This window comes from Adiantum capillus-veneris, chromosome 6 (genome assembly GCF_014529385.1).
Source record: "Adiantum capillus-veneris isolate H3 chromosome 6, ASM1452938v2, whole genome shotgun sequence".
Lineage (NCBI taxonomy): Eukaryota > Viridiplantae > Streptophyta > Polypodiopsida > Polypodiales > Pteridaceae > Adiantum > Adiantum capillus-veneris.
Window position 1 is genome coordinate 47,061,877 of NC_140936.1, and position 72,089 is coordinate 47,133,965.

General features: G+C 41.8%; 1 protein-coding gene across 1 annotated transcript; it reads left to right on the forward strand.

Annotated features, from left to right (window-relative positions):
- Positions 1-16,915: 16,915 nt before the first annotated feature.
- LOC147455463 (large ribosomal subunit protein eL18y-like) lies at positions 16,916-40,769 on the forward strand. Its single transcript, XM_086513718.1, has 6 exons — positions 16,916-17,225; positions 30,367-30,518; positions 39,609-39,698; positions 39,794-39,922; positions 40,007-40,189; positions 40,267-40,769. Exons 1-6 carry the CDS (start codon positions 16,916-16,918, stop codon positions 40,423-40,425), a joined length of 1,023 nt encoding a protein of 340 aa, XP_086369844.1. The 3' UTR covers positions 40,426-40,769.
- Positions 40,770-72,089: the final 31,320 nt, after the last annotated feature.

The window sequence follows — 72,089 nt, forward strand, 5'->3', positions numbered from 1 at the left end:
TGAGCTATTTTGCTCGTGTACACGGAAGCTTCTATGTCGGCATTGTGTGCACACAGATTGCACTGTAAGAGAAGCCCAAATTGCACATCTGAGCTTAGGCATGTATAATTCAGCTTCTATAGAGCTTGTGTAGAAATCCATTGCTGCATTTTGTAGAGAAGAAGCATAACAGGAAATGCTGCAGCTCGTTTTTGCTGTTTTTCACTCCCGAAACAACATTTTTTGCATATCTCCGTCATACAAAGTCGGATAAATAAAATCCAAGAGTCTAGCTTGGGATTTTGGTACATTTTGGACGCGATGGTGATTCCCATTTTTTGAGTTTTTGATCAAAATTATAGAAGGTGCAACAACAATAAGTTTCGTTTCTTGAACCGAAAACTGATGTTTTTACACCCGGACTCGGATATATGTGAACCAAGAGTCTATCCTAGGGTTTTGACACATTCCAAATGTGTTGGTTACATCAGAATTAAAAAAAAAATGAGTGTTGAAATTTTTGCAACAACCTTGACATATCGAAGCTTGGCAGTTTGATTCCTACATTCTAAAGCATTGTGCGGTTTGCATCGATAGCTATGTATGGCACATTGTGGTGCTATTTGAAAGGGAATTTACCTTGGTTTTGTGTATACAAGTGATGCTTTGGGATGTGAATTTTGGATTGTTACACATCCAAATGCGGTTTTGTACACATTGTATGACTGGTAGGGTGATCGAGAGAGTCGTTTTAGCACGGTTTTGTGCAATTTATGTGGTATGCATATGCGAATACAACTTGAGGTAGGTATAAATTGCAAGTACTAAGCTCACATTTATACATGTTTTTTGGACAGGTGGAGTTTTCCATAGAGCTACTCGTGCAGGAGTGAGCTCGGTTGCCATGATTATGGTCCATGTATGCCATATGTGGATTTGTGATTGAGACGGATTGGTCTTGAAAAGGTTTATGCGCTTTTTGATTACGTTCCATAGGTTTTGTCTTGCTTCTCTCCCTCGTGGTTGGAGAGAGTTTAGTCACTTTTGACTCCGTGTATGACATCTGTGGATGAGAGACCAAGTCTCTGTTTTGTGCATTATCAAAACGGCTCATTGATGCATTTTTTTACACATTGTTTGTGTTTCCAATTGTTTATGCTGAGATGTTTTGAGTTTTTTACTTAGTTTACAATGAAAACTTTGCCAAATTTCTCCCAAATTCTTGCCATGTTTTATGCCTATCTATAGTTTTGCTCTCTGATGGTTTAGTGTTTTGACTCCCATTTTGATAGGTTTTGTTAGCCTTGTACACACTCACCTTGGTGAGTTGCATATGCTTGTGTGGCTACAAACTTTGCCAGTCATAGGTTTCATAGGTATTTTGCATGTTTTTACAGGTGGTTTCTCTTGTGGGATGTGTTTTGAGCTACTTTGCTCACTACTTGCGTATATGGTTATGCTCTTTACGCTCGATTTACCTGTTTGCCCTAGATTGTATGCTTGCAGATATAGTAGATTGTGGAGATGATTTTATGCATATGTGAACATCAATTTTGACGTGTTTGATCATGATTGTGTAGTGGTCGAGTTATCTCCCACTTTGGTGCCAGTTTGACATGGTCTATGATTGAGCTTTTGCTAGAGTTCTTTACTCAGTTTATAGGGGAGACCCTACCAAATTTCTCTGAGGATTTCTTGTCATAGTTTGATTTCTTGGCATCCACTTAGCAGACATGTGTGAGAGTTTAGAGTCTATGTTGGTGACTCATGAGAGACGACGATTTTGTAGTTGTCGATATATACATTGTTGGCATTGTGGTCACACAGGGCACATTAGATATCGTTGTTTCAGACGTATGAGACAATAACGAAGATCTATGCATGATACACATGAGCTTTTGACACATGCTAGAGAAATGACTTTATATGTCACTGATGATGATGTCAGATTTGCCTTTAGCGTTCCTCCTGATTACATGTCATTGAGTGGTGACACTTCTCCCCGTTGGTTACTAGATGAGGATGCACTTTTCCATGTCACGTTGCATCGTGAGTGGTTTAGCACCTTCTCTAGTGGCAGCTTTGGTTGTCTACAGTTGACCGATGGTTCAACGTTTGACATTGCAGGTGCAAGACATGCTTTCTTGTCATTTCCCAATGATACATTATATACGCTTGACATGTGTGCTGGTGTCAAACACTGTTTAGAGAGCAATCTTTCCAGATGCATTGCGATTCATTAGTGATTGCTAGAGGATCCCACAGTGGCTTGGTATATCCTATGCATGTATCTAAGGTTTGAGACGACATAGTATTGGTTTTGTTGCTGGCATGCTTTGAGCGAGAGACAAGATGTGTCTCCTTCGTGGGTGAGCTCCACCATGCTCACAAGATAGAGCATTTAGTTGTGCAAGATGTGCCAATAAACTTTGTAGATACAGAGATAGAGTGGCAGTTCTCTAATGAGACACAACATGTATTGTCAGGGTTTGTGCAGGCAGAGATAGAGTGGGTCTACTCCCTAGAGACAAAGGCAGAGATGACAGACATGGCATTCTTTGATATGCGCATGCTAGAGGCTGATGAGTTGGTGCCAAGACACACAATTCTGCCTATGGTCTTACATCAAAGCATCAGAGACAAGGTGGAGCTCAAGGACCCAGGGACCTACAATGAGGCAGTAAAGGTTGCTAGAGAGCAATGGAGAAAGAAGGTGAGAAGGCATGAGATGGAAAATAGGGAAAGAGAAGCAAATGTACATCAAAGGGATGTTTATGTATCAATGAATAATGTGGTTGAGCCTTTGCAATTCGATATGCATGTTGAAAGGGAAATCCATGTGGAAGCTCCAAGAGTGGACAATAGAGGACAAGAATCCCTTTACCAAGACATTCAAAGATCGATAGAGCAAATAGGAAACCTCAACCTTCCTATGCAAGCCATCCAACAACAAGTAAGAAAACCTCAAGGACAACAGCCTCAAAGGAATAGAGGTGATAATGTGATGTGTTACAATTGTGGGGAGAGAGAGGGCATATATCGCCCAATTGCAATCAACCAAGGAGAGAGCCAGGAGGTATATATCCTATCATACAAATGCAAATAGGTAATGAAGGTAATGTTAATGGAAATGTGCAACCACTCCAAGGCCAAGGACATGCACTACAACAGGGACAAAATCAAGCTCAAGCACCTCCACAGTTTAATGTAGGAATTTTGGAGGTAGTTGATGAGTGAGATGAAGATGATGAGGTCGATGTCTTTGCAAATAAGAGAACAAGGGAAAAAAATCAGAGAGTGAAGTTCTTTTCAAAGAGGAAAGCGCAAGGACAAAGCCAAGGAGAGATGTAAATAAAGGCAAGGCACCTATGGAAGAGGCTGAAAGTAGTAAGCAAGCAAAGGTAAGAGCAAGGAGAATAAAGATATGCATGGATTATTTTCAGCTTGGGAAAGTTCAATCAACATACAACCTCTTAGAAGAGTTGAAGAACAAGAAGGCCGACATATCATATGGGAAACTCTTGCATTTGAGCTCAAGTATGAGAAGGCACTGGCATAAACTAGCTAGTGTTAGAAGGGTAAAGGTAAAGATGCGTGATGCACATGTAGTGCAGCTTGATAATGTTACTGATGTTTTGCATGTGGTTGATGCTTGGATACATGGAAGGAGGGTGAATACACCTTGCATGGATGGTGGAGCCCAAGTGTGCGCTATGAAAGAGGAAAAAATGCAACAATTGGGATTGCAGGTCACAGGCAAATCCTTGTTTAGTGTGAAGATGACAAATGGTAGTAGAGTGAAATGCTTGAGAGTCATTCATGACTTGGAGCGTAATATTTTGGGTCAAAGGGTTGTCATGGACATTCATGTGATTCCTGCAAAGCTTGGGACATATCCAGTTATATTGGGTAGACCTTTATATTGGGTAGACCTTGGTTTATTGCTATGAGGTCACGGGAGGACTGGTATAGGGGATGCATTAACCTCTTTGTGGATAGGCCTAAAGGCAAGAGGATTAGATATGATATGAAAAAATATAAGGTGCTGGAAATTGATGATGAACCAGCTATGCATCAAGATTTATCGCCATCCACTTCTGACATGTGTGACAACTCTTCTAGTGCATCCTCGACATGTATTGATGATGAGGCTTATGATCAAAGTCTTCTTGATCTTGATTCAGATCTTTGTGGGGTACATGTATATTGTTGGGATTCATGCCAACTGGCTGTACATCCCACTTACTACTAACCCATCTACTAACTTAACCATATATATACTTATTTTTTAATACAAATAGAATAAGGAGCTGCAACAACAGGATAACGTTGTTGTGTGCTCCACACAACACTAGGTCTCTCTCTCTTTGCTCTCTCACTTGCACTCGCACACGCTTCCCGTGAAACCTTCAACTGGTATCAGAGCAAGGTTTGTGCTTGCCATTTTTGCATCCGCGCGCGTGAACTTTTTAAAAGTGCAAACAGGTTTACGATTTCGGCATCGGCAAATTCAGTGTTTCGAGAGCGTTTCCTACAGGTGTCCATGGGTTTTACCCCCCTTTCAAAGCTGTTTGTGCAGTCGAAAGCTTCATCCGAGCTACACTTCAGGAGTTGTATTTTTCAACTCCACTTTTGCTACAAGTACAAGTACAGGTACAGGAAACAGGTGCAGATTGTTCATAGACTATTTTGGGATTGTATATATCTGTTTTATGGCTATTATGTGCTATTGAGATGATGTTTATGGGATGATCAGGAGCACTTTTCAGCATCGATATTGTCTCAGGTTTTTTAGGCATCCATCTCCTCATAGGTTCTTGCATACATACAAGACATCTAGGTTTCTTATAGGTTGCAGTGTTTTGCATTAGCACAGATTTCAATGGGAGTACTTGGTGTGCATATGCATTGAGCTCTTTTGAGAGCGGTTTTACTCCCTACAGGGATTTTTTTACTACTTGCACATTTTGTTTGGCACCTGTTTGAGCGCGTATACTGCACCTTGTGATATTGTTGACATTGGATGTACATTGAGTTGCAAAAACTGCCATATATACCTTTTGTGGAGACGATTTGGCTTGTTCCTGGCAGTCCCGACCGTTTTTAAGACTCGGTTTGGAGGCCCTTTCTGAGACTGGGCTGGTTTCTTATCTGCATAACCTTTTGTGAGGGTCGATAGCATGAGGTTTTCTTGATCTGGGGGATTCTTGAATGTTGAGATCCTTTCAATGTTACAGGTTGCTGGAGTACCCTTTTTCATGGCCTTGCCATAGGACATGTATAGAGAGGGCTAGGTGCATTTGACGCCGTGTTGGCAGTCTTGGGTCAGCTTTTGACTTTTTATGCACAGTTAGTGGTTGATGCGCCTATGCTTTGAGAGCATTACTTTTGATGTGTTATTGGTCTCTTGTGACAGTTTTGGATTGAGATTTTGTCAGTTTTCCTGGGGAAACTTTACCGAATTTTTCCCAGAATTACCAATGTTTATCGTGATATTATCTTTAGCTTGTAGCCATGTCATCTAGCGGTGAAAAGGATATTTACAATACCCGAAAATTTGATGGGATGAATTTTGCTATCTGGAAAGAGCAGATTCAAGATGTTTTCAAACAGAAAGGCCACCTGGATCCTATCATGGAGCGCCTAGAGGGCGAGTATACAGATGTTGAGTGGAGAGACTTGATGCTAAGGCCAAATCTACCCTCTGTTTGCATTTGGCCGAATCTGTGTACTTTACTATAGTTGGAGAAAGGACTGCTAGAGATGTATGGGATAAGTTGTGTTCCAGTTATGAGAATAAAAGTGTCACTAATAAGGTTTTCTTGATGAAGAAGCTTTTTGACCTCGTATGAAGGAAGAGGGCACTATTTCTACTCACATTAATGAGTTCAATATCATTTTCACTCAATTGACCACTCAGGGTTTGGTCTTTGATGAGGAAATCAAATGTATCTTCTTGCTATACAGTTTACCCTCGTCTTGGGATACGTTCTGTACTGTGATTAACAACTCAGTACCTGGTATTGGTCTTGTGTACAATGACGTCCTTGGGAGTCTGTTTATCGAGGAGATTCATTGGAAATCTCTCGAAGGCAAGAAGGATGGTGATGCGTATGTTGCTAGTGATAGACAGAGGGGTCGCACTCAAAGTCGCACCAAAAGCAAAGAACGTGGGGGCTCATGCAGTAAGTCTTGGGGTTCTATGCGTAGTGTCGAGTGCTATCACTGCCATAAAAAAGGGCATGTGAAGAAGGATTGCAAGAAATGGCAGCAAAGCAAGAAGGATAAACAATTCGGTGACACTTCTAAGTTTGATGAATCAAACAAGGACAAAGCAAAGTTAGAGGAGAGCAATGTGCTAGAGTCTTCAAATGCTCCTATTGTGGAGACTCTTCCAACATTTGTTATGCCACTTACCTGTGACGTATTGTTCTTCACAATAGATCTACCTGTCGATGCTCTTGTTACAGAAGATGCGCAATATGCACAGAATTGAATAGTAGATTCTGGTGCGAGTTTCCATGTGACACCACATAGAGAGTGGTTCTCTACTTATTCTCACTCTTGTGGGAAAGTGAGACTTGGTGATGCTTATGAAGTAGACATTGAGGGTGTCAGAAATGTCAAATTGCATCTAAGGAATGGCACGCACTTTACTTTATGTAATGTCAGACATACAGACATGTGCCCAAGTTGACTAAAAGCTTGTTTTCTGTTGGTCAGCTTGATGATTTGGGCTACAACACCACATTTGGCAATGGCTCGTGGATAGTATGCAAAGGTAATCTTGTTGTACTCAGAGGTCAGAAGCATGGTACCTTGTATTCCATGTATGTGTCAGATGTTGGTCATGATTACATATCTATAGCCAAGCAGCCATCTACTGAGTTGTGGCATTGCCAGCTAGGTCATATTAGCCAAAAAAGAATGAGAACTCTGACTCGTTTTGGCTACTTGCCTGTCTTGTCTTATGTTGACTTTCTTGTTTGTGAGCATTGTATCTATGGCAAATAGACTAGGTCCGTTCACTTCCCATTGGGTCAAAAGTGAGCTAAACCTCTAGATTTAGTACATAGTGATGTTTGTGGTCCTATGTCAACCAAATCTCTAGGGGGCCCCAGCTATTTTGTGAAAGGTGTGGGCATATCCTTTGAAACAAAAGGATCAAGTTCTTCCTGTGTTCCAAATTTTTTTGGCACTTGTTGAGAATCAGTTTGGCAAGAAACTCAAGAGGTTGCGGACTGGCAACGATGGAGAGTATGTCTCCAAGGAGTTTGACAATTTTGGTGCTAAAAGGGGGATTAAAAGGCAGGTTATTGCACCATACACACCAGCTCAGAATGGAGTTGTTGAGCGCATGAATCATACAATTCAAGAAAGAGTCACAGCCATGCTTTCTACGGCAAATCTCACACAAGGATTTTGGGCAGAAGCCGTCTTGACCATAGTGCACATTATAAATTGTTCGCCTAGTACGCCATTGAATTATGAGATTTCAAAAGAATTATGGTCTAAACGTAAGCCCCACGATGACCATCTACGTGTTTTTCGTTGTGAAGTTTATGCTCACGTGCCTAAACAACTTCGACAGAAGTTAGAGCCAAAGTCACACAAATGTATTTCAATTGGATATGGTGGAGATGGAGAGATGGGATATCGTCTCTGGCACCCAAAATCTTGTCGAGCCATCCGTAGTTCGGATGTGATCTTCAATGAGTCGAAGATGCATAAACAACCTATCAAGGAAATAGAGGTTCAAAGAGTCACTTTTGAGGATGTTGCCTCAGAGACAATGAAATCAACTCCGCGGGCTAGTGATGTACCTTCCACTAGCAATGCTCCAGAGGGAGCGGATAGCAATGGTTAAGGAGTGAGACTGTCTACTAGAGTCTCTCGTCCACCTACGCGTTTCGATTACATCATTTTTACCGATTGCGGTGAGCCAAGCTGCTACCAAGAAGCCATGATGACGGATGATGTGGTGAAGTGGGAGTAGGCTATGGAATTTGAGTATAACTCGATTCTCGCTAATGACACTTGGGACTTGGTAGAACTGCCAAATGATGCAAAATATTTACCTTGCAAATGGGTTTACAAAAAGAAATTTTCCTCAAGTGATCCAAATCCAAAGTACAAGGCTAGACTTGTAGCCAAAGGGTTCAAACAACAAAAGGGAGTCGATTTTGATGAAATCTTCTCGCCTGTAGTCAAGATGACAACACTTAGAACCGTACTTGGTCTTGTAGCGATTGAGGACATGGAACTTCTCCAAATGGATGTGAAGATAGCATTTCTTCACGGGGTTCTCGATGAGGATGTTTACATGCAGCCGCCTGCAGGGTTTGTTCAGGAGAACGCATCTCGTGAGGAGCTAGTATGTAAGTTCAAAAAGGCACTTTATGGATTAAACCAGGGTTCAAGGTAGTGGTATCATAAATTTGATGCATGTATGAGGTCTCAAAGGTATAAAAGGAGTGAAGAGGATCGCTGCTTGTACACAAGAAAGCTAGATGATGGCTCGATGATCATTCTTGTTTTGCATGTTGATGACATGCTTATAGCTGGGAAATCCATTGCGGAGATTGCCAACTTGAAGAAAACACTTAGCAACAATTTTGCAATGAAATATTTGAGGGATGTTACACACTTTCTTGGCATGCAAATCAAAAGAGATCGCAAACGTCGTATTCTTGAGTTATCTCAGAAAACATACATTGAGAAAGTTTTGCAGCGTTTCAATATGCAAGGGGGGAAAGCATTGAGTACCCCAATGCAACATTCTTGAAACTCAGCAAGGAAGATGCACCCAAATCTGATGTTGAGCGAGTAGAAATGGCTAAGGTACCATATTCTTTGGCAGTGGGCAGTCTTATGTATGCTATGGTGGTCACAAGACCAGACATTGCTTTTGCAGTGGGAGTGGTGAGCCGATATATGGAAAATGTTGACAGCAAGCATTGAGAAGCAGTGAAGCACATTCTTAGGTACCTCAAAGGTACGGTTGGCAGGTGTTTACGGTTCGGGAATAGTGATGCATCCCTACATAGCATGTTGTTCAATGTAGAGTTGCTTAATGAATTTTGGACAAAAGTGCTAGCTATAGCTCTCCATCTTATTAATAGATCTCCCAGCAAAGCTTTAGATGAGAAGGTACCTGAAGATTCAAGGTAGCTATGATAAATGGCCATGATGTTGAAGTGTGGGTTACACAGGTTAAGGGTGTGCCTCTTAAGATCCAATGGTATAAAATAATCTTGGATTTTCAATTCATGAATATGGATGGAGTAGATGTGGTGTTAAGTCGGGAGTGGTTGCATGGGTTAGGATCACCATTACATCATAGCTATGAGTATAATAGTCTAATGTTTGAATCCAATAGTATGCACGTGCTACTATTCTAAAAAAGGATGTGCCTTCCTCACCACTTATTTGTGCAACTGAGCTTATGAATCTCTCTTCTAATGACAAAATAGAAGACCTCTCTTTGTGTCACTCTCTGTGTCATTTCTTATCTAATGTTGACAATAATCTAGTTATGGTTGAAGATTCCTCAACACCACATGATTATTTTCCTTTATTCTTTTGGTACTCCTCTGTCACCCCAATAAGCAAATGTTGCTAGTAAATTGAAACAACTTTTGACTGGATACAAAGATGTATTTTCAAAATATTTACTACTTGGGTTACCACCGACACGTTCTGTTCAAGATCATAGATGTAGTTGCAAGTAGTAAGCCCGTTAGTAAAACACCCTATAAAATGAGTTTTTCTCAGGCTGTTGAGGTGGAATGTTAGCTTGCTAACTACCTTAGTAGAGGGTTTATTCAACCTAGTTCTTCACCATGGGCATCTCCCATTCTGTTTGGTGAAGAAAAGGATGGTATTATGCACATGCCCATAGATTACCATGGTTTGAACACAATCACTATCAAGAATAAGTTTATATTACCACAAGTAGATAAGTTGTTTTTGATAAACTTACAAATGCCTATATTTTTACAAAATAAGATGTGCAGTTGGGGTATCATCAACTAAGAATTAGGTTTACAAATGATATACCTAAAACTACTTTTCGAACAAGGTTGGGACATTATGAATTTTTGCTTATGCCTTTTGGTTTAACCAATGCACCAGTTACTTTCATGAAACTCAATAGTGTCTTGAAACCATACTTGGGCAAGTTTCTCATTGTTTTCCTTAATGACATCCTAGTGTACAGAGCATCTAAAGAAGAGCACGTGCAACATCTAAAGCAGGTCTTTAATCTTCTTAGGCAACACAAAATTATATGCTATGGAATCCAAATATGATTTTTTAAAGCAAAAATTCACTACTTAGGGCATGTAATTTTTGCTACAAGCCTACGTATGGATGAATCCAAAGTGGATGCCATCCGTAACTGACCTTCCCCAAAAAAATTAAAGTGCTCTATTTTTTTTTGGGAATTGTAAGTTTTTATGGGAATTGCAAGTTTTCATCATAGGTTTGTTAAAAAGTATACAAAACTTTTTGTTTCTATGACTGACCAATTGAAGTCAAGGGCAAATCATTTCATTGGGGAGGGTCTCAACAACAAAGTGTTTGATGTACTTAAGGTCACTCTAGCTTCTGTGTCCATATTAGCTATTGTAAATCCAATGAGCTCATTTTGTGCTCAAAACAGATGTTAGTCAACAAACCGTTGGAGCAGTTCTTCTGTAAGAAGGAATGCCAATTGTATTTGAGAGCAAGAAACTCAATTCTGCATATTAGAATTATTTTGCTTATGAAAGAGAGCTCTAAGAAATAGTCTCCTCTCTGAAAACATGGCAATATTATTTGTATGGTGCTCAATTTGAAATAGTGTTCTACCATGAAAGTATAAAGTAATTTACACATCAATCTAACTTGAAGGACCAAAAGGCGCAGTGGTTGAAATTCTTCACGAGCATGATGCAAAGCTCCCGTATCGTAAAGGACGATACAATGTAGTATTTGATGCTCTTAGTAGAATGCCTGAGATCAACTCTCTTTTGTTCACTTAACTTATAAGTGAATTTTTGGAGTCTCTTAAAGGTACATGTGAGCATGATGATGCATACACCAAGGTGTGGAGTCATGCCAAAAAGAGGGATCCTTCTCATTCCAATGTTGGTAGTTTGTCTATTTCCTCCATGCCGGTTCTTCTCTTTCGAGTGATGAGCTAACAAGATGGAAGGATTTTTCCAGTGATGATGGGTATACACTCCACAAGGGGAAAGTTTGTGTACTGATGGATGTAGATTTGACACCAAATTCTTTATGAATGTCATGGTAGTCCAAGTGTAGGGCACACAAGCATAAAAAAGACTTATGCAATTATATAACGACAATTTTACTAGCTAGGCTTACATGGATATGTTCAAGACTGTGTCTTGCATTGCCAAAAACGTCAAGTTAATAAAGCTGAGCATCTAAAGCAGAGGGTCTCTTGCATCCTAAGGAGATTACCAATGCTAAATGGGAGAGTATCTCTATGGATTTCATTGAGGGTCTACCAACCACTATATGAGGTCATGACTTGATATGGATAATTGTAGATAGGTCGACTAAACTTTGTAAGTTTATTCCAACCAAGTTCATTATTAAAACTCTAGAGTTAGCCAAATTAACCGCTGACAATATATATGTCTTGCTCATCAATATTGTGAGTGATCATGATCCCAAGTTTAATACTCATTTCAAGAGGGCTATGTTTAAATGGTTGGGATCAAAACACAATATATGTATTGCAGATCATCTAGAGATGGATGGGCAGACTAGACGTTGTGAAGGATTGGAGGGATGGCCTCTACAACACCTCAAGTCAACACAGAGAAGAGAGGGGGGAGGGGGGGGGGGGGGGCTTATCTTCTCTCACAAATTTTGACAGATTCACTCGCACTCAGCCTCAACTAGCTACATTGCTACAACTCCCACTATACTTGGATGCACTAAAGGAAGTGAGGGAATCAAGAAAACCAGAGAAAAAAAGTAAAAAAAAACAATGGAAATCTCTGCACTTTTTCTCATAAAACCAAGGGCTTCACTTCTTTTCAAACGCTCTTCCATGTGCTAGTAGAGACTCCATAGGCGCTCCCATATATACACATAGCTTGACCAAAACCCATCCAAGTCCAATTTAAAAACCCACAAAGTTTAGCAAAAAAATAAAAAAAAGTGATGGAAAATTTGGGGAAATCTTGCCCTTTTGCATATGTACAAGCAAGGAATTGTAGTGCATAGTCTACCCTCGACTAACTTCACTACAAGGAGCTGCACATAACATGGCTACCATACCTCAAACCAAGATGAAGAGAGGTCAATATGCAGAGCTAAGCACCCACTTTTCATCAACCCATTGAGGAGAAACACACTTTCAACTCACCACACTAGGCTCTCGCAAGGCAAGAGTGGCACCCCTATATCAAAACGCCCACCCTTCATCGCAAGCTGCAACAACATAGAGTTTCTTCTTCACAGCTGAAAAGTCCCATTCACTCACGTCCCCAAGGTGATAAAAACTCAGTTTTTCTTCATATTTTTTAATCACTTGCTCAATCTTTTAATTTTTTACACTTCTATGTACAAAAACCATAAAACTATGTACCTCGCACAATTGGCTCGCATGTGTAGAGACAGCTGGCGCACATCGTCTTTGTACACTTTGTACAAGCATGCTTTATTTACATCTAAGGGGTCCAAAAGCATCATAAGACATATCTCAAGGACTTTGGGTGGCCCACACCATTCCGCCTAAACACGTCACATATTGCCCCCCCAACAAGCATGGAACACTTTCAAGTGTTCCATATGCATTTCTTGCTTCATCACATGATTCTTGTCACATAAGGCTTGAGCCTGGCCCCATTAACTCTTGCCTTATGCATCCTTCCATCCGAGTCCTTGAGCTCATCGCTTCCATTATTATACACCTCATGCACCAAAAGGACCTTCCCACTTTGCCTTGAACTTTGTTTGAAAGGTATTGTCCAAAGCACTATTATACCTCATAACCAACATGCCCTCACATAGCCCTTTTGCCTTTATCTTTTCATTGAATACATCAGCCCTTCTTCTTTCCAAGTTTTCATAGTATCTAATGGCACTTTCTCTATCCAACAAGAGGCTATACATAGATGTCTATCTCTCCTTTACATGCTCCTCATCAACCAAACTATGCTTCAAAATGTACTCCAATGAAGGAAGCATCACATTAATTGGCATAACACATTCCACTCTACATGCCCACAATGCCCTCTCCAAATACATACCCCAATCTTTTGGATGCTTTTCTACAATTTTGAACAATATCTTTTGCAAAAATCCATTGAATGCCTCTACGAACCCATTGCATTGTGGATGATAAAGAGTACCATACCTATGTTTGATCTCCAATTTCTCCACCAATTCAGTGATGAGATCATTTCTAATTTCTTTCCCTTGATAACTTACAAGCTCCAATGGCACTCCAAATCTACAATATATGCAATCAAAGATAAAAGTTGCATACATCTTTGCTTGTAGCCCCTCTACTAGCCTTTGCTTATGGACATCTTGTCATATAATCCACTACATTAAGTATGTAGTGCTTCCCATTCCTAGTGCTTGGAAGAGGACCAATTACATCCACACCCCACTTCTCAAAAGGTCCATAGATTATAATAGGTCTCAAAGGTTGGGGCATCAACTTTCTGTTTTGAGACATTTGGCACTCATGACATCTCCTACATCAATGCACGGCATCCCTATTCATACTTGGCTACATAAGTTGAGCATTCAATACTTTTCTTCTCGTGCTTTCTACTCCAAAATGGACTCCACATCCTTCCTCATGACATGATTTTTAGCAATCAAAAATTTCATCATGGTAGAGCACTCTTCGCATGACACCATCAGTCCCCTTGTGATACATGTGCTCTCCAACCAAGATGTACCTCATAGCTCTTCGTGTGCTTGCATGCCTTTGTTCAGAAGCCAATCCCTTTCTTGAAAAACCCGTTTGCAACACATGCTCTTCCTCATGGCAACACATGCTCTTCCTCATGGAGGGATTCCCTTTCAAGATAACTTGGCTCTCTAATCATCACTACATGCACATCCTTTGTGAACACCTGTTCCTCCAACTCATGAGCCCTTACATTCATATTTCGGGGTACATGCCCTATATGAAAGGAAGAAAAAGACTTTAACAACTTACTCACTTTGAAAAACTAGCCCTTCATGCCTTCTTGATTCTCCTTCCATGTACCTTGAACTTGCCGCACAATCAACATAGCATCACCTTTGATTAAAAGCCTCCTTACATGCCTTTTGACACATACTTCCAAGCCCAAACATAGGCTTGCATACTCATCCTCATTATTACCTGCATCCACTTCATGGTTTCCAAACCATCATTCAATGTCATATTTATCCACAAATACATAACCAATAGTGCCCTTATTAATGCTCCTCTTGAAAGCCCCATCAAAGTATAAAGTGCCCTCTACATCGTGAAGCTCGACATGCATAGTTGGACTTGGTACTATCTTCTTTTCCAAATATTTATTCATCTCATTCTTTTCATGAATCTCTTTTAAAGTGAGCATATCCACCATGTTTGCTCTCACACTATCCTCCTTAGTAATGCTCATGTCAAGTTGTTGCAAACGAAATATCCACTTTTGCAATTTAGGACTATCCCGAGGATACCTTAGTGCATGAGGCAATTAGCGACATGATGTCAACGCACAAAAGGCTTACAAATAAGATAGGATTTCGGCCTTTTTGTTGCATATACCAATGCCCAAACCAATTGTTCAATTTCATGCCAAGATTTTTGTGCATCATTCTTCACCTTGCTTATGTAGTAAACCGGCCTCATATAAGATTATTTTTTTCTTTTTTGCATTAATACTGCGCCATAGCATGCTCATCCCCACTTAGCTCGAGTAAAACATTTCATCCCAACAAGGAGGCATCATCAAAGGTAGTGTAGACAGATTTTCCTTAACCTCCTCAAAAGCAATTTGCTCATGCTCATTCCAAAGAAAAGGATCTATTTGTGTTGCCTCTCAACTCCTTTCTACTTTTAGGGCTTTCCATCATAAGCAAACATTCCACTTTTGTAGGATCTGGAGCTATCCCATTCTTACTTACCTCATGGCCAAGAAGTATCACTCTAGCTCTTGCAGTTTTACATTTCAAAGGATTGAGTTGACCCCCATCATCATCAATCCTTTTAAACACCATATCAATATTTTGCAGATGAAGCATTCTATCACTATAAACACAAAATCATCCATAAAAACTTTTACAAAGCTTCCAAGGTAAGGCCCCAACACTTTGTCCATCCAACTTTGGAAGCTAGCATAAGAATTCATTAAACCAAGGGCATTACCCTGTAGCAAAACACTCCCCATGGGTCAAAAAGCTGGTCTTCTTTTGATCTTCATATGCAATCCCAATTTGAAAATACCCACTAAACCCATCACATACCGAATATCTCTCATGACCTGCAACAATGTCCAAAATCCCATTGTGAAAGAGAAGTGGATAGTGATGTCTCTTTGTTGCCGCATTCAATGGCTTATAGTCCACACATATTCTCCATTTATTTCCCTTTTTTGGAACTATAACCACAGGGAAAACCCATTTTGCATCGTCCACAAAGTAGATAAAATCAGCTTACAAAAGCTTACTCACCTCCATCTCCGATATCTTTCTATGAATGGTGTCCAATCCTTAGCTTTTGAGCAGCATGCTTTGCACCTTTTTTGAGCTTTATTTCATGAACAACACTCTTTCCCCCCCTCATTTGAGCATAATCTTTGGCAAACAACTTGGGATACTTATCAAACAATGCATCATATGTGTCTCTCTCTTGACTAGTCAAGTCACCTACAAGCATATCCATTAATTTGGCTTTTGGTATATTCGGCTCATGATCAGTCACGTGGTCATTTTTTGATTCATAGCATCCCCTTTATCACAATTTTCATCATATATGAAGGTGCCATGGGAAGCGTGTGCGAGTGCAAGTGCAAGAGTAAAGAGAGAGACCTGGTATTGGGTGGAGCGCACAGCAATGTTATCATGTTGCAGCTCCTTATTTTGATTGTATTAAAGAATAAGTATATTTATGGTTAAGTTAGTAGATGGGTTAGTAGTAAGTGGGATGTCCAGACAATTGGCTTGAATCCCTATGTACAACCGTGAAGCAATCTAGTGGCTTCAACCTATACCCATCAACTCACTGCAATGTGTAAACCGCTCCAAAGCTAAGCCTTTTGACACAGCATCTATTGGGTTGTCGTCAGTGTGTACCTTGACCAAATCAATGAGCTTTCTGGCCAAGAAATCTCTCATGAGATGATACCTGACTTCAATGTGTTTTGATTTGGAGTGAAACACGGGATTCCTTGCCAATGCAAGAGCACTCTAATTGTCAAAATATATCAATGGAGTCTCGTCAATGCCAATATTTTTGACCAAGCGAGATAACCATACAACCTCTTTACTTGCATCCGACAATGCAACCTACTCTGCTTCCGTAGTGGAAGACGACGTACAATCTTGAAGACATGACCTCCAAGATACTGCTCCTCTAGCAAATATGAAGTAATAGCCAGATGTCGATCTACACAACTCGCATAGTCTGCATCCGCATAAGAAGGCTCCTCAAACAAAGCTACAATGTGGAAGATAGAGTAGTTTAAAGTTGGAATGTTCGTGTTGTGGATGCCGATCTTTTTGGATCCCCAATCGGAGCTCAAATGGGCAAGATATGGCTAGTCAAAGATTTGATGGGGGCTAGTTATGGGGGCTAGACTGATTCCATTGGTAGGTATGCCATCTAGTGGGTTTTGGACCTTGACTAGGTTCCAGAAGATAGTACAAAGAATGTGGAGTTGATGGAAAGTGATAGCTCGTCAATCGAGATCACAGACGTCGAGTTATGCTAGGACGAAGTTGGTGTGCAGTTGCCCAAGGGGCAGAGGCGGACGCCTTTTGCCAATTCTGGCGGCTTGGATTTGTAGGCCCGGGAGCCTCAAATGCAGAGGGGTGCTGGGTTTTTGAAGTCGGCAATGATGGCTTTCACCTAGTCTTTATGGATTGGAAATTGAAGAACAAGGCAGGAAGTGGTGATGTTGGGAAGATTGGGGCAAAAAAGTGTCTTTTTGAGGATATAATGAGGTTTTGGGGTGCCTTTGGAGGCTTAAGGCATGATGGGCCGCCATGTGGTAGGCCATTTAGCCCACATGCAGGTGCTTGGGTAGAGGCCGCAGGGTATATGAGCCACAACGTGGCCTATTGGTGGTGTATCAAAGGAAGAGGGGGAGCTCCTTGAAACGCATGGCTATGGCGGTCCTCACGGGCACTCTCTTGGTGGCTCATTGGGCGCACGTGGGTGAGAGGCTGGCCGTTTTGGGTTGATGTTGTTGGGGTAAAGGCACTCCGCCTTTTGCCCGCCCGAATGTCCAATGTCCGATCGCCCGCCCACGTGTGTACATACGTTTATTCTTCACTACATATGAGAATAATGAGCTCATCATCATTAGTTCTTGAAGCTGCTCCAACCACACCGGCTCGTGTTCTCCCCTTTCTGCACGCATCGCACCGCACACGCATGCACACATCCGTGCACACTCACACTCACAAGTGGTATTAGAGCTACAACAAAAAACGACGCACGCGCGATCGCTTCTTGACAACAGACACGGTAGCGACGGAGCCTGGCCATGGCGGCTTGAGCTTGGCGATTGCAAATCTTGCACGGAGTGGGCATCTCGATGGTTCTTGACTTCTCGACGCGTGCAACCCCTCCAAGTTGGAGGTGGAATCCTGAAAGAAATTGTGGATTTGCAGCCAGAGCTTTAAAAAGCTTGCCTAGGTAGAGCTTGAAGCTCTGTAGGAATGGAGAGCTAGTGTGCAAACCCTTGGAGTAAGACTCAGGGCTGTGAGCAACGGGAGTGCTTTTGAGCCCGTGTGTTACAAACACTCTCTCTCTCTCTCTGTCTCTCTCTCTTTCTCTCTCTCTTTGTGTGTGTGTTTGTGTGTGTGCAGGCATGCAACAGGAGCAAGCGAGCAGGCATATCGAGGGCCTGTGATTTGGGGCAAGTCGAGCACTCAAAGAGAGAGCAGAAGGGGGAAATTGACCAAACAGGGTCATGAGCGTAGAGTCGGGAAGTCTCGACAAAGACAAGTAGCCAGTAGAAGGCTGGTTTTGAACCAAATCGGGATCTACAGGTCAGCACTCACGAGCAAAGGCAAAGGGGGAAGTCAGTCTGGCGGCACCGAGGGAGCATTTGTAGTTGAGATCTTGAGCAAGAACCAAGGCTGCAACACCGAGTTGAACACTGCAATAGAGCTCACAAGCAGAGGAGTGAGATAAGCTCAAGAGCTTGAAGCAAGGAGCCAAGCAAGTCGAGCGACTCAATTGGGGGCAAGTATAGATACCGTGAACAAGGCTAGGGGGAATTGGAATTGAGTCGAAGGAAGCAAGGGAGCTGAGAGGGCGCCTATCAAGTGGCGTGTGGAAGCCACAATTGTTGTGACATGGTCTTTGGTTTTTCTAATGATGTTAGCATGCAAACGACAAGGAAAATGAGTGCCTCTATAGCCTTGCACGAGTCACACCGGAAGGAAGAACTATTGCACCGTTGAAATCACCTGATAAGCACCTGTAAAGTTTTCTGAAGAACCCTTATAGCATGAAGCACACTTGGAATTAGGAAAAACCAAGGACATAAAGTTGTAGCTCATCTTGAGTAGATGTCCGTAGAGTATCCATAGGCTAAAAACAGATGAAAGATGAGAGAGATATGGCCATCCGAAATTGGGGGTGTACTCTCTCTTGCAAAAAAATGAGCTCTCTAAAAAGTTTGCAGGTGTTGTAGCTATTAAATGGGGCCTCTTTTGATCTTTTATTCCAAGAGATTTCTTCTCTCTCCTTAGCCAACAAGGCTCTCTTAGAAAGCTTCATTTAATTGGTCCAATTTTGGCTTCATTTGGGTAAGAAATGGGCACTCGATGACTTTTGGGCCAAGGGAGGGGGTGGGAGTTAATGTCCGGGGGACCAAAAAGATGACCGAGCACCTGGGCAATAGGTGGAACTCAAAATGGCATCCCCTTCTCCCCAAATTTCCTTGAGCCCCCGTAGCCAAGCTCCTCCCAAGCTCCTCTCTCCTTCGATAGACCCCAAATAGGCACCCATTCCCCCCTCTTATACCCCTTGCTTTGAGCCCAAGCTCCCCTATGTCGGATTATTTCCTTGTCACATTCCTCCCACACTTCTCCAACTCCCTCCTTCCCACATAAAATTTCTAGCTTGACCCCTTCTCAGGACCAACTTACCAAGGGCATAGCGCACCGCTCCAACCACCAAATGCGATGATGTAAAGGACGGCTTGGAGCCCATTACTTCGGCCAATCAATGAAGAAAAATATCATACCCCTATCTTACATATAAAATTTACGTTTCACATGATCTAAGTGAGTAAAACTAGTCATAGCATAGTGATTGGCAACGTACCAAGGAGCCACTTCTATTGATAACTAGATGTACCCTCAATGTGTCTTAGTTTGAATTCCAAATTATGTGCCCGATCAGCATGCACTCTGGCTCCTTGTCCAGTTCTTACCCATCCAAAGCTGGTGTAAATCAACCCTTGACCTGCTCCAAATCAGCCCTTATCTATGATCGGGTCAATGCAAAATTTGATGTATGACTTGATAAAAACTTCCCCAAAATTCATCCGAGTTCTAGTGCACACCGATGACCAATCATTACAAGTAACCAACATGGGTTAGTCCCCCCCCCCCCCCCCAATATGATACCCCCCTCCCTTATTTTTTAGCATGGGAGATAAATTATTGGGGGCCTACCCCTAACTTATATGCCTATGTAACTTGTAAACAAAATCTCCTCCCTTGCACTTACGTGGTTCAATAAGTTTTCCATGGTGGATCCCACAGGGGCTTCATCTCATACCACTCTTGGATAAATTGGCAAATCTACGGCCTTGCTGACCAAAATGTCCGCCAAATGGGATCGTCTTGTATGGTCGATCTTGAACTCAAACTCGAATTCTTGCAACTCTATCACCCACTTCATGATCCGCTTCCCTGGCCTCAATTGTAGCACTACCTCTGGCAATAGATTGTTAGCCATCAACACGTAAAACTTATGCACAATGAGGTGCACTTTGAACTTCCTGCAAGCAAAAACCAATGCCATGACCCACTACTCCGCTTCAGTGTAAGTCACTTCTCCAGGACTTATCATCCTACTTTCAAAGTAGACAAGCTCATAGCTCCTTCCTACCTTTTGCAGTAACACCACCCCAATAGACACGGTACCTACCGTCGTTGCCACATAGAAATCATCCTCTTGGCCTGGAGGGCACACAATTGGCAGCTGACACAAATTTTCTTTCACCCTGTCAAAAGCTTCTTGAGCATCTTCATCCCATTCAAAGCCATGCACCTGTTGAGCCCGCTTTTGAAGAGGATACACATACTGTGACAACATCCAGAAAAAACATGACAAGTACTTTAGCTTATGCACAAAGGAGGGCAAACCTTGCACACTAGAGGGAGGCTCCATCAAGACTAGCGCCTTGAACTTCTCCAGATCTGCTGCCTCAATTCCACTTTGTGACACCACATAGACTAGCAACTGCGCTCGAGGTTGTGCTAGCTTGCACTTCTAAGGGTTCAATTGACCTCCTTCTTCGTCAAGTCTTTGCAAACATAGCCGCAACTTTAATAAATGATCTGCCCTTGAGCTATAACATCCAATGTCATCCATGAAAACTCTGATGAACCTGCCCAAGTAGGGACCAAACACCCTATTCATCCAGTCTTGGAAGGTGGCGTAGGCATTCACCAAACCAAATAGCATCCTGCAATAGGCAAACCATCCCCATGGAGAGACAAGCATCTGGTCTTCAAGAGAAACCCCTATCTGAAAGTACCCTGAAAATCCATCCATAATAAAGTATCTCTCATGACCTGCCACTCGATTTAAGATTTCATCTTGGAATGGCAGCGGGTAGTGGTTCTCTTCGTCGCTGCATTCAATGGCTTGTAGTCGATGCACACCCATCATTTCCCGTTCTTCTTAAGGGTGATAACCACGGGAGAAACCCATTCCGACTCCTTCAAGGGGTATATGATACCTGCATCTAACGATTGGTTAATCTCCTGCCAAAGAGCCTCCTTTTGAATCTCCCCTAACCTCCTTAGTTTTTGCACCTTTGGTTTGCACCCTTCTTTAAGAACTATCTTGTCCTCTGCAACCTTTGCTCCTTGTAGATCCTCGTACTTCGTCGCAAATAAATTGGGAAAAGAGGCACACAACTCGACATAGCCTTCTCTCTCTTGCTTGGTCAAATCTTTGCTTAGCATAGCAGTTACCTCCTCCGCACCTATGCCATGAACCTGTGGTTGCACCTCTCCTTTTGCATGGGAGCCTTCAACAATGGCCCAAAACAAGTCGGCACCTCTTCAGAATATCATCCTCGCTTTCCTCTTCCTCAATGTCCGTGTAGCCCTCCTCATAGGTTGTTTCGTTCTCGTATTCATAGCTTGTCGTATCATCTTTATCTTTTTCTGCCACAGGGTGAAAACGGCTCTCTTTGGTTTTCAAATCAAGCACCACCTGTCTCCCTCTCTCTTTGTCAGGCAGTGTAAACACCCTGCTAGCCATGGCCTACCCAAGATGATTGGATAAGCATTCTCACCTGCTTTCATCACAAAGAAATCGATCAGGCACTCAATGCCCATCACTTTCACTCTTACATCTTGAACCACGCCCAAACAACTGGCTTTGGTATGGTTAGCCATTCTCATGCGTACATTTGATTTAGCTACTGCTTTGAAACCTGTTTCCTTCATAACAGTCTCCATCATGACACAAATCTGCACTCCACTGTCTATATAGGCCTGTGCCTACATCCTCTTTTCAATGACCGCATCCACTAGAGGAAGGACATCCGTCAGGCTACCCACTCTCAATGCCATGTTTTGCAGTGCATGCACATTTCCCTTAGCCTTTGGCAGCCTCGTGCTGATGCTTGTAGACCATTGTCTTTGCAGCTAGGGATTCAAAGCCAACAATTGACCAAAGGTAATTTTAGCCTTTTGATTTTGAACATCACTTACCAGCTCGTATTCGAGGTAGCCGCGCCCTAACTGAAAGTGTGCTTGCTTGATTTTAGGACATTGTGAACGGGATGGAAACACACATAATGCCTCTATAATCACCCGACACACACTCACTCTTGGGATAATACACACACACACACACTATGGGGCACCACTCGGCTTACACAACCCACCTGACCGAGACAGGGAACACACCGATGGAGTGAGAGGAGAGAGATTTCCATCTCCCACTCAACACGAACACACACACACACACACACACACACACACACACACACACACACACAAAAATCAGATAAAAGGAGGAAGATGTTTTATGCTTAGATACATTGAGCTTGGGACAACACCAATGGGGCAAATAGCTCCCATCGTATGGATGAAAGATGCAAGATACAATCACAAATTTGAGCAGAGGCTTCACTCACAGGAGAAACTTACACAACCAAAATAGCAAGAAAAAAGTGAGAAATTTGGCAAAATGGACAGTGCCAATGTGTGTGGAACGGCCAAAAACCCCAGTCTACAATATCAAAGTGCTCAAATCCGGGCACGGATGAGCAGTTTATGGCTAAAACAGGCTCCAAAAACAACAAAATTTGAGTTGCGGCTGTTCCTTCTCTTCTCTCTACATTTTTTCTGATTTTTTCTCAGGTTTTTCAGTTTCCACACTTCACTTTATCCCTTGGGCACCTTTGGCCTTTTGATTGACCTCAAACGCCCCTCGAACAGACCAAAAAATGGCCACGCAGTACGTTTTTGTTACCCTTCTACATCCATCTGCACACTTGGCACTCAACTTTTCCCAATAATGTATCCCGCAATCACATGAAGTGGCCCCCAATTATAGTTCTCATGATGACTTCTCTGCATAATCATCACAAGAAAACATTTCTGTTGTGTCCTCACTTATCCACGTGCAAGTCTTGATCCCATTCGTCCTCTTGACGCCATTGGATGCCACTTCACGCACTTGCTTACCTCATGGCGTCGACCCGTTGATAGCTTCCTTGAGAAGTTTTACACTCTACCAAATCCCCATTACTATAGAAAAACACACTGATGCTGGTGACAATGAAAATCGATGTACTATGTACATGTTGTCCTACTTGTACACATGTGGGTCCCACGTAACCACCTGGCTTTGGACAATGGGCAATTCTTTATTCGATGCACCATGCATGTGTATGTACATATGCGCAATCACTTCTTTCAAAAAACTCCTAGCATAATTCATCAATCCCCTAGCCTGCTAGATCATTCATGATCAGCAGCAACAAAAAGAGATATGAGACTCGCCGCGTCACAAGTCTCCTCATCCCTCACAGACATTACTTGTTCTGCAGACAACTCATCTTGCTCCACCATCATTAATCTAGCATGATATAATTTAAGACGCAATCCATTTACCCTTGACTTATGTAGAATCCCATCCAGGTTAGCCAACTGATATGTACCATTTGGAAAACACTCCACTACCTTGAAAGGTCCTTCCCACTTATTTTGAAACTTCTTTTGGAATGTCTTGTCCAGCTTACTTTAGTAGCACAAAACCAAGTCATGTTTCTTGATACCCTTACTTTTTACCTTTTCATTTATCTTTGCTAAAGCCTTATCTTGCATCTATCCATAATGTTCCAATGCGTTCATTCTATCTAGCTGAACCTCTTGTAATTGTAAGAGCCTCTCTTTGAATGCATCACTGTATTGCCCAAGCAACTTCTCTAACATCTTGACCGCAAGCAACTCTACTTCCACAGGCAATAGTGCTTCCTTTCCATATACCAAATGAATTGGAGAAAACCATGTACTTGTCTTCACCGAAGTACGATAAGCCCATAATTGCACTAGGCAATTCCAAATCCCAGTTCTTTCCTTGGTGCTCTGTCACTTTTGAAAGAATTTGTACCAACTCACCATTGAATCTTTCATTTAGGCCATTACATTGTGGATAATAAGGAGTGGTATGTTGGTGCCTAATCTTCATCTTCGTGCATAAAAAGTCTAATAGTTTAGTTCTAAATCCTGGCCCCTTATCCGAAAGTAGCTCCAGTGGCACCCCAAACTTGCAACATATTTCATCGTACACAAATTTTGCCACATCCTTTGCAGTGATTTGTTTTACTGCTATAGCTTCTGCCCATCTTGAGAGATAGTCCACTGCATTTAAAATATAGCTTTTACTCATGCTTCTGATACATAACGGGCCTATTTGCATCAATCCCCCACTTTTCAAACACATCCGAAATGCCATAATGGTTTTTCGTAGCTCTTGCTTCAACACTCTCTTCCCAAATGCTTGACATTGATTGCAAGACCTACATCAATGGTGAACATCCTTGTGCAAACTAGGCCATACATACCCCTCTTGCAAGATCTTATGCAAGGTGATCTTTAGAGCAAAATGCCCACCACATGTGCCTTCATGATTCTCTTCCAACACTCTATAAATCTCCTCCCGCCAAGGTACACGTCTCAACACGAGATCAGCCCCTTTCATGCACAAGACATCACCAATCAATTTGTACTTGGATGCTCTATGCACAAAACCATACTTCTTAGACTTCTGAATGTCCTTCGGAATGATTCTTGTTAGAAAAAACTCCTCTTCTTGAGCCAAACTTTCCCAGCCATGATAAAGAGGTAAATTAGTCCTCAACACAAATAGCTCCCCAATCATGCTTTGAGCTGCTTCACGTGCCTCTCCATTTAGAGCACGCTCAATGTGTTTGATGCTCCATGCTTCAAAATTTTTAACAGGACTTTAATTCTAAAACACATTTCCTTCAATGAGGTGTTCTTGCTCTTCCACACACCCAACACTTGCTTCACAACTAACAAGGCATCACCTTTTATGCTCAACCTTCTAATCCCATGCTTCAAACAAATGTGTAATCCGGCTTCCAACATAGCATATTCAACCTCATTGTTATTATGCGCATCCAATTTGAACCCTCTCTTGCATACTAGCTTCCCCTCTGGATCGTAAAGTGCTATACCCCTTGAAGCCGTATCATGGCTCTTTCTGTACGAGCCATCAAAGAACAACACATGTGCATTGCTGATCTATGGTACTTCTTCAAATACCCTTCTCGCCACCTCTTCCTTAACAAGAAGGGGATTCTCCTTGTAAGTCAACAAATCAGCTAGGGTAGCTCTTGTATTGTCTTCCACTAAAAAAGAGAACTCAAACTCTTGCAGCTCAATTACCCATTTTTTGACCACATTTGACATGTTAGTGCCATTAATTAACTGTGGCAAAAAGATGTAACTCGTTAAGAAAACAAAAGGTTGTGGTAGCAAATAATGACAAAATCATTGACAAACAAATATTACATTGGCCATCATTAGCTCTACTTCCGAGAATTTTCTTTCTGCTACCAACGTCACTCGGCTTGCACAATACACTGGCCTCATATAATGGATGCCCTTCCCCTTTTGCAATAGCATGGGATCCAATGGCATCATCCCCCTACTGATGGATTTACATAAAATGCTTGCTCCCAATCAGGAGTCTGCATGGCTGATAGTCCCCCCTAACACCTCTTTCACCTCTTGAAACACTTCTTCACACTTGTCATCCCATTGCAATGGATCATGATTTGCCACTTGTTGTAATGGATAAAGGAACTGTGAAGACAATGGAATAATCGTGCCATGTAATTCACTTTGTGTATAAAGGTTGCCAACTGCTTTGTACTCTTAGGTGATGGAAGAAGAATAATAGACTTAACCTTGTTTAGATCAGCCTCAATGCCATTTTCTGACACCATATGGCCCAATAACTTCACCCTTGGCTGTGCTAGATGACATTTCTTTGGATTTAGTTGTCCTCCACATTCATCATATCGAGCCAATACCATCTGCAGCTTCTCATGGTGTCCAGTCCTACTGCTATAGACACAAAAGTCATCCATAAAATCTTTAACACAACTACCAATGAATGGTGCCAATACCCAATTTGCTCTCTCTTGATAGAAGGATGGTCCATTTGACAACTCAAATGGCAATACCGTGTAGCAATAACAACCCCATGGCGTAATGAAAGTTGTCTTTATTCGGTTTTTGAGAACAATCATCAATTGAAAATAGCCTAAAAAACCATCACACACACTATATCTCTCATAACCTGCCACTGAATCCAAGATCTGATTGATGAATGGAAGAGAATATGGATTGTTCTTAGTGGCTGCGTTTAAGGGTTTAAAATCTACACAAATCCTCCACTTTCCATCCTTTTGGGCTAACCTCTACTAGATTCACCCATTCTGTGGTCTCCACTGGGACTCTGAACCCTGCCTTCAAAAACTTGTCCACCTCTTCCTGCAAGGCTTCCATATGCTCTTGACCCATCCTTCTTAGACTTTGCCACACTGGCTTAGCACCTTCCTTCAGCTCTATATGCATCTCTTCTCCTTTGAACCCTCTAATCTCTTCACATGAAGTAATGAACAAATTAAGAAAACTAGCCAGCATGTGCAAATATATCTCCTTCTCCATAGCTGAGAGTCTCCACTGATCATTTATCTCATCAATTCCTGCTTCTTTGACAATTCAACCTTGGTTTGCATCAGCCCTTCAATCACTCCATAAGGCTCTTCACTTTCATCTACAATCTCATTTGCAAATGCAACTAAACCAGACTCATGGATTTCTTTGTCCATCAGAAGAAATGCAGCATCAACATCCTCATCACTGCTGGTAGTACTATCACTGTCCTCGTCAGACACTGTGGAATAGTCTTCATCACTAGACTCATCCTCATCTTCATAAAGTTCCTCCAATAGTTTCCTTGTGTCCATATTATATAGCTTCTTGGCACCTGTCTTTCCATAGAGGCTAATCGTACCACGTCGCCAATCTTGAACAGCTCCCACTGCACGTAACCATGGTCTACCTAGTATGATAGGATATGCTCCCAACCCCGCTGGCATCACATGAAAATCAACCACCGCCCTTGCATCATACGCCTCCACTTTTAAGCTCTTTACAACATCCTAACATTTTACTTTCTGATGGTTTGCCAATCTGATCCGAAAGCCTGACACCCCAGTCACTATAAGACCCATTTTCTCAACGTATGAGTGTGTTATGACACATATTTGGGCTCCGTCATCAACATAACCTTGTCCCAAATTTTTTCTTTTGTGCCACACATCTACTATTGGGCAAATGTCTGGTAGCTCATCCATCGCCAACACCTTCACTGAACCTCTCTCTGGTTATTTCTCCATTGGGTTAACCATCCTCTTCCACTGTCCTTCAGCTTAGGCACCATCTCTATAAGCTGCCCAAAAGTAACATCTGCTTTCCTGCTTATTCTATCCTCCTTCAAGACATAGCTTAATTGCCCATCCCCTAGTGGAAAATCTAAAACATGAAACTTGCGATGAGCCCTTCTTTTCCTCTTGGCCTTAATATCCTCGCCTTCATGGCTCTTTCCCTTATTCTTACTAGGACCTGCGCCACTTCTTCCTTCCTTATCCTGTGTGGTCCTCTTCCCAATAGGTATCATTAATGTATCCTCTAGCTTTGCTGCCTTCTCCAAGGTGACCACACTTATCACTTTTGTGTTTCCCTTTTCCTCTTGGGTCAATCCACTGGTTCCTTCTTCTCCCTTAATCTCAATGCCATAATCATTTGACCTAGTTAGCACCTGTCTTGGAAATGGATACATGTCTCCCCCCATCCTTGGTGGCTTATCAAATTGCGGCCCAGCTCTCCGCAATTATAATACGTGGGCATCTGCCTCCAGACCCTACCATTGCTTTGTCCAACACCATTCCTGGGTTTTTCTTCACCTCCTGGCTGATTTGCAAACCTCACACGACCTCGATAATTTCCCACATTACCTAGCATGATTAGGTTGAGATTCTTCATTCCACTTGCCTCGTGTCTTGCCTTAGCCCATCATCTTGCACTGCTGTAGTGACCACTGTTGGCATAACCTGAGGAGTAACAACACAGGGGATTCACTAAGGGTTACCGTATGGTATCACGTGAGTGTACAATAGGGGGGTTTTAAAAGGCCAAATAGATAGACTTTACATAGTAGGGTCCGTATGTAGGGGTTAAAAAGGCAATTTTGTTGCACATAGGTGGCGTCCCCCTATTACTACTAGTGAATCCCCTGTGAGTAACAAAAACCACTGGTTCATGATGAACCCTTGGCATGCGACCTTGCAAAGAATCCATAGGGTGAAACTCAGACCTCCTGGGGGCAAAGACTCTACTCCTAGCTGACTCATTCTTCTCAGCTTCCACTCTTTGTTCCTCGCTACCTGTAGTGCATCTTCATATGTCCTAGGCTTCTTTAGCTCCACTCTCCAACGTATATTCGCCCAAAGACCAGCCAAGAACTTGTCCTTCTTCATCATGTCAGGTGGTGGTACCTGTGGTGCTAAGGCCTTGCACATCCGCTCCCATGCCATTGAAAACTTACGTATGTACGTATCTACAGGCTCACCTTCCCTTTGCACCAAACCCTGTACTTCTTGCCACACTTTGTCAGGATCTATGTCTTCACAAACTCCACTTCCAATCCATGTCGTAGATTGTCCCAACTTAATCTCACTGGTGGATTAGCCGCCCTCAACTCCTCTTCAAATGCTTTGGACCAAACTTGTGCATCACTCTTCGAACAAATATGGAGAAGACGTAACATCTACGCCGGATCCCAAGTTTCGATGCTTTGAGAACCCCTTCTAACACAGGTGCAAGACCCAAAACTTTTTACTGACTCAATCCCCAGAAACTGTGTTGCCAACTTCATCATCCGAGATGATTGTGGTACATTGTTTCAAAGAGGTGTGGTGCAACTTTAACTGACTTCTCGTCTCTTGCCTTCTCTTTCCACTTGGGCACTCGAAGAGATTTTGTGGCAATTTTTTTGTAAAAAAGGGAAATTTCTTCTATTGCCACATGACACTTCCTTAGATCCTTGATAGAGGACATCTCTCCACTATATATAGAGAGACTAGGCTAGAGAGAAGAGAAAAAGGTTAACCAATGCTTATTTCTCCCTCGAGAAAAAGGTAAGAGTTCACCCCCCCCCCCCCCCCCGGTCACTATCTGACATGGGGTCTAAGGCATGTCACATGATCACACCCTAGTTTACCCGCCCCTAGTTCACCCCCATTTCACTGCATGATCTGACGGCTAAGATTAAAGCCGCCTCGCCCCCCCAAATTTGGGCCCTAAATCCCCTCTGAGCCATATGGCTGTGCCATATAGTGACGAGCCTCCCCCCCCGGCACTAAAGGGCATGAAAATTTAATGAGGCCAAGCAGTGGGATCAACGATGGGAGGCTATGCGCACGAATCTCAAGGAGGTTTAAGGGCTTAAAAAAATGGAAGTCTAATGTCGCATGCCGGATTTGAACCGGGGTGGGTGCCATGCAAGTCTTGTGGCCTATCCAAGACTCGTGCGCACATATTGACCATGATGGGAAACATATGCATGATAAGTAAACGCGAACAAGCTCCCTGCTTGTCCAAGTTTACTTTTCGTGTCCTAATTTACGTCTGGGTCATCTTACAGCTGCACACGTCCCGATCTGTGTGTCCTAGTTCCCTGTCGTGGATCCCACCGCTTGGGCTTAATTTAATTGCCTGTGCCCTTCCCCCCCGCCCGCCCCGGCCCCCGCCCCCCCCCCCTCTCTCTCTCTCACTCACACACACACACACATCTTAAACATTTGGACGGACTACCACTAGGGTCTTTTTGGTGGCACATTTGCGCTCGTGCGAACCATGGTGGGCTTCTCTCTTTCTCTGTCTCGCTGTGTGTGTGTTTTTGCCTGCTTGTCGGGGCAAGCGATCCGAGCTTCTAGGACAATTTTTGAGGCCCTTGAAAACCTAGCGGAGAATGCTAACACAGGCCTTGGGATCTTCCTGTATCTAATTGTTACTTGCAGTATAAGATGCAAATTTTAGTAGAGGTCTTGGGATGTCACATCTATGAACAAGCTACAAGCTCCAAATTTTTCTTCCTTGAGGGTGCTAGCTTACCAATCGTAGAATCAAAACATGGTTGTGTACCTCGCCTCAAGAACCAGTTTTTTGCCCTTTATATGCATGGACACACTATCACGTCGAATCATTGCACATTCTTATCCACTACATTTTAAGATTACAAAAGAATAGTTGTTGGTGAAGGCAACACCAAACTGAAATTTAAGACAAAGAAGGATCACGACAGATTCAGTCATTGGTCTTCAAGGTTGTGTATCAAGCGGTGAGCCACTTGGATCCCAATAGTTTGGATAGCGGAGGATGACTCAGCAGATAATCTGGTTGGAGATATTACCTTTGAGACCTTTAGAGTGGAGCTCAATTTAGGCGTTCAGTTGCTGAGTTTGGTGCAGAGTAAGGGGGAAACATTTCACTCCCTGGTAAGCAGATCATTAGGATTGTGAATAGAAGTCATGTGGTTATGTCTTTTTTTTTTTAGCATAGTGAGAGGGTACGGAGGCTTGCAATATTTTGCGTAGGAACTTCTATGAGAAGAATGACTGCAACATTATGGCTCGGCTCACTGGTGTGATAATTCTAGTGCATCAAAGACTAGTGTAAAGATCTCAATGTCAACTTGGATGTGATAGTAAATGCCGATCCAGAGTGACATCCTAAGTCCAAAGTGGACAAAGATGAGAATGTCGAATGTTGAATGTCATGTGAAGTCTAGTGTAGACCAAGACATGAATGATCAGTGTTGAATATGCTTTGTGTAAAGGGTTAAGCACATTGCATGATTGTTGCATAATGTAGTGTCTACTGATCTTTCGAGCTATGTCGGTTTTGACAATTGTACATTGAAATTGAGGAAGGTTAATCTTTTTTTACAGGGGAGGTGGGTATGTTATAGAATGTCGGCGTGGGAAATCAAGAGCCTGTGCAAAAGCGGGAGATAGAGACATGATAGGGATCATGGCATGCACATATTGATGTTGTGGCACTTGTTAATGTTGTGGCAGCGAGCCACACACTATTGCTATGTGGAGATGGCACGTGGACTATTTTGGGTTAAGATGCTTTTTGAAAGCTAGAGTTATAAATTGCAATCTCTTTTGAGTTGCTTTTAGGCAACCAAGAGCTAGAAGTAAACGGCCAGGGTGCCAATTGTAAAACAGGTTATGTAAATGGGTGCACAAAGCAATTGTATACAAAATTGTTCAATATAAGAAGGATAAACTACAGAAATACTGCTAGGGGCTCCTGCCAGTGCTTTTGAGAGCATAACCCTGTCCCTCTGTGTCTTGTGTGAAGTGCTATTTCAAGTTTTGCACTTTTTGTTCAGATTGGTGTTGTAGTGTTTGGACCATTTGTTGAAGTGGCCAGGCAGTTTCAAAGGCAGATGAGAGATGAGATGGATCTGATGGTGGGCAGCAATGAGGAACAGATGAGGTTTTCCCAATGAGCAATGGATGGCTGGTATGAGGAGGGCAATATGGCTGCAAAAACGTTGCAAATCTGGCACTAGAGGGGCTGATGCAAAACGCTTGAAGTTGTGGGTAATGTCTTAAGTTTCCTGCCTCTAGTGATGGGCTACAAAAAATGCTAGCAAAGCCAGCCATGTATGCTGATTGTGATGGGGATTGATTGCTCTTATAGAGAAGTCATGACTCAGAGTTTTGGTGCCACCAACTGTTCCATTTGACTCTTCAAAACGGGTTTAGGGCAGTGTGACCTCATTACTTCCTAGCCTAGCGATTTGTTTGACTGCGGATCTATGTCTCAATCTTGCCCTATCCCAGGCTACATGTGTGTTGTCGGATCCTCACCGAAGACATGTACAAACCTTTTACACGAAGGTGGTTTCAAAATGGAAAGACTTAACTTTTGAAGAGACTCACAAAGTGGAAGGTGTAGTAGTAGTATGTCCATGGCCCATGGGGCACATAGGTTATGTGCACATGATGTGCTGATGGAATTTTGATGCAGAGAGATATCTGCTATAAAGATTATAGCTTTGAGTACGTAATTTAATAGTCTCTTCAATATATAGAATGACAGATAAAGTGTTGCCCATCCAATGTTGGAACAATAATGTTTTTTTTCATTGCACAAAAGGTGTGACAAGCAAGTGACGTGGCACCATCAAGTTCCAAGCAATGGAATAGATCTTGGATGAGGGCCTAAACTCGAGCGAAAGAAGCAGTAGTAGCAAAAGACCTACCAACTTATTGAAGACCGGCCGAGTGGCCTATAAGACAAAGTGGGTTAAGAATAAAAATCTCAACTTAACCAACTCACAGGAGGGGCCTATAAATCCTAAAATATGGCACACATACTCAGTTTCGTAACAGATGATGATGTGGCATGCTATACGAAATTCCACAATTTGCGTTGGCTGATTCGGGCTCTTGCTTTTAGGTCCAATAGCTTTTTGAGAAAAGAGCTTTTGGAATTGATGCTTTTGGGCATTCCTTGTACTCTTTATAAGAGCCTCTAGGGCCTGTCTTCAGAGAGCATCTGGACGCAGAGACAATGTGTCCCAAGAAATGTATCTCAGGTAAGAAAATCTCGCTCTTTTTCACATTTATAAGCAATTTATGCTTCCTCAGTGCCTGGAAAACCCACAAATGATTGGTATTCTCTGAAAATCCAAAAAGTCGTATGGAAAGCTGTCTTGTAGACGTCTTTAGGAGCAATACAGATCTGATGCTATTCACTCTTCATATCAATTTGGCAAGTAGAATTTTGAAGTCTGTCAAGTATATCACTGATCCTCGTAATGTGGAAATCTGTTTTGGTTCATTGTTTCTTTAACTTGGTCTCCGTTAACTTTGTAAGGTGGCCGGTTCAGTGGTGTACTACCACGAATCAATCATGTGATCTTCATGACGTAAAGGAGGTAACTCGCTTTGTACGCCTTCAGAGAAACAGTTAGTCTCTATTGCAAAAAATTTTGTCGTTCCTTTTTGAGGTCAGACATATTTGACCTTCAATCATCATTTAGTTCTCTCAAGAAAAATCGAGTAAAGGAACTGAATTCATCAAGTACAATCTCTTTGCCCTCCATTTGTCAAAGTCGCTTTCTTAGCTCGATGGTCAACCACGGCGTTGTTCTTGTGGTACCAAGGGATTCCTCGGAGGACATCACACCCTTCCAAGGGCATGATATAACAGTCCTCGTGCCCTAAACACCCCGGACATTGCAAACAAAGTTTGCCAATGATCGGTGTAATGGAAACATCTCGTTCGGGTGCTGGTAGAGCTGCCTCCACCTGTGGCTTCAGCCTGTCGGGCGTAATTCCAAGTCGAGCCGCCATTTCAAGTGAAAAGAAATTGGCCTTGGCTCCTCCATCAAAGAAAATGAGGGCTTCTTGATCTTTCACTTTGCCCCAAGTGCGGCAAAGTTTTGAACTTTTGTTTATCTGATTTGGGTCAGGCCCCACGCAATGTGGTACCAGTTCTGCTTTCATCTTTTATTTTCTTCCGCACTCGACTACTGCTTTGTAACTCTCAAATGTATCTTGTGGTGGTCCTTTGGTTCATCTTCTTTTCAAGAGTTCTTGTCCATCTCTTTCTGCAAGTACAGGTTTTGCTTTTCTGCACTCGTCTGTCCTTTCTGCTTTCCTCTTGACCTGAGAGGAGAAGCAATGGCCACACGCCATCTCGAGTAAATTGTATCAATTGGGTAATTCTTCAGGTGTTTCGCAAGTCTTGGGTCTATGGAGTACTTGATCAACCTTTTCACAGATGTGTCAACTTGCAGTTGACGTTTGTACTCCGTTCTGGCAAAATTTTCCACCAAGAATCTGTCCATATCTTCATTCTTTTCTTCAATTCCTGCCCCGGATTTCAACTTTTCTTTTGCCTGCGCACGGAAAGGTGTTATCTTTGTCAGATTCTCCACGAGAATCCACGTGGAATCTAGGATTCTTTATGGCTTTATGCCCTGTAAGACAGAGCGATGAAGACGGGAGTGTGCCCAATGCGCGATGTATGAAGGGTGGGAGTCGCTACTAAGTCCGGGATTGGGACACGAAGATTCTTTCACAAAAACTGTGCGCGTTGCAAAAAGGATCGGATCCTCCGTAGAAGAAGAATCTTTTTGTGCTTTGATACCATCGTAACTGGCTTGGACACTCCAAGCAAGAATTCAATAGCAACATACGAACAAAAACTTCATAATCACTGAACTTTAATGAAGAGAGAGAGAGAGAGTGTAAGGTGCAGCAGAAGTGAATGTTGAACTTTGCTCAAGATGAGTGCTCCGAACTGTGCTCAAGGGTTCCTTTTACTTATGGAAGGGAGAGCCTTTCGTTCCTTTAGTGAGAGAGTGCAATGGACACGAACAAAGTGATGACCACTGTGAATGAAGGTGCATGAGACGGAGAGATAGAGAGAGAAGAGAATACGACACTGGAGATGTTGTAGAACCCTCCTCCAAGGGCCCCACTCTCTATGGCGAGAGCGGTCTACTTATGATTGCACAAATCTCTACAATGCTTGGACTTGCCGACGATGTCAACGACGACGAGACGGGCTGAAATCTGAAAATGCTAATGGCTGAAATCTGCAAATCTTTATCTGCTGAATTCTGACTCTATGTCGATGACGATGTCGATGGCGACGATGCGACGACGACGCGTTGAAAACGCAGATGCTGAAATCGTTTTCCGGATTGAATCTGCAAACTACGCTGGATCTGACCGTGCGGCGAGGATCGGCTACTACGGGAAGGTGAGATCTGCAAGGTTTGGGACTTGTTTTGCGATGTTTGACTGCTACAAACTGAAAACGCTGAGTCTAGGCTGATTCCGTCGCGAAGATCTGCAGATGCAAAAAGGCTAGAGCTAAAAACTACTATCTGTTGTGGAATCTGCTAACGCTAGGGAATCTGATGTCCTCTGTTGTCGGCGAGGCTGATCTGCTATGCAAAAAATGCTAGTGTCTCTGCTGTGATGCAAAAACGCTAGGCATCCAGTAATGATGGGGGTCTTGTTGAGAAGTTGCTTGTTGAACAAACTGTTCCTGCTGCCTCTTCTGCCAGAAAGTACTAGCGCTAGGTTTCTATATATACAAACTTAGTAAATTTGCCCTACCTAGTTCCCAACAGAGGTCACTTAAAAATAATAAGTGAAAAATGTCAAAAATAAGAAAAATAGGTCTATGCATTGTAAAAATGCTCCTGATGGGTTCTGACTGTAAACTGATGATCATGCTGTGTGCAACTAGAGGATATGCATCTAAATTAAGTGTCTGGACATGCACGGTCTGCGAACAAACTCACAAAAGTGCCAGATCACTTCCTATTCTAGATTGATTTGATTGAACTGAACCTTGGTCATGCTGTAGCTTGTCTACGGACACATAGAGTTGGATGTGTCACGTGACACAGAGAGAAATGTAAATGTAATATTAATGTCTTCAAAAGGCCAAAATGACCTATGAGACCAAAAGGTTACATGTGGTGAATCTAATATCAGGTCTGGGTACAAAAAGTACAAAGAACTGAAAAGAAAATAGTGGGTAGGGGTGGGGTGAAAGCTGATACAAAGGGAAGACAAAGGGTGAGCTGATACAATGGAGCTCTTTGACAGTCGAGGCATCATATACATATACATCAGTACCCGGGATGGCTCTTATGTCGCGCCAGTATGGTATGGATCCTCTATCGCAGTCTGCGTCGATATCAAGAGGGCCCTCTCATCCGTGGGCGACGGGACCGTCCCAACTCTATCGCCCGGTTAAGCAGTATGCCTCTGGTACCTGTGGTGTTGTTATGTTGTGGAGGTTGCTCGAACTCCTCTGTCTGTGACTGAAAGAAATCTGTGACCTTCCGTTGTCGTTGGATCTCTCTTATTCTGCCACTCTTCAAGATGTCCTCTCTGTGTTTGCGAATCTCCAGTAAGTATAATCGGAGGCATCTCTGATCCTGGTATCTCATGACTATAGAAAGTGGCCCAAAATCCTCTGTGAATAGACAATGAAATCGGCCTCGTATCTCATAGTATACTGGTTAGGGACATATGTAATGTAGCTCTGTCTCTGGCTCTATTTGGCACACCTGACACATCCTGGACTTAGCGGATACTCCTCTAAATCTACCTGTCTCGATCTCTAGCTGATGTGAGGATGTGCGTATTGGACCAATAGCACATCGTATCCCGTGGGATAGATGAGTATCCATGTATCCTGGTCTGATCAGAGAACCATCCTCCGTGAGTTGGAGAAGATGCTCTCTATAGAAAGTCATCTTCGTACCTAGCTCATGTGTAGGTTGTATCCATGTCCTCTTCGTATCCAAGTGAATCAAGTCCTGTTTGATGAGCCTGGTAATCTCTGCCCTTGTGAGGGGGATGGAGGGTGCATCCAGAGAGTACTGAAATGGGGTACCCGGTCCATACTAAAGCCATGTAACTGAAACCAAGATGCCATCTCTGCATACCAACATGATCTATCTCCCTGCAATGCCAGCTGTCGCGAAGACTCTAGTGCTAATCGAGCATATCCGTCTCTAGGGAGAGCCCAAGTGCTATGCATAAATGAAACTGATCGAGTGAGTGCCTCCACTACCAATGGAGGAGCAGCGAGCTCCACCCTAACAGTGTCATGTGGTACTCTGGCCTTGGCCCTAATTATCTGAGAAATCATAGACACCAATGGCTTCTCCATACATCTCCATCCAGCAGTACTGCCAGCTCTACTATGATGATCAACTAAGGGGCCCCATATCTCCACTCCGTATAGCATGGCCGAAGTGACCAAAGTGTCAAAGAGCCAAAGCTTTGTTCGAGGTTCCTGGAACTGAACCTGCGAACATATCCTCTTAAGTCTCCCCAATTGTGCATAGGGTTTGGTCAATCGCGTATCTGTTGCACGCCTCAGGGAAAATACTGGACCACTGAAAACCGCCCCAAGATAAGTGTATGTATCTGCATACTCCACAGTCTCTCGACCATATGTAAAAGTGGGGGCGGACCTCCTTACCCACTGCGTCGTGGTGTTAAACACCATTACCTTGGTCTTACCAAGGTTCAAAGACAATCCACTGTCCTGTGCAAATACATGCAGTGCATCCAAATGACGTTGCATCCCTGCTGTAGAATCGTAGATCAGCACAATATCATCAGCTTATAATAGCAACGGAATCCATGTCCTTGCAAGCTGAGCACCTCTATCACCCTCTGTACGTACATAATCTGAAAACTCATCTACATATATCCCAAAGAGAGTCGGAGATAGGGGACAATCTTGCTTCACCAATGGTGGAGTGAACCATGTCGGACATGCCTTGAGTAGTGCGTACCTGTCCTACCACTGTCCTGTATAAAGCTAAGATCCCCCAGATCAGCTCTGTGGGCACCCTCATGTCTTGCAATCTGCGTATGAGTGTGGCTCGTGGCACTGTATCAAAGGCTTTGCGGAAATCCACAAAGCTACAATATATCCTCCTGCCATGGTGTCTACCTCCTCAATAATGGCTCTGAGTGTCAAAATCTGGTCAAGAGTGGAGAAACCTCTCCTGAACCCTGCCTGTCCTTCTACCTGTATGCCCAGAGAGAGTTGACACGGCCCGACGGAGTTCCGTGCCTAGAGGTATTGGCCCCAAAGACTGGCGCCCCTTTCGGTATTTCTTTTTATATTAATCTTTGAGCAAAGTACAACTGCCCGCGGGTGCTCGCTCTCAGACTCTATGTTCAGATGCTCTGTAGAGTGAGCCCCCTTGGGTCACTTATAAACATTACAGGGGTTGCTAAAAGCAGAGCCCCAAAAACATTAAAACTTAAAAGCAATGGCTCCAAAAGCATCTTGGGTAAAAATTTGCCAACAAAAAGCATCAGCGCTGATTGCAGAAATCCGTGCAGCCAGGCCATGTCAGTAGCCATCGTAAAACGTGGAAAAATCCATACACTGCCATGTCAGCCAGTCAATGCGTTTTCCGGGTCTGCTACGTCAGCAATCCGTACTGGCATTGCCACATCATCAGTTTGTGACATTATTTATTGTCTGTGTGTCACTTGGGCCCCATCGGACGGGGTCCCTTAAGTTGGTGGGAACTCTTTTTTAAAAATAGGCCACTTGGCAAGACTTTGCAAGTCGGTAAAACTTCTTTTGCTGCTTCTGCTTCTTGTACTGCCTCTGCTTAGGGTTTGGGCCCCTCAGTCGGGATCTGCAAGTTGGCTTCGTTCTTCAATGGCTTGACATGTCAGCAATTGCGTGCCCGTTTGTGATATCGTGTCCCAACTACTGTCTGTTTCAAAGTTCAAGTGTTAAAAGTTTTTCAGTTTTGTTCGTGGGCTGGTGTGAAAATTACCGTCTTGTCAATACGAAGCTGTTTACAATAGCCCCATAGCATGTTCAACACATGTACCCTGCCAACCTATGTCTTCCTGTTGGTTATGCCAATACATCAATCCACACCTAGTTTGTATTGGCCCTTTTTTATTATTATAAGAAGAAAAAAATTTCAATCATCGCTGAAGAGGGAACATCGTCCTTCCATTTCACATCCACGAATATAGTCCGCCTCCCCTACTCTCAACTACAAAGTGATGATTTTCCTTTTAGGATCAATAATAGCAGAATTTTTAGAGAACTAAGGCATGCCCAATGGGACATCAGGACATCAGATTGTGGTAGCTTCATGACGTGAAAATCAATAGGTCCAGAGAAATCTTGCACTTTAACATGGAGAGAACATATCGGAGGAGTTGCTGGAGTTATGTCCCTGGAGGCCATTTCTGCTTGAATGTTATTTCAAAGTTCTGTGTAAGAAATGTAGTTCTAGGATCAAAGATCAAAGAAGACTATGCCTTTTTACTTGTCCTCAAGCTTTGCAAAGTTCTCAGGACTCGTCATTGGTGACGTTCTAATCATGTCAATAGGGCAAGTTCAAAAGGTATGTCCTGTTTCAAAATATTGATAACATTGATTATGTCTTCTTAAAACTTCTGGGTGCAAGGGAGTCAATCTTAGGGTTTGAAAAGCTCGTCAATTAGTGTGAGGAGTGGAGTACCGGAAACAGGAAGTGTAGGTGTAATAGGAGAGGTGCAGTGTTAGACGAAGATGGAACATTGTCAAAAGTAAGCTGTCTGACCATCATCTTATAACCAACTGCGGCATGATCCATAAGCTCATGCATGGTACAAACTTAAATGTTAAGGTAGTACTCTTGTAATGGTGAAAGCCCACAACAGTACTTCTCACAGTGACCGCCAAAGAACATTCTTTGAAGATTGAATTGGGTAAGCATGCTGCTTCAATCGAGGGTAACAGTACTGTCAAGTAGACTGAGACGTTGCATCTGAGAGCTTTGCGTGCTCCTAGGGATGCAAGCGTTCCTTACAAAGAACCTTCGAGTTCCTGGTCTGTGTTCTCTCAAAATTCATGTGGTGTCCTGTTAATCCAGGGTATTGACTTGCCTGCTCTTGCATGTGTTTATAATGGATTCAAGAGTTCCTCACCTAAAGAACCCTTGAATTTATGGTCTGTGTTCTCTCAAAAAACTATGTGATGTCCTTTTAATCCAGGGTATTGACTTGCCTGCTGGTGGGCGCAACAAGAAGACAACGCGTACTGCACCTAAAAGTGACAATGTCTATTTGAAGCTTGTTGTGAAGGTGCGATGATATTGTGTTTAATTTTTTTATCCAGGTATTTGTTGTTATCAGGAGGATAACATCTGCATGGACTCCTTCTCTTCCTTTTTACACAGCTATACAGGTTTTTGGTAAGGAGGACCGGCAGTCCTTTCAACGCAGTTGTCCTCAAGCGTTTGTTCATGAGTAGAACCAATAGGCCCCCCCTTTCGTTATCTCGACTGACACGATATATGAAGGACAAGGTACGACGTTAATAGTTATGGTAGCTTCTGTTCTGTGCGACAAGGTATAGGAAGCGAGTAAGATTGATCCCTGTTGAAATGCAGGAAGATAAAATTGGTGTGATCGTTGGAACTGTGACGGATGATGTTAGACTGTATGAGCTGCCTGCCTTGAAAATTGCTGCACTCCGATTCACAGAGACTGCCAGAGCTAGGATTTTGAAAGCCGGGGGAGATTGCCTAACATTCGACCAACTTGCTTTAAAAGCACCAACCGGCTCAAACACGGTACGCCAAGCTGACTTATGTTTCTTGTCTACTTGTTGAAGCTGGGTAATTTTATAACTATTTGGGTTCCTCTGCAGGTGCTTTTAAGAGGACCCAAGAACGCTCGCGAAGCTGTGAAGCACTTCGGCAGAGCTCCTGGTGTACCACACAGTCACACCAAGCCTTATGTCCGCTCCAAGGGTCGTAAGTTTGAGAGGGCCCGTGGTCGTCGTAACAGCAGAGGGTACAAGGTCTAAATCTCTAATCATGTCTACCTGCTAGAGTTCGAGAGGTTTTCCTCCGGTTGACTAGCTCCTTGGCTTTAGAGCACCTGTTTTGGAACGGAAATTTGTTTTTCTAGCAATTGTCCAGCACAGATGCTAGCAGTTTTCCAAAGAGATCTCAAATTGTCTCTGATGGCATGCCGTGCTGTGCATATTGGCTTCATAACGTGTTGTTTGGCAATTTTGGCTTAATTACGGGAGTTGCAGGTGACGGTCCTCAACATTATGGGTCTGTTGGAAGCCAAGTTGCCAGTGTTTTGATTGGCATGGGCTGTACTGTCTGAGCTGCGGTTGGAATGTTTGGTCTTTTTGAGTTCTGGCTATGGTGCAATGTTGCAATTAGATATGCTCATATGTGTGATAAAAGTCAAATGTTTACTGGATGGGAGAGGACAGTTCCGCAAATATGAAGTCCAATCTCACTATGCGGGTCTTGAAATTTGGCAAGGAGGGTGTGGTTTTATCTGTGTATGGGGCCTTTTGCCAGGTAACTCGTCATTCCTATGGTTTTGGCTTTATATGACTTTGTGCTGGAATGGTAAGTGAAACGGTGATGACTTGTTTTGGAGACTTGTATTGTGCATGGGAATGCCCCCTTTCTGCCTTGTGGGCACTGAACACAGATGGGCACTCACAAGCTGGTGCACTTTTGTGGAAGGTTGAACCATATATTTCGGATTGCAAATCAGAGGTGTGCAGCGATGGGGTTTACAGAGAAAAAGCCATGGCAGTTTGGAAGGACTGTGTTTTCAATCCAGATCAGATTGAGCCTACACAGAAGGAATAGCTAGAATTGGATGGTTGCCTCTACATTTGACTACAGGATAACGAAGAAGGGTGCCAAGACAGTCTAGCTGTAGACGAGACATTACCGAGTAGTTCATATGGGAGTTGTGTCTGTGGCTGTTTTTTTAGGTATGCATAATTGTGCAAAGTGACTAAGATATCTTGTGCAAAGTGACTTAAGATAAATGTTTATCTTGCTGTTAACATTTCCTCTCATTGGGTTCCTTTCAAGTCACGAGGATGCCTCCACATTTGGAAGCGCTGTTTATCAAAGGAACATTCATTGAGGACCGCAGGCATGTGCCATCATCTTTTATTTTCACGGTCTCTCCAATGTCTGTCTTCTACAAATCAAAATTCCAGAGTGTGCGCCTAGGTTTAGTTCGGGGTACTTGGCCATCACAAAGCCTTGCACAAGTCTTATGGTGATATTGCTCCCATTTGTGTAAGTGTACTAGGCATGAGGGCCTTGAACCTAAGTGGTACCAACTTGTGCCATACTGGTTGTTTGGTCTCTACTAAGATGTGTTCCTGCAGCTTTTGCATGTAGGTTCTAGCAATACTGAAGGGGAGAGGGAGTGCGAAACACGTCACCTTCTTTCCTCTTCTATTTCTCTCTAGTCTTGAGTTCAATGGGTATATCTTTGAGGGCTCTTGGGATTGCATCTATGATGTTAACATCTTTCTCCTCTTCGCACTCTTTTGTGTGCGTGCGTGTGTGCACGTGCAATTGCAAGTATTTAATCTGACAAGTATAAATTGCATAATAATCGTAGCCTTCAACGTTTTTTTTTCTAGAGAAAACTAGTGATATAATGGTACTAGAGGGATATTCGTTGTCAAATTCTGATGTATTGCATCAAAATGTTTTTGTTAATTAGACAGTTCTTTCTGATACAAATTATTGAAGCTAAGCTGCATGCAAAGGAAATTCAATTTGTTGGATGTATGCTTGTTTGAGGAGTTTCTTGGTTTTGACAAGAATAAGTAATGCCCCCTCGTCATTGAAAGCTTCTTAACATGATCAAGTAGGAAATCGAGGTAATATGAGATATGGTCTTAATCAGTTGAAAATGGATAAGGTAGTAATCATCCAGTAGGTGGCCAAAACGTCCTTTTTGGGGCTTATTAAGCGGTATCTGCGAAGATCCTTCGTTGTTTGAAGAGCAAAAGGGAATAGGAGAAAACATTTGGGCATGGCTCGTGGTGGAGAGAGATGAAAAGACAGAGAGCAGGCGTAGATTTTTTTGATGTGCGATCATTGCACGCTGTGTATCAAGTGTAACAACTGTCTCTCTCTCTCTCCAGCTCTCTATCGTGCGCATCCTGTATCCATACTGCACACAGACAATTATATGGAGTTTTGCCATTGCCAGAGGACGCATACACTGCAGGTCCGCTTATAGTCCTAGTTGGACTGCGCGAGAAGGCAACACGGACCGAGCAGGAGGGAGGAGGCAACCGTTGCTGGTTCGGTCTGGACGAAGGGGTGCAGCACGGGATGCCAAGGGAATGGGGGGCAGTCAAGGCAGATGTGCTCTCTCTCTCTTTCTCTCTCTCGTTTGCAGGGGTGTTGTCCTCGTATCAGTGGTTGAGTTTTTCGTGTCAGGAGATCCTTCCTTATTGTCCCCTTTAGTGTCTTCCGCCATCTCTCATGCGCTAGTTACAGTGATTGCATGCTTCACAACCATCAATTGTCGGCTCTCCTAAGCAAGCCAGAGAAAGAGAGATGGGAGGCTTTGATCGCGTGTTCCTTGTGTTTTTTTCTTTGGCCATGAAGGACAGAAAACTGTGACAACAAGCACGATTGGGAGGAGTGCAATTGCAGAGGTGGAGGCCAGTTGGATGCATCTGAATGCAGGTTCTTGCGATCATTAGGTGGATCCGCTCACATTCAGGCTGGGGCGGGTTTGGTGCAGACTGGGCTAGGATAGGATGCAATGGGCGTGAGCTTGTGGCCAGGCCGATCGCAATGTAAGGCAAGCCATTATTTGATATAGGCAAAGCTTGATGGAGACAATGCTCTCTCTCTCTCTCTCTCTCTCTCTCTCTCTCTCTCGAGCAGCAAGGATGCAAGCAGTGCATCGGGTGCATATAGTGAACGTGGAGGGCGGCTGGAAGCCAAGGTAGAGGCCCGCCATGACTGCTCTAGCTGGCCGCGGCATGTTCGTGCGATGGTCGCGAGGTCAGGAGGCAAGGCAATAAGGTCTCCATGGCAGCAAGAGGGGGGGCTGACGTGGCGTGGGATTTTTTGCCTTTGAATGTTTGATTCGAAAAGGGATCTTGCCTACAAATTAATTAATGAAAATGAAGTAGACCCAGTGCGACCTTTTTAATTATAAAAACGCTTTTTAATTGTTATTCAATTGAACATTTGCAGCCCAATTTATGTCATTTATTATATTTTCCAAGCCATAAGGGTGTTTGGTATATATATGATAGCCCAATCCTTAAAGCATATTAGTTTAATGATAGACCACACATGTCAGCATATTAGTTTAATGATAGACCACACATTTGACATGTGTCCCAATCTTCGTAATTTGGGTCCTCTTATTTTTTTTTGGAAGAAATTCATTCTAGCGCTTTGTCTTAGCCACCACCTAGGGCTAAGGTTTTGACTTCAAAGAGGTTTCAATTCAACCACTTTGCCTTCATGTGTTAGACTTGCCTCCATTATTCACACATTGTCTTGGTTGTGACAATCAATGTAGTAGATCACTCCACTTATGGAGAAACGCTTTTACATTATCTTTATTGTATTCTCCTTATTTTTTGCACAACATAGGTAGTGTGATGTTCTTGAATAAACATTTCAATTGTGAATTCTTGACGGCCTTGCGACTATGATGGTTTGACCTAAAGTGAGCGCGTGTAAAAATGCGTGCTTGCGAGAGAGAGGAAGGGGAAGGAGATTGGGTGTGGGTGGAGCTAACTTCTCAAGCAAAAGATTGAGGGATCCTTGTATATGTACAATGAATAAAGGGAAAGTAAGTGGACGAGCAAACATTGTGTTTGACTTGGGGTAAGGCGCACCATCTTTATCCCAACAACCTCCCACTTAAAAGCAAGTGTGCTATAAGCGGATCCACTATAGTACCTAGTAGAATATACAATGGTGGGTGAGACTCTAAAAGTATATGCATGGCATTGTGTAGGCTCTAGGGATTGTGGAAGTGTGTATCTCCATTAGATTGCACATACATATCCTACATGTATTCCATAGTGGTATGTATAACTCTTTCAAAGCACATGCATAGCATTGTGTAGGCTCTAGGGATGTGTGGAAGCGCGTATCTCCATTAGAATGCACATACATATCCTATAAGTGCTATCTTGGGTCTCGACACTAAAAGATCGTACATGAGCCTCATGAGCCTCTCGAAGGCTGATGAAACCTATGCAACCTTGGCTATCATAGCTACCTCAACACTATCTACATAAAATGCATCATCAGTATCAAGATGAGACTCACGTATGGATGTATCGACTCATCCTGGAGAACCACCTTCAGGAGTAATGTATGGATGTATTGACTTTGACTCCTAGAGGACCAACTTCAAGAGTCACGTTTGCATGTGGCTGAGTCCTTGAGGACCACTTCCCCCTCATCCATAGGGATTGCATCCACATGTCTTGACATAACCATATCGGCTTTTAACATGAGCATATAAAAAAACTCTCTATCATCTATCTCCATAGTAAGAGGCATCTTTGTCTTAAGAGGGTAAACTTGCTATGTTTCGCCAGAGCATGGCCACTCTTAACTTAGTAGTAACAGACACGTCATGCACAAGAATGTGGAGATTTTTGAAGGAGACTTGTTTTGTCTCTTTCTGGCATGTTTGCAACACAATTGAGACCAAACCGACTCGTACCTCAGATACATGCATAGGATAGACTAAGCCACTCCAAGCTTTCCATGCAATCACTAAGGATCCACAATGCATTTGGAAAGACTACTCTGTGAGTAGTATTTGACATCCACAATGTGCTAACTGTTTCAGTAAGATCACACTTTGTCTTAGTTGAGTAACATAGAGCACATCTCGAAGTGTATATGATGCACCACTTGGCAATGACAAATATACATCTCTTGTCCATGCAATGTCAAACGCCGAACCATCGGCTAAGTGCACACGACCAAAGCTCCCAGTAGAGAAAGTGCTAAACCACTCACGATGTGGTGTGAAAAACTGCACCCTTATCTAGCAACCAAGAAGAAGAAGTGTCACCTCTCAAATACATGCAAGCAAGATGAATGCTAGAGGAACACATGATATCATTGTTACTTGTATACGAAGTCATCTCTCTAGCATGAATCAAAACCACATCTGTATCTCGTATACATCACTGTCACTGCCTCATATATCAAAAGCCGTTAACGATGCATGATGTGCTCGGTGTGATCACATTTGCCAACATTGCATATATTAGCAACCATAAGACTGCTGTCTCTCACAAGTTGTCAGTATCGACTCTGAATTTTCACACATGATGGATCTCATATCAACGAATAGCGCATCTGTAATGAAAATGTATGGTGATAAAACTATAGCGAAAAAACGAGGGAGAAAATTGGTAGTCTCTCTCCTATAAATTGAGCAAAATTTCAAGCGTAAACTGCATCAAAGGTGCTGCAATGGGAGGTCACCTCGACCACTACACAATCATAATCCTGCATCAAAGTGATGCTCACATATGCGTAAAACGGCTCTACAATATAATGTACAATGTATTCACAACTCAAGTCTGTGCTGCATGAACGAGCGCCAAACAAAGATATGCAAGCAAAAGTGTCACTAAACCAAGTGAGCTCAAGTTGACGATAAATAACTCAGTCGAACATAAAATGCATAACCATATATGCAAGTATGAGCAAACATAGTGCTCAAAATGTATCCCACAAAAAACTGCCTGTAATGATCTAACAATGGCACAAAAGCTTGTAAGACCTGTAGAACCTGTAAGGCCTACGACCACTTGTAAGTTGTAAGCAAACGAGCATACAACAAGAACACAAAGCCGTGTTTAAACTAAAAAAATATGTCAAAATGAGAATCAAACTCAATCACTGTCAAAGTGGGAATTACACTCGACCACCAAACCATCAAAGAGTAACTTGTAGAGATGTAGAAAATATGGCGAGAATCTGAGAAAAATCGGATAGAGTTTTTCCTTGAATTTAAGCAAAATCCCAATAACTCTCACCAAAACCGCATTAAACCATAAACAAACACAATGTTTCAACATATGGTATACATAAACTACTAAAATCCTCAAAAATCTAGCTTGCCAACGAGCGGCTCTATGAAAAATCTTAAATGTTCAAATCCTTGTATACCTATGAATTTTCCATTTGTGCGCTGTAACTAACTCACTTGCCCATAGCAAAAATTGCAAAAATCCGTGCTGTAAATACTCTCTGAAGTAACCCACACAATCATACAAGCGCACATAACTTGTGCTTCATAATTCGCACTGGAAAAATGCAATTTGTGAGCTGAAAACCTTGTTCGGAATGTCCGTTGGCCAAAAAACACATAGGTTGTAGCTCGTGTCTGAGTCGCCGACAATGGATATTCACTAAAAAAACGAAATAGCATACATAATCTATAAACTAGTACATGTGGTGCATAAGCCAATGCTCCCTAGCCTACTCTAGGAGCAAAAACCTATAGATCTCTACCTCTGCTGTTGATGTCAAAATCTATGGCTCAGTTGGAAATGGCCAGACACTGTGTCCGGTCTAGGGTAAGATACACTGTCTTTAGCCCAACATAAATTCCTAGGAGGAGAGCCCTGCTATATCTCTCTTCAAGTTTGAGTGTCAATCGTTGGACCACTCAAAATCAAATGATACATTAATGTGATGAGATGTGTGATTTGGATAAAAGTAGCCTTCATGCGCATGGATTTATTTTTAGGAAGGTGCATTTTTGCTAATCACAATTGGGAGTCTTACATATTCATCAAGACATCACCATTAAGATTGACATCAGTATCTGACACATGCGGTCTCACCTTCTATTTCATGCATTTGCGCAAATTGGTGTACATGCAAAACATGCTCATGCGTATGCTCAAAATTAAATTGACAATCTACACACAAGTCATGATGTGATGCGATGGTATACATATGACCAAAAGGAGATGAGATGCCACAGATCTTTCATGCATAAGATTCCCAATTCACTGTAGAATTAGTATGTGACTTCTAAAACTTGAAGTGACTATGTTGGATAGAAGCATTTGTAGAAAAATTTAATCAATGGAGAGTGCAATACCTACATGCAACATTTGACACTGGAAAATAAGTGCTTTCTATTAGGTGCTCCATTTTTCTCACATTTGCTCACAAAAACTAGCAAAACAAGAATGGGATAGACTAGCATCTTTGTAGGCCTAATTGGGTAAAAATTGCTTATTTGCACAAGGAATGAGAATCAAAGGTTGTGAATGGGGAAGATGATATGGATGCATTTTTTATGCACCTTGGAGATCCCAAGGAGCAATTAACTAAAAGTGGTGAGGTCATCCTTGATGATTTTATATGCAGACAAGTATTGATCTTTCGTCACTAGATCTCTATTAGACTTTTGCATCCATTTGGAGACTTATGAAAGGTATAAATGTGATCATGTGAAGTTTGATGGTGTTGTTTCTGTATTGCTACAAGAGCACTAGCCTAGAAAAAGTAGGGCTAAGTAGTGTGGTGTTGAACATGCATTTGTGTCTATGCAACAAAAGAAGGATACTACTGCTCCCTTGTAATGTTTCTTCAAGTAATAGGGCTATCGTGATAGCTACTTCTTCTTCAATTAAAAATAAGTTTAAGAAGTCTAGTGATACAAGCAAGAAGTAGTTGAAATGCAATTACTGTAAGGAAAATGATCAACTCATCAAGAAATGCCCTAAGCTCAAGGCTAAAGAGGCTTATAAGAAATAGAAAAATGAAACCATATAGATGCTACTTATTATGTAGATTTTACACATGTGCAAGATGTAGAATTGGCCAGTCATAAACAGTGTCAGTATGACCCATCTATTTATGATGCATGTATTGTAGAGTGTGTGGATCATGCACGATACTTTGATAGTGAAGCAATTGAGCACATTACCTCTCACCATGATTCATTTGCACTTGCAAACCTTTAACTATAATCAAGCTTGTGGATGATAGATGTACAATGCATGATATTAGTTTGGGTGATACTATTGTGGCAACTAGTCACATTGTTTTGTGGCTTGTATGAGCTCAATGCTTAAAAGCGTGTAGAAGATTCTAAGGCTATTTCATATTAAAAAAATTAGCAAGCACATTTTGGCAATATAAATCTTGCTAGTTTGTTGCATTTGTACAAACCTAATGCGGTTAATTGATTTACCCTTCTTGAGGCACCGTTGAAAATATATGTGAAGGCTGAATTTTGGGCAAAGTGCATCTAAGGATTGTTCTGTGCATGCTAAGTTGCAAATTGCAACTTGACTATATTGACATCCATAAAATCATTTATCCTTTGTGACTTTTATCGATGATTACTCTAGGCATGCAAGGGTATATCCTTTTGTGTCTTCCTAAACACGTTTTTGTGGTGGGTTTTAGACATTGTCCTCCCAAGGTTAAAAATTATTTTGATAAGAACACACATTGTAAAATCAATTAGACACCACCTTGTTGCTAACTGTACAAGTGGTAAGACCTTTGCTCTTTTGACATATTCAACTCTGCATCCAAGGTCAGTGGAGAAAGTTATTATACTTGAAAGATGAAAACCATATACTATCAACAAAGAACTTGGCATAATTGCTAGTCATTGACACAATGATGTACTACACCACATTTTGGAGTTTAAGGAAGCAAAAGAAGCTTTGAATGAACTTGACAGTTTTTATGGATCACAAGCAAAAAATTTAAAGATCAATTTTCTAATGCAATTCTACAAACTACAAATTCAAAGAAATGAATCAATTGCAGCATCAATAAGTCAATTTGAACATCTTACAACCTAACTTTCAACCATAGGAAAAAAATTTGAAGCAAATGAAGCTGTGCAATTCTTTGCATTAGTGTGAATACACAATAGCTAGGTTATGAACCAATAATTATCACATTTAAAAATGCACCTGATATGGATGACCTTAACATTGAAGAAGCCTCGTTAGAATAAGAGAAGAAGCTAAAGGGAAAAAGTACAACCACCTATTGTACACAAATCTGAACAAGTCTTCTACCAAGCTAACACCTCAAAAGACAGGATCATATGTTTAATTTTTTGAAAGATGGACTTGATGTTGATAACTACTAAAACCGTGGAAAGACAAAGTGCAAAAAGTGCAACAAATTTGGTAATATAGAAAAAAAATGTTGTAATGAATAAGAAAATTTCCTCCACGAAGACTTTACTCAACATGATCAGTGTAGAGAAGAAGAGCTAGAGTCTTTAGATGGCCCTTCCACATCTTCTAATACAAAAAATGTAACTTTATTTTCCAAAAATGTATTGTTGGTCATGTTTCTCATCTCTAATTGGCACATTTGTAGCTTAGAGAAAAAAATACTTTGTAAACCTAAACTCTATATGACATTGTCTAAGCTAGATCCTAAGCAGCATTAAGGGGTGGTCAACCTACATCCCTATTGAACTACTCAAGCAAAAGGCCAAGTATGCCTTGAGGGGAAGTGTTGAAGTAAGTGTACGATAAAAATGTCTAAAGGAGTAGAGTAAAGGGGCACAAATCCCACATGCAATGTATAGTCTATATAAGAGGTCTTTTCTCGATGCAAATGAAGCAAGTCATTTTCAAGCCTATTAATCCCCTGAGCTTCAAGTAAGTGTTATGCACATTCATTTGATTCTTTTTTTATCATGTTTAAGTGTATTTTAAAGGTACAACAATTCTTCATGTGTCACCTCCCTCTACTTCCACCAGATTTGCTTGCCTAGAGATTTCACAGTTAACCATGTGCTGAAAACCTTCATGGTTGAGATCTTTTTGACTACCACAACTGAGCTTCACAATAAATCTAGATTGTTCATGTGCACATGCTAGTATCAAGGGTGCATATGTGTCTATAGTACCACATAGCTTTCAAATATATTCCTCTTTCATGAACAAACACGTATAAATCTTTCCACCTATATAATAAACGATGGTAAGCTCCCTAATATATGGGGAGCTCATTGTATGATATCTGTCCTACCAAAAACGATGAATTTTTGAACTACAACGGCCTCAACCCTTTTAGAGATAGAGAAAGAGATAGAGAGGGGGAGAGAGAGAAAGAGAGGAGAGAGAGAGAGAGAGAGAGAGAGAGAGAGAGAGAGAGAGAGAGAGAGAGAGAGAGAGAGAGAGAGAGAGAGAGTTCTATTATCGTCCTCGGAGGTCAAATATGACCTATGGGACCAAATGAACATGTCACGTGGTGTGAGTGGAGGTCATAAGTGAATCTCGATGCTCAAAAATGGCTGAAATGAGCGTCGCAATAGAGAGTCCACATCGTGGTTGGGAGAGGAACGTATGTAGGGAGAGCTCATGGCTGAATATATGGGGAAAAGAGGACCTAATGTGGTCAAAAGCTGAGCACTCAAGTAGTGTGTGGTACTCACTCTCTCGCACTTGATGAGGGCATAAGGTGCAAAGTCGATGAGACTCCTCGCCAGTGCCCCAACGTCCTGTCTCGCAGCGTAGAGAATGGGAGCTAAGACAAATGGAGGCAATGGTGCGGATCGCACTCAACAGGATGGGCTCAAGGATGTAGGGATGACTTTGGTTACCTTGTTCAGAGAAGAAGAGAGATTTGTAGTTTGGGGCAATGTGTGTGGTGTAATGGCTGAAGCGAGAACCTCCGGATTTCTCCCAAGCCGTGATACATTGGCGTTGTAAGAAGGCCTCATTAACTTGGGAGTTGATCGATGCATCCTTGACCAAGTGACATGCATCCCATCTTCCAAACCATTTCTTGATGTCAAGCATCCACCCCGAACTTAGTATTTTGCTCTTGCATGTCTTTTAAGCCTTTTGACTTGCTTCATATACGATTCTAGGAAGTCGATGCAAAGGGCTATGTTGTGTCTTAAGCATGTACTCCACAACCCTTTGCATGCCGAAGACCTCAATGGGAAGCGATCTGGACTCAAGAAGTAAGAGCATGTAGGGTGTTTGTGTCTTGGGTTGGAGAAAGTTGGTGAGAAAACGCTTTTGAACATTCTCAAACTCTTTCCAAGTAGACTTCCTGAAGCTTCCACCCACACCTCCACTCCATAAAGAAGCACCGGTGTCACCAATGTGTCAAAGAGGTACTTTTTGAGAGCCCAACACTTAATCTCTCTAGCATTGCACATGTTCTCAAATGCATAATAAGCCCTCTTTGCGGCTTCCAAGCGATGCATTGCACAAGCCTTCCATTTATGATTGGATGGAACCTCAAGGCCAAGGTACTTGAAGTGATCTACCACTTCAAGCTGCTCATTGTTGTATACAATGCATGGATTTTCGTCATTGAGGGTCTTTATAAGCATAACCTTGGTTTTGGATCCATTCACGATCAGCCTGCTATGTAGGCAAAAGCGTTCCAAGACACTCATAAGATTTTGTGCATCTTCTAAGGTATGTGCCAAGAGCACTACATCATCGGCATAAAGCAAAAGCATGATCACCGCATTTCCGATCTTAACCTCTTCTATGCCTTCTTGCTGCATAAAATCAAGAACCATGCATTCCAATTCATCACCGCATTTTCGATCTTAACCCCTTCTATGCCTTCTTGCTGCATAAAATCAAGAACCATGCATTCCAATTCATCAATGAGTAGCTCAAAGAGGGTTGGGGAAAGTGGGCATCCTTGTTTGACACCAATGGTGCTTGCAAAAATTCTGAAATTCCATCTTTCGTACGTAATCGACATATCACTTTTTGGTAGATGTGAAAGACTGCATGTATAAATTCTCTCGGCACTTGAAGGCAGAGAGAGAGAGAGAGAGAGAGAGAGAGAGAGAGAGTTCTATTATCGTCCTCGGAGGTCAAATATGACCTATGGGACCAAATGAACATGTCACGTGGTGTGAGTGGAGGTCATAAGTGAATCTCGATGCTCAAAAATGGCTGAAATGAGCGTCGCAATAGAGAGTCCACATCGTGGTTGGGAGAGGAACGTATGTAGGGAGAGCTCATGGCTGAATATATGGGGAAAAGAGGACCTAATGTGGTCAAAAGCTGAGCACTCAAGTAGTGTGTGGTACTCACTCTCTCGCACTTGATGAGGGCATAAGGTGCAAAGTCGATGAGACTCCTCGCCAGTGCCCCAACGTCCTGTCTCGCAGCGTAGAGAATGGGAGCTAAGACAAATGGAGGCAATGGTGCGGATCGCACTCAACAGGATGGGCTCAAGGATGTAGGGATGACTTTGGTTACCTTGTTCAGAGAAGAAGAGAGATTTGTAGTTTGGGGCAATGTGTGTGGTGTAATGGCTGAAGCGAGAACCTCCGGATTTCTCCCAAGCCGTGATACATTGGCGTTGTAAGAAGGCCTCATTAACTTGGGAGTTGATCGATGCATCCTTGACCAAGTGACATGCATCCCATCTTCCAAACCATTTCTTGATGTCAAGCATCCACCCCGAACTTAGTATTTTGCTCTTGCATGTCTTTTAAGCCTTTTGACTTGCTTCATATACGATTCTAGGAAGTCGATGCAAAGGGCTATGTTGTGTCTTAAGCATGTACTCCACAACCCTTTGCATGCCGAAGACCTCAATGGGAAGCGATCTGGACTCAAGAAGTAAGAGCATGTAGGGTGTTTGTGTCTTGGGTTGGAGAAAGTTGGTGAGAAAACGCTTTTGAACATTCTCAAACTCTTTCCAAGTAGACTTCCTGAAGCTTCCACCCACACCTCCACTCCATAAAGAAGCACCGGTGTCACCAATGTGTCAAAGAGGTACTTTTTGAGAGCCCAACACTTAATCTCTCTAGCATTGCACATGTTCTCAAATGCATAATAAGCCCTCTTTGCGGCTTCCAAGCGATGCATTGCACAAGCCTTCCATTTATGATTGGATGGAACCTCAAGGCCAAGGTACTTGAAGTGATCTACCACTTCAAGCTGCTCATTGTTGTATACAATGCATGGATTTTCGTCATTGAGGGTCTTTATAAGCATAACCTTGGTTTTGGATCCATTCACGATCAGCCTGCTATGTAGGCAAAAGCGTTCCAAGACACTCATAAGATTTTGTGCATCTTCTAAGGTATGTGCCAAGAGCACTACATCATCGGCATAAAGCAAAAGCATGATCACCGCATTTCCGATCTTAACCTCTTCTATGCCTTCTTGCTGCATAAAATCAAGAACCATGCATTCCAATTCATCACCGCATTTTCGATCTTAACCCCTTCTATGCCTTCTTGCTGCATAAAATCAAGAACCATGCATTCCAATTCATCAATGAGTAGCTCAAAGAGGGTTGGGGAAAGTGGGCATCCTTGTTTGACACCAATGGTGCTTGCAAAAATTCTGAAATTCCATCTTTCGTACGTAATCGACATATCACTTTTTGGTAGATGTGAAAGACTGCATGTATAAATTCTCTCGGCACTTGAAGGCAGAGAGAGAGAGAGAGAGAGAGAGAGAGAGAGAGAGAGAGAGAGAGAGAGAGAGAGAGAGAAGGAGGGAAATAGAGATAGAAATGAGAGAGATAGAGAATGAGAGAGAGAGGGAGAGAGGGAAAGAGAGAGGGAAGAGGAAAAGAGAGAGGGATAAATAGAGAAAGAGAGAAAGATAGGCATCAGGTTCTCTCTCTTTCTCTCTCTCTCTCTCTCTCTCTCTCTCTCTCTTTCTCTTTTCCTATCTCTTTCTCTCCACCGAATAGCCATTAGGTTGGACAACTTTTAACAATATTGTACCTCAGAATGGAGACAGACATGCAATGTGCAAAGTAATTTCTCGAACAAGGAGCTGCTGTGAAGAGATGCTACACAAGAAGCACAATAAAGAAGCTCTTCTTCATAGCACTCTACAGAAGGAGCAAGCACTCTCGCACTGTGCACAACACAAAACGATGGCTACATTTACAACCATAACTATTTATCTATACTCAAAACGATGGCTACATTACGTAATTGTAGATATATTTGTGTGTACATATATATTTGTTTATGCATGTATGTAGGCACCCCGGGGGATTCACTCTATATACAAAACGGGATGCCACCTGCGAGCGGACAACTTAGATAAAACCCCTATATACGACTCATACTAGGGAATATGACCCCCCTTTCTACACTTATACCACAATCAATGACGAAAACTATCATACCCCTATCTTACATATAAAATTTATGCCTCACATGATCTAACCGAGTAAAACTAGTCAAGGCATGGAAACATCATGCAGCTTGAGTGTAAGAAGCCCTGATCATTCCATCCACTTCACCATTGCATTATCATTGATTAGTTGAAAGCTTGTTTGTAAGGTTTGCACACATGTGCTATCGTCGCCTTATGTGAACAATAAGGTGGGAGAAAAGTTTTTGTACCTCTTTTACCAACGAGCTCGTCTGAACCCGCCCTGAGACTCCGCTCTCTTCCTTCTTTTAATCTTTTGGTGTGCCTTCAAAATTATAAGTACTGAAAAGCTCTTCCAACATGAGGTTGTTAGCATATAAGAGAAAGGAGAGGGAAAGCACTGAAAAACGGCTTGAGATACAAGGAGCCGAGCATAACCGAGCCACAACCTGCAAAGAGGCTCATGAAGCATTAGGTGGAGAGCGGTCGAGGGCTTGAAAACCCGATATAAATGTATAGGATTGTTAGAAAAGCGTAGGGCAAGAAAGAGAAAGTGAGCAAAAGATAGACCGTGAGGGAAGGGACCTAGGGTTTTAGGGGACTAGCCTAGTCACTACCCTCATCTAACGAGGAAGTGATAACCTCAAAAAATAAACCTGCACAATGATGCCATTTCGGTAACTGCACCTTCTTGAGAGCCTTTTAAGTTTTCACCCACCAACACAAGTTACCTCCGGCCTGCATGCTGGCAACATCATTAAACGCACTCAAGAACCCACTACCCTTAGTCATAACTTTCTTCTGAGCACTTATTGCAACACTCACCAATAAAAAAACAGGGAGAACAAGGTAAAAAAAGTGATAAAATAACGAGGCCTACCATGTAACTATTTAGGGTCACAAATTATTTAAGTGTAGCTCTAAAGAGGTCAAGATGGGAGATAAGCACGGGGAGCACGCAAGGGTCGAATTACGTGGCGGAAGGTGGAAAGCTCATGCTAAGCACACTGAAGGCCATGAACAACACTAAAATCCCACATACGCCTGTTGTGAAGTATAATGGTCTGCCTATACACCCACCTCGGGACCACCATATAGCTAGACCAAATCTGGTTAGATTTTGATTGTCTACGTGAGAAAACCAATTTAATCTCAAGTTTGTCATTATATGTAAGTTCCATGGCTGCCTAACAGAGTTCAATTACTGAGAGCCATAAGAGGTGATCATACTGAAGAAGATAGCCTACCATAGTGGGAAAGGGGAGCGGGAGCTAAGTACTACTACTCAACGTTGCAATTGACCCTTGCCCACCATCGTCTATAGGTGTTCTTGCCAAGGCCAGAGGAGGTTCTGCTTGTGCAACTCAATGCAAGTCAAGATTCTCAAGATCTGCAATCCAATCCCCCCATGATCAATCCCCTTGCGGAAATCACCAGTGCTCTACTTTGCTTGTCTCCCTTTCTCAGATGATAGATCTTTCAAACCTCCCTCCCTCCCCTAATTCTAAGCTTGGAAGCCAAGTATAACCAGATACTTGCATTTTTGCCAAATTTTGGGATATGCTAATATTGATATAGGATACCAATTTTTTCGATTATGACTATGCTGAAGTAGAGGATGATGCAAGTTACTATTAGTGATAACACTTGAGTGAGCTTGAGCTACCCAATACTGACAACGACAGTGATCAAGAATCAGCAGGCCCATAATCCATATGAGCAACAACATGCAACAATGGAAGGGGAGAAGGGGGGGGGGGGGGGAGGAAGCCCGAGGAGTTGGGATGCGACACCTCCACCAATGTATTCCAATGACCAGATGTTCGAGGTGATGTGGGCCCTGCTCCATACCTTGCACAACCTCATGGGAAATTTACAGAGGGCTCACAAACGGGTGTCAAGTCAATAGCCGATAAAGGGAGAACTGAGGCCTCGAAGGACGGGGACCTTATTGAGATTCTGGGAGAGGAGCAAAGGAGGAAGGCTGAGAGCATTTTGTTGGTGACAAGGGAGTGCTTTGGGAGGTTGAGGTGGTTGTTTAGGGCCCACCAAGATGCCACTGGCACAGGGTGATGGAGAGGAAGAGTAGGTGTGTGTGTGTGTGTAAGATTCCCATTCTCCAAAGTTTTAACTAAAAAATTTCACTTTCATTTATGTAGTAGATTGTTCCAATATTCAACATTTTCATGACAGTAGCATTCATTGCATGCCACTTTCAAGAATCCACTGCTCACTGTAATTAATGATTAAGACTAACAGCTCATTCTAAACCTTTTAAATTCAAAATTCTGTGTACAATTGACATCTGTTCCTACATATATGCAAGATACATCTACCTGAATTGAAAGAAAATTCATCACATTTTTTGCAAATACCTGTTATGTATGATGTCATCTGCGTCTGTTGTAAATAGAGATATTGTGAAGCCTTCACAAACGGCATATTTAACAGCAGAACAAACTTGTCCCTTTTAAGTAAACACATCCTAGGTTTCGATATCAATGAAGTTCTCCTAGAATACATTATCCATGTCTTAACTTCATAGCAGTCATGAAATGATTTGTTAAAAAAAAATTTACAAAAGCTTTTCTCAGTACAATGATAACCATGTCTTTTAACTTGATGCCAGACATGAGTTAATTTGTGATTAAACACTGAAGGTCAACATAAGGTAGAAGCTTAACACTCTCTCAAGTGGCACAATAGCAGATAACAAAAACTACCACTAATTCAGGCTAAGCATGTTAGGAAACCATTAAAATCTACTCTGCCAATAATTGACCTTTTCTACAGGTTACTTAGGCACAAAGCAAATAAGATCGTGCCTCAAAGCACAAATGACCCCAGCCATGCTGAAGACTAGAGCTGCTTTTCAGATATTTGAATCATTCCAGCTTCACTCAAGTAAATAGGCTTTGAAACGGAAACAACATTATTCCAAGCAGACACCTCAATGATCACTTTCCTCCAACTCAGGAAACAACTCCACCCGAACAAATTTGAGGCACTTAACAAGGTTGCTCTGCTCCTCTGTACAGAGTGAAGCTCAGTGAAAACCAACGGCATCTTCTATGATGGCATTGCAAGTACATAAAAGATGATCATCATCCAAAGAAACAGAAGGGCTTTATTAACTCCGAAAGGTAAAGAACAACACAACATCTTAAAAATGAGAACTTACTGTAGGTCATAGCATCAATTTGCTCAGGTAGCTCTTTGATATCCACATCAAAGTGCTCTTGGACCTACACCCATGCAAAAGAATGAGTTCTTATTCTACTACGAAGAAGACTTATCTTTTAAAGCTTACGCAAAAAGACATCACGAAACAACTCTACCACCAACAAACTTCAACATAATGCATATGGAACGTGAGTCGGATTCTTGTGACTAGCCTGTTTTCATTACAAAGAAAAAGTCCAGTATGAAGCCGCTTGGAATGCTCCATTCACCTCAATCATCCTTTCGAAACATTTTCCTACGCATATTAACATATTACAAACTACCCAACAAGGTTTGCACAAGACTGCAATGCATCACAAAGAGGCCACAAAGGCTACTCCTGCAAAGCATCATCTATCATCTAATCACTCACATTAGTTTGAATTGCTTTGTAAAATACATTTGCTATCCGTTATTGGGCTGGCATTGCGAGCAATAAGAACTAGCTACAGCCTCAGCCTTGGAGCCCTGTGCTTCCCTTTATCCGACACCACCACCACCTGCTTGTTCCATCACTCAAGCTTTCAGTCCACCAAGACTTGCCTGCTGCTAATGAAGAAACAAGGTGCATCCCAAGTAACCAACGTGCAGACCCGTACCATGCCAATAAAAGAACCAACATACACTTTAGAAAAAATGCATATATTTAAAGAGTGAATAACCATCACCAATAGGGTTACATCTGTAAAATATTTGCCCAAATAAAGTAGCACCGTAGGGTTTGTTGCAACCCTTTACAACCTTGGCCCACACTTCTTGATGTGAAGGTTGAGCTCAGCTAAAGCTATACAGCTTGTATTGCTATCCCCCTGAACATAGCCCATCCATCCCAAGCCTACAAGAGGAAAACAAGCAAGCATTAGAGCGTTGGTTTAGTTGGGTGTGATGTGTCCTAGGTTGAGTGTCTCTATCAGTGTGGTATTATCAATGCGACGCGCCATTTAATTGAATCGTGGAACAGTTCTTGCTCAGGCTCTAGACTAGGTAGATAAAAATTGAAAACGAGATATAATTGTCAGAAAGCGGGCGTGCACACACAGAGAGGTCTTTAACTGTTGAAGACTCATGTTACACAGGGTGAGGGTTGATCTTGATCTTGAGGGAGAGAGTGAAGAGCTAGCAGTGTCCTGTTATAGATGTCTGTTAGGGGAGGGAGACGCCTGGGCGAAGAGCACATGAGAATGCGCACTTGAAAACAGAGACAACACAACAACAAAAGAAAGAGAGAGAGAGAGAGAGAGAGAGAGAGAGAGAGAGAGAGAGAGAGAGAGAGAGAGAGAGAGAGAGAGAGAGAGAGAGAGAGAGAGAGAGAGAGAGAGAGAGAGAGAGAGAGAGAGAGAGAGAGAGAGAGAGAGAGAGAGAGAGAGAGAGAGAGAGATTATTGCCGCTGAACCTTGCAAGAAGAGACCGCAAAAGACAGAGGGGACTTTTAAGCAGGGAAAATAAAAGCAACCAGAATATTGATCCCCTGGGTGTAGCAAGCCCTAATATTACCCTAATTTATTATCGCAGGGCAGGGGCGCTAGAGGCGAGAGCACTGGTACAAGGTTGGTTATATAGGATCGGAGCGTTCTGGCCAGGCCCCCTATCTAGAAATGGAGACTGCGAGACTCAAGAGAATATAACCTGGAAGTCAAAGGCAGCTACCCCATAATCCATTGGCGTACTACTTCTGCTTATACAATGATTAGGCCTGTTATAGAATGTGCAGGCTCAGCCCTTGTGTGAATCGTCAGGTTCACCTTCTCTCTTGCTAGTAAATTTAACAGCAAGACCATTTACCTCGCGGACCATTTACCACCACATTGCCTAGTGCTCCTGCATGCACAGCGCCATTTGCTGCTAATACTGCTCTTGCTACTCATGCTTTGCATGCGTCCCCCCGGCTTCATGAAATTGAGGGCGACGATCGACATGAGAAGCACCTCATGCAATGGTGCAAACTACTCAAGTTCTCAATGCGAGAGAGTGCACCTCAACACGAGATTAAAGATTAAAGATATTCCTCGAGTGGGAAACAGTCTGCCCCCCTCCTCGGGACTGCCCCTTCCATCATTCGCTCGACATTATCTGCATGATTCACGAAATTACGAAACCAAATACCGAAAACCATTTAAATTTTTACAAACGGGACACTTGGTGACTTGGTCATGGAGGTGGTTGCACGAGAAAAGAGGAGCCAGACTCTAATTTCGAGCACATTCAATAAAATAATCTTGGAAAGAATCTTATCTCAATATCTGTTTGAGAGAAAACGTGATATTGTCACCCACTCACTGTCACTCTTAACTTTCTCATGAGTGCTCACTATAGCACTCACCAATCAAACTTTTTCATTCTTTGTTATAAAAAAATTTACATATGAGATTTTTCACTAACAAAAAGGGAACACATCACTATGGCCTTAGCCCTTTGGGAGGCCAAAAAGAAAGCGTCTCTATAGCCTTTGCCCTTTGAGCAGGCCAAAAAGGGAACACATCACTATGGCCTTAGCCCTTTGGGCAGGCCAAAAAAGTGATGAAATCACGAGGCCTGCAAAATGATCATTAGGAGATGTACATAATTAAAAACAAGACAGAGAGATAGAGAGTGAGGCCTGGTCGACCTTGGTGCCCTTCCGAGCCTGGGGCTACCCAACCGCTGAGGGCTACTGTGCAAGCTTCTGCGAGCTGTTGGCATATGATACCACGAGCAGCAGGCCATTGAGAGAGGGCACTACTGAGTAACTGAGGGCAAGCCACACTAAGAAACTTTTTTGTTAATGAGTAGAGTAGGGTGGTGCCCATTTTGTTTTGAAGGAAATCTCACCAAATCCCTCTATTTCACACTTTCCATCTGGACAAGAGAGGGGATAGAGAGGGTGGTTGGAGGATGTGAGTGTAGGCGACATCTTGCATGTGGGCCGATGCAAGTGCTGACAGCTGCCGTGGGTGGAGCTAATGAGAGTTGTGGGGGGTGCTCCTCTCTCTCTCTCTCTCTCTCTCTCTATTTTGCATGGGGGGGATGGGGCTACTCTAAGCCTCTGTGTGTGTGTGTGTGTGTGTGTGTGTGTGTGGACTGGACTGGCGACGAGACCCTCGCATGCACAAGCAAGGCAAGGCATGGGCAGGCTCCGTGCTATGCACTCTCTCTCTCTCTCTCTCTCTCTCTCTCTCTCTCCCGTGAGTTTTTCAGCATTTAAGGACAGGAAGGTGCAGCTTGGCTAGAAATAGAAATCACTGTTGGGCTACAGAAGCTGGAGAGTTGGACTCAACTGCATAGAGTTCGTAATGTTGATTTGTGGGTTACGCCTTCTAGCAATACACTCTTATCAAACATATAAAGGGGATGCATGCCTTATCATCGTCATCCTCCCTCCGTCAGCTGCAAATCACATTTTCCAACATGTGTGTATTTTACTAGTAGCTTTCCTAAATGAAAAAGAAAATTTGAAGGTTTTTTCCCCCCTTGAACGTGGTAAATTATATGGAAAAAAAGACCCTTTTTTCATTTGGGAATGTGTCGTAAAGTTCTTGTGATGTGGGTGTCAACTCCTTCATAAATGAGAGCATAGACAATCTGTGAAAATTCAAATGTAGAAGTAATCCAAATGTAGAGGTCGTCTTTGCAGGTATGTGGAGATGGGGGGGGATGCATCCCGGGGTGAAGCTTTTGGGAAACCCTAAGGATGCAAGTGTAACGGTCCTTGATGAGGGAGAGAGCGACTTTATCTGTGTCGAGGGAAAGATGCAAAATGGGTATGTATGACGAAGTTGAATACTAAAGCTCACAAGAGGGGCAACCCATAGAGATTAGAAAGCAAGAAATGGACCTTTTTAAACAGAGGCGAGAGTTTAAGAGTGGGCTGCATTGGCGGAAATGGCTAACCTCGGCACTCACACATGGCACATGTGCACATTTGGACAATGGGAAGGGGTCCCATACGATCCCACCCATAAGGATCAATGGTCCACTCTACAAGGCGTTAGCAAGGTAATTCTCTGTGGTCAAATTACCTCTTGGTGTGTTTCTCCTACTTCTTGGTTAGAGTCAGCCAAGAGAGACAATGTGACATGCTCTAAGGTTCTCACTACTCAGCATTCACAAACTCACAAAGGAAATCTTTGACGATGCGGGATGAGAAAAACTGACAGAGCTTGTGTCACATGTGCCACAAATGTTGAGAGAGAGGAAGAGAGAGTGAGAGGGGACTCATAGACAACACTCACAAGTCACAAGCTCACAAGGCAAATTGTAAAGAGTCGGGATGACACAAAGGGACGGGAGCCTTGCCAACAGAAAGTAATGTTTATTTAGATTTGAACGTTATTTAAGCCTAATAGCAACACTAAAGTCTTTAAAATTTACATTAACCTGATTAAGGCATCCTGATTCCCCATTCCCACTATCCTTAGTCCTATTCCTCACTTCAAGAACATAATGCACTTTAAAATTTTAAAAGAACTATATAATTTTTTTATTTTCCCTTACATTTATCTTATCCTTGTATATTCAAAAGGTAGTTTATCTCCTCTTCCTTTGCATACACGTAAAAAACCTAATAGGCTTTTCTTAAAAAGTTGCCAAAACCCACATAATTAATTTCAAGAGGTAAATTTTAAAATTTGTAGGTGGAAATACACTAAAACGAAGTTTGTTTCGAGCACTGACATGTGGCCTTTAGTTTCGGTTTAAGATAGTATAAAAGCTATAGGTTAGATCTTCAAGCATCTAGAACATGATAAAACAAAGAAAAGTATAGGGAATAGTATGTGTGCCCCCCCCCCCCTCCCCCCCCCCCCCCCCCCCCCAAAAAAAAAAAAATGATACCCCCCTCGCTTATTTTTAAGTTTGGAGATAAATTATTGGGGGCCTACCCCTAACTTATACGCTTATGTAGCTTGTAAAAAAACCCCCCTCCCTTGCACTTACGTGGTGCGGTAATTTTTCCATGGTGAATCCCCCGGGGTAGGCACTAAGTATGGGAGTATAGCACCCGAAGGTTAGACGCTTCCTCTTGGGTATAGTCATTTTTTAATCGTTGCGTAGCGGTCATTGATCCACTCATGCATGGATTACCACAACGTACCTTTGGTTTTACCACGTTTGAAACTGTGATGATATCTAAAGAGGTACCACTTGACTTTGGCAATACTAGCCTGTACTTAGCTCTACTAGTATGTATATATATCTACGTGCTTGTGTGCTAATATACTTGTGTACGTATTTCTAGATGAGTGAGTAGGGGAGAAAGCTAAATCTCATATTGCTCTTTGTAATGTAGATGTTAGATGATGAGAGACCGCCTGATGGGGAGTAGCCATCTGGCTCTTCTTTAGGTTGGTTCACATCCCATGTGGGCTCCCACCAGGGGTGGACATCGCCTCTAGTGGACCCGAGTCTTGAGGCGGTGAGAACAAGTAAATAAATAAAAGATTATTTCTAGCTAGTTGACCCTAAACAATGAGTGTCATAGGTTTATTTTTGTTATTTGCAGGCATGGCCATCCTACACCTACTCTACTCAGGTTCCTCCACCGGTTGTAGATCCAGACCTACAGTGGGCTCTCTCTTTATGAGACCAATAACTCCATTCGACAGAGGGATTGTTTGGCCGCTACACTCCGTAGAAGCTTGCAACCTACGGTCTTTCTCCGTAGTCCACAACATGGGGGACTCAGGGAGAGACTCCTTACCTCTAGAGCCTCGCACCGACGGCACCTCAGTCTATGACCGCTTCTTATTGTCCTACTCCCCTTCCATCTTGCAGGTCCCACTTCCATGGCATCACAGGGTCCTACACCACTCCATTCCACTCCTGCTTTTCCAGAACATTGTCGAAAAACTTCCTCTAGCGACGCGCGTCGACGCTCATCTCAAGGCAGCAAGCATTAGGAGAGACAAAGTGACGGCGGATCTTGTGGATTTGCTTGTTTTGGTAGTGGTGGGAAAACGGAGTCCCCTATTTTAGAGCGTGCCGCCCCAGACATAAAGGATGCAAATACTGATGCACTCGTGCCAGACACGCATGGATGCTACTACAGGGTAAAATATGACGGGTAAGTGGACTTCAGTACATCACAGGACAAGGCATTTTGATGCCATCTTCAAATTCTTATACATTCAAAGTATAAGAACATTCTTATAAAGTTTAGAGACCAACTTCCTGATCATGCATGCTACATTGAGGATGTGCTGCGTGCTAGATTTCCAAATGTCCCCATCAACGTTTTTCACAACAATGGTTGGAGAGATACATAAAAATATTTCTGAAAACAAAGCAGTTCAATGTACGGTGCGTAGCAGTCAACCAGGTTAGAGATCCAGACAGGAGCTATCGTAGTGGCAACACGACAGACACGGAGTGGGAGTGGGCAATGCAAGAAAGGAGCAATCAGGCTGCGAGACGGGCTCATCCTACAGACAACAACGCAAAGCTCGCAACAGATAAACTCCCACGCACTATGGCTCAGGAGGCAAGACATCATGGAAGGATAAATATGTAAGATTGATTAAATTATAACTTAAATCGGTGATTATAAAGATTGTAGTTGATGATTTGTTATTGTTATTGCTAACTTAGAAAAATATCACTGTTACTTGACCAACCAGAGAGATGGTCAAGTCACTCGGGAGCGACATACAGAATTTGATACTTGGTGATGGTTGTTCGAGAACAACCACATCTCTCGCGAGCACTTCGACATAGCGGTTGGATCACTACAAGCGGCAAGTTTAAACAAGTAATTTTGTATCAATTGTTTTGAGCTGTTGATAATTGTTTAATTTGTTTTGGGTTTATGTAGAATCAAGGTGATCAAACATACGTGCCTCTGGATGAAGACGAGAACAAGGAGGATTAGATAGAAAAATATTTGTCTAAACTTTCGTAAAGTCCCAATGTGGCACAATGTATATACAACTATTTACATTTTATTTGTAACGTTTTTAAGTAGTTGATCTTTTGCACATTAAATTGTCAAGGTAAAGTAAATTCAATTTCAATTCTTTGGTTTTTTTTGTATAAAACAATTGATGTTTCATTGTTTTATGCAGGTAAAAAATAAAGATGCTCATTTGAGCCACCCAATTTTGGGTGGCCCAAATGAGTGCCTTTATTTTTGAATGGCCATTTAGCGGTAATTATAAACGCGGTAATATTAGCGGCAACAGATGCGATAATAGCAGTTATATAACCACAAATATTATCATGATTATTGCTATCAAACCACTATCGTGTTATGAGCCGCGGTTATTGCCGCGCATACAATTTTTTCTCTCTCCATTTTCCTTTGTTTTTCCGCGGCAATGTTAGCGGTTATAGACTACTCCTCTTATAGTATGAGCACTCTAATAGTGTGTGATACTCAGACTCTTAAACTTGGAGTGAGCATAATGTGCACAATTGATTTGACTCTTTTCCCTTGCCCAACGCCCTGTCTCGCATCGGACGGAGTGGGAGCTAAGCCAAATGGCTGCGATAGTGCGTGTCACTGACAAGGGGTTATGATCAAGCATGTAAGGGTGAATACGGTTTCCTCTTTCAACGAAGAACATGGTTTTGTAGTTGGGGGAAATATGGGTGGTGTAATGTATGAAGCATGACCCACCCTATTCCTCCCAAGCCATAATACAATGGCATTGTAGAAAAGCTTCATTCACTTGTTTATTGAGGCATCATGTAGCAAGTATAATGCATCCCATCTCCCAAACTCGGGGGGGGGGGGGGGGGTTTGCACATTGAAGAAACTATTCATATAATGTGCATGCAAAGGGTATTACAAAGACCCCTTTACTTACATGCTTAAGGTAATAAAATGACCCCTTTTTCTTCAAAAACTTACGAGTTTTTCTCTAAAATCAATTAAGAAACCCCTTCTATTAATATAATCTTGTTAAAATTTTGAAATTTTGGCAATAGAAAAACCCATTCATTTGAACTCACGTGGTAAGTTACATGTCTAAGAGGTGAACCCCCCGAGCTCCCAAACCACTTCTTTATGTCTTGCATCCATCCCGTGCTCAAGATCTTGCGTCTTTTGAACTTTTTTCTTGATTCCCATGCAATTGTAGGAAGTTGATGTGAGGGGTTGACACATCTTTATCATGTACTCCACAACCCTTTCCATGCCATAACCTCATTGAAAGAGATCCCAACTCAAGAAGTAGGAGCATATATGGGTGTTTGTGTCTTAACTTGGAGAAAGTTTGTAAGAAAACTGTATTGGACATTCTCAAACTCTTTCCAAGTAGACTTTGAGATGCTTCCACCCCACTTTCAACTCCATAAAGAAGAATGAGCGTCACCAATGTACTAAAAAGGTACTTCTTGAGAACCCAACACTTGATGTTTCCCACATTACACATGTTCTCAAATGCATAGTACACTCCCGAGTCTCTTTCTTGCTTCCAAACAACGGATAGCACATTCATGCCACTGTGATTGGTCGAAACCTCAAGGCCAAGGTACTTAAAGCTCTCAACAACTTCAAGTGTCTCATTGTTGACACAATGCATGGCTTCTCCTTATGGTTGGCTCACAAGCATAACCTTTATTTCGGATTCATTTACAATTAGCCCACTATGCAAGCAAAAGTTCTCAAGGACAACAATAAGCTTTTGTGCATCCTCTAAAATGTGTGCTAGAAGCACAACATCATCCGCATACAACAAAAACAAGATCACATCATTGCAAATAGTGACCTATTCAATGCCTTCTTCTTGCATAAAATCAAATATCATTTGCTCCAATTGATCAATGCATAGACCAAAGAGAGCTGGTGACAACGAACATCAGTTGAATTTTTTTTGAAATTCCTCTTCCCATGCACAATTGACACCTCACCTTCTCATAGATTCAAGAAACCACAAGCATAAAGTCACTTGGAACTTGGAGTTCTTCCATCCTTATACACAAATTGTAACGTGTAATCTTATCAAAGGCTTTCTTAAATTCCACAAAGCAGCAATACAATCTCTTGCCTTTCAACCAACTTTCCTCCATGAGAGCACGAAGAGCGACAAGATGATCATTGGTCAAGAGTCAAGACTTACCACTTTCGTTTTGGCTTGAGGCTATCATGTATGCTACTTGTGTACTCAACAAGTTTTCTACCAAAGCCTTGCAGTTTGTGACTGCTTATGAAGCATGGAATGATAAAAATCCATGTATTGATCACATGTGCATTTTTGGTTGTTTAACTTATGCTTTGATGCCACAAACATGTAAGGTTTCCAGTTTCTGAAACCTTAAAGATTGAATAAACCTTAATTCAACTTATATGATTAATGATAAAGCAATGTAGAATTGTCCGACCGTGGCAAATATTGGTATTTTTGAAATCTTAAGCACAGCAAACCCCGGGGCAGAAATTTTCAAATTTAAATTTGGACAAAAACTGACTCCGCTAGTCCAATGTAAAATAAATTATTGAGAAAACTTGAAGGGTTACATGAATCATTTAAGCATAGAATTTATTAAAGGTCTTCCATATATTTACAAGATATTTATCAATTAAGAAAAAATAGGTCAAATTAAAGAAAAATTGACATTTTAAAAGCTGGCAGGTAATGGGAGGGTCATCATTGACTTGCCGGGGACTCATTTAGCAGCAGGGGGCGTTTTTTGACTTGCTGGGGACTGCTTGAACTGTAAGCAACTGCCTTTTATAGCCTGTGAGAGCTTGTGAGTGCCAGAAAACTATAAATAGGACCCCTTGCTTCATAATTTGACAGACTCGGTACCTTGATACTCTCTCTCTCATCTAGAGAGAACATTACGCAGAAATCATTAGAGATTAATCTCTAATTGATTAACCTAAACGATAATTAGTCTAATCTTTCTTAATTAGCAAGGTTAGATTAAGCTATTTTGTTAATAAATCAAATATTAGGCCTATGTATACTCATAAAACTTCTCTTAATTAATTAATTTCTGTTGATTATTGTAATTAAGCTCAGTAATGTTAAGCTAATTAATTATCCTATCATATTAGGGTTGAAATTAGCCAAATTAACCATGAATTAATGGTAAATATATTAATTTAGCTTAGATTAAGTTGGGATAATTACCAGAGCTGCATTAAACAGTCATTCAGCTAGGAAAATTATCCTATAATTTTCTGAGTGATTTTCCTAATTAATTAGGCAGCATTACAATGTTTTTTAGAGAAAATTAAAGGAAAAAATAATCAAACTAATCCCAAATGCTGTGATATATTTATCAATGGTTAATTAGGTATTAAGGGACCCCTAATAATTAGGAGATGCTCAGATAATTAATCTAGCTAGCAGAAATACTCTATTTTTTACGTAAATTAAATAGGAGAAATTAGTCAATTGATTTCAAATGCTGTGATATATTTATCAGTGGTTAATTAGGTGCTAAGAAACCCGTGATAATTAGGGGAAGATAAGATAATTAATGTATCTAATTACTTTAGCAGAAATACTCTATTCTTTGAGTAATTTAAATAGGAAAAATTAGTAAATTGATTTCAAATGCTGTGATATATTTATCAGTGGTTAATTAGGTGATTAAAATTTTGTGATAATTAGGAGAAGCTCAGGTAATTAATCTAGTTAATTAATAGCAAAAAAACTCTATTTTTTAGACAAATTAAATAGGGGAAATTAGAAAAAAGATTTAAATTGAATTGAGTTATCTATTAGAGGTTAATTAAATGTTAGAAAACCCGTGATAATTATCCTAGTCTCAGATAATTAGTTTAACTTATTATCTTCATGGAATTACGCTGTTTTTAGGGGTAAATTAAAGGGGGAAATTAGTAAATCATGTGCTATAATTACATGCTATTTATCAGAGCTGTATTATAGAGTAAAGAGTTTGTGATAATTATGTCAAGGTTAGAAAAGTAGTATAGATATTTATCTAAGTCATATTTCTAGCTAAAAACTAAAGAGAGAAATTAGTAAATCATGCTATATGATTACATGCTATTTATCAGAGCTAGATTACATGATGAAAAGGCTGTGATAATTATGTCAAAGTTAGAAACTTAGAATAGGTATTTATCTAAGTCAAAATATATTAATTTTGGTTGAAATTTTAAGGGGAAAATTAGTAAATTATGCTATATGATTACATTCTAATTATCACACTTAGCTTGCATAATAAAGAGGCCTTGATAAATATGTCAAGGTTAGAAAAGTAGTATACATATTTATTTAAGTCAAATTATCCTAATTTTAGCTAAAAATTGAAGATGGAAATTATATAATTAAGTTGGAAAATAATAAGATAATTACCAGAGGTAAAAAATATCCTTATCTACTTGTGGTAATCATACCATAGTTAATTAGTGAGGTTAGGAAATTATAATTGATAAAAAGTCCTGTTTTTAGTAAATGATTAATTAAAATAAATAGATTTTATGGTTAAAAGTTTTTAGAAAAATTATAGTAAGTGTAAACCTATGATATCAAGTTAAGGAAATGAAATCTTTGAGAGGAATTAAATACAATAAATATTAAGCCCAAAATAAGTAGATTATTAGCTTTAAACTTGATGGCAAAATTAGGAAAAAGATATAGAAAATTATAAGAAAGTTAGGAGAACTTAGAAAACCCTTAGGGAAGCGGTAGAAAAAGTTATCATGCGTTTATAGACAAATAAGAAATTACTAGGTTAAGAATTTATCAATTAAGACTATAAATTTAACCTTGGATGGGTTACGATTGAATACAAAGGTTAAGTCTAGATTTTGAATTATTTACCTAATGATTAGACGTCCTTTTTATAAGGATAAGAAGTTATGGCACCAAAAAGAACTCAAGCAAATCCTACATCTGATGATGAGTACGTAGCTCCAAAACGAACTAGAGCGTCGCACGACGACGAAGCCGGGCCTAGTAGAAGGCCTACGAAGGAGAGTCTTCAGGCGCCAGCGCAACAGCAGATGGCCAATGAATCCCAGGTGGGTGTCCCATTATTCAATTAAGTCTTTAATTAGTTTAAGTTCTTTTATAAGTTAGCATTGCATACGTAAGAAGGATAAACTGACTGAAAACGGAAGGTAACTTCCAACGTGCATTTGTTTATAATGTAGGAGAGAATTGTTTGGATTAAAACTGGTTGAATTAGGAAAGATATGTTTGATCATCCTTAAGACAGCTTGTCTCAAGACACCTCCGACTCCTTAGTATAAAATTGATGATAATGATTGGCTTTCTAGCCACGGATAAGTCGGTTACCCCCATGAACGTTGAGTTTCTACTCCGTGTCATGTCTTGTTGTTTCTGCATAAGTTAGGATACCGTTTTTTTATCCTAGGGGAGCCGCCCGGTTGTATGGGCAACTGGTTTGGTGTATGGGCACCCGGAACCTTGGGTGGGGGTTTATCCACTCCGGATTATGAATAAGGAATGGGTGCCGTTTTTTCACCTTTAGGTGGTCTTGAGACAAGAAGAGTACTAGTCATGGTTATTATGGACAATGTTTTGATTGACAGTACTCTATCTTAAGTTTAAAGATGTCTGTTTTCTAAAAGAATGCTTTCAATGCTGTCTTCAAGGAACTACTATGATGGAACGTTAAAAGAAACCATTATTTTAAACGTTTAAAACAATGTGATAGTAAGATAAATGAATCATGTGTGAGTGCGGGGTGGTAAGTGGGGATTGACTAAGATTGTCAATCATGGACGGGTGGACCTGATTAGTCAGGTAACTATCCATGCTGCGCACTAGAACGTTTAGAAAACTTCTTCACTTGGAAGAGGAATCTACCAGCGGCTGTGCCCTCACATATGTTAGGGGGAAAGAAGCGTTGGTTGAGGATACCTTGGTCCAATTTGTGGAAGATATAGGACCGAAATAGTTTTTGGACTTTTAAAAGGTTGTCCCGTTTCCGCTGCGAGATAGGACTAGGTCTTCTTCTAAGGCTATAGACCCAAGACATTGTCAATGGTAAAGGTCTATTCCTTGGATTTTTCTTGGTTAGAGACTCTGATTTTTATCAGACCTAGAGACCTGTCAAGGATCCCATCCCGATTCGGTATAGGCGGGTTGGGGACCTTACAAGTGGTATCAGAGCCTAGGTTTCAGAGCCTGGGTTAATTTGAAAAAATTTAGTACTGTCTGAAAATGTAAAAAGATATATATATATATATATATATATATATATATATATATATATATATATATATATATATATATAAAATAAATAAATTTGGTTAGCTAACCAAAGGCGTATGCGTCGATAATTCAGGAAGATCCTGTGATTGAATATCGCAAATTCGAAGTGTTGAGTTTATTTATGAGAGTGCTTGTCGTTCTCCACACTATTTTTTTCGACGGAGCTTGATGGAGCTACTGATGAAGGCTCACACTCCTCATTCGACTCGGATAGATAAAGGCTGGGAGCTTGAATGGAGCAATGAAGGCGAGACTTATGACATCAATACTTGGAAGCTGGGATGTCTTACCACAGATTTAAAAAAACTACGCTGGGCTAAGGAATCGAGAGTGGTTCAATTGTACTACTTTTTGGGTACAAACTCGAGTATCGCTGTTCCCACCTACCCACGAGGCACGGGAAAACCCCTAAACGAATGGGTATGGGATAGAGTGGTGGAGATAATTCCATATCGAAGAATCAGAACTTTTTCTCAGAATACCCCTAAGAATTTGGACCTTATAATTTACTTTTCGATTTCCAATGAGTATAAGAACTATTATACCAATCAATTAGAAGATTGTAGAAACTTGACTATAAACACCCATCGTTTGTATCACCATATTCCAAATCAGCCAGCTATGCGGATCCTTTAAAGGCCGCAAAAATTTACAACAAGTTAGGATGAGATACCTAAGGCTCTTTTGAAAGGCTATCCTTGTAAATATTCACCTTATAAATAAAGAACCAAGTCTTTTGAATTGAATATCTTGATCTTGTGTCTATTCTGAAGTTAAATCCTAGCCGTGTCATAAGTCTTTAAATTGTTAGTCCATCCATCTTACGAAACCATGTTTATACCTGCTTCTGTTCTTTATGCCGTGCTTGTCAAACAAGCTCAACCCCCCAATTTCAAAGGTAAAGGGGTCAACGTGGAACGAGATGCAGAGGAATGGATCAATGACATACATCAATATAGGATGCCTTCTCAGGGCTAAGCCTCTTGCAGTCGAAGGAACCAACTCCATAAGGAACTATAATGGATTTAATAACTTTAGGGCAAGAGCCAGGGGAACTTTCAAAATCAAAATCAAGGAGATAATGTAAGAGGAGGTAGAAATGGAGAACGACGTAGAGGAAGAGCAAGAGGAGCTAGATCTTATGCAATCATAGGAGAACCAACCTTATGAATAAGAAATATAAAAGAGCCACTCGCTTGGCCATAGTTAGCA

Bases quoted from the DNA above. Each gene is read 5' to 3' on its own strand.
- LOC147455463 (XM_086513718.1), top strand. From the start codon at position 16,916: ATGCTAGGACGAAGTTGGTGTGCAGTTGCCCAAGGGGCAGAGGCGGAC. The intron at 39,699-39,793 runs GTGCGATGATAT...CTTTTTACACAG, and splicing joins ATTTGAAGCTTGTTGTGAAG to CTATACAGGTTTTTGGTAAG. The intron at 40,190-40,266 runs GTACGCCAAGCT...GTTCCTCTGCAG, and splicing joins CACCAACCGGCTCAAACACG to GTGCTTTTAAGAGGACCCAA.